The sequence below is a fragment of the Peromyscus maniculatus genome, chromosome 1, assembly GCF_049852395.1.
Source record: "Peromyscus maniculatus bairdii isolate BWxNUB_F1_BW_parent chromosome 1, HU_Pman_BW_mat_3.1, whole genome shotgun sequence".
Taxonomy (NCBI): Eukaryota; Metazoa; Chordata; class Mammalia; order Rodentia; family Cricetidae; genus Peromyscus; species Peromyscus maniculatus.
This window is the reverse complement of record NC_134852.1, coordinates 158,677,992-158,741,882: the sequence shown is the minus strand read 5'-3', so window position 1 is coordinate 158,741,882 and position 63,891 is coordinate 158,677,992. Positions and strand designations below refer to the sequence as shown.

Sequence of the window (63,891 nt, the reverse complement as noted above, 5' to 3'; positions counted from 1 at the left end):
GACACACACACACACACACACACACACACACACACACACACACACACACACACACTCGTAATAAAAAAGTTCACCCTCCGGGCTGGAGAGATGGCCCAGTAGTTTAGAGTACTTGCTCCTCTTGCAGAGGACCCTGGTTCAATTGCCAACACCTACATGGTAACTCAAAACCATCTGTAAATCCAATTCCAGGGGATCTGCCGATCAGACACACATGCAGTGTACAAGCATATATGCCAGCAAAAAAAACACTCATGTAAAAATGTGTGGCTTTTTTTTTTTTTTTTTTTTTTTTTTTTTTTTGCCGGGTGGTGATGACGGACACCTTTAATCCCAGCACTTGGGAGGCAAAGGCAGGTGGATTTCTGTGAGTTCAAGGCCAGCTTGGTCTACAAAGGGAGTTCCAGGATGGCCAAGGACTGCTGCACAAAGAAACCCTGTCTCAAAAAAAAAAAAAAAAAAGCCGGGCGGTGGTGGCGCATGCCTTTAATCCCAGCACTCGGGAGGCAGAGCCAGGCGGATCTCTGTGAGTTCGAGGCCAGCCTGGGCTACCAAGTGAGCTCCAGGAAAGGCGCAAAGCTACGCAGAGAAACCCTGTCTCCAAAAACCAAAAAAAAAAAAAAAAACTCCCTCAAATGTTCCTGTTGAAGTGTGGTCTTTTGAGTCTCAAAGTCAAAGCATGCAAAGGGCCTCAGTATTTGTGACCCCTGACATCTGTTACCTGATTTGAGGGGGTTTGCTTCAGTATTTGTGACCCCTGACATCTGTTACCTGATTTGAGGGGGTTTGCTTCAGTATTTGTGACCCCTGACATCTGTTACCTGATTTGAGGGGAGTGTCCCCTGGGCTCTGGGAATGCAGGGGTGTCTCCCACTCTGGAGGTGGAGAGAGCTTTGATGAGCTGGCTCTGGGCAGCAAGAGAGCCGTGGTGACCCCAATACCTCACTGAGGTGTGCTGTAACAACCCCAACCCCCAGCCGAGCCTGCCTTCTGGGATCCAGCCATTTCTTCCCCTTCTTTTTCCTGCTGGAAAGACACAAACCACCAACTCCAAACTCAGAGGTTGAAAGACCTCTTTTGGATCCTTCTAGAAAGAATTGGCAATGACCCATTTTTGTTTAGAGGCTGCAATCCACGGCTCAGGCAGGGGTGGGGCCTTGGGTCTTGCTGTAGGATTCTCCAACCATCTCGACCCCCTTGAAGCTCCTGGCTTGTGCAATTTCAGTTTATACAGAAAATCTCGGCCATTTCAAGGCTCCCCTCAAGGCCTGGAGCCTAACCAGGCCGCATCTGGGTCCAATTTTACTATTTCTGGAGTGTGGAGAGAGGCCCTCTAGGCTCAGCTAGGGTGGAGGCGGGGACTCCTGGGGTCCCTGAGGACTGGGAAGATGGAAAGGGAGAACTAGTCAGCTTGCACAAATGTCTCCAAGCCCTGTTGTTTCCTGTCGTGGAAATTTACAAACTACAAAGGCAATGCATACTCAATGTCCAAAAGAGAAAGACTGAGGAACGGATGGCTTGAGTTTTGATCTCAGCACCACCGTTTGCTGTCTGAGCCTGAACATGTTAACCTCGGGTTCCTCAGCCTCCCCATCAGTCAGTGACTTTTAGAACACCACCACCCTTCACAGAGTGCTGTTGTGAAGATCAAGAGTGAATTACGTAAGTCAATGTTCTCAGCTGCGCGTGTGGGGTGCACGCCTTTGATCCCAATGCTGCAATCAGAGGCAGGCGGAAGCTGCGATTTCAAGGCTAGCCTGGTCTACACAGGGAGTCCCAGGCAAGCCAGGGCCATATAGTAAGACCCTATCTTTAAAAAGGGTTAGCCTGGTCTACACAGGGAGTGCCAGGCAAGCCAGGGCCACATAGTAAGACTCTATCTTTAAAAAGGCTAGCCTGGTCTACACAGGGAGTGCCAGGCAAGCCAGGGCTATATAGTAAGACCCTATCTTAAAAAAAAAAAAAAAATTAACTGCGCCCTCACTCTCGACCTTCCCTGGAGATTGACCCCAAGGACAATACACACACACACACACACATACACACGTGTTCCTATAAAAATGGGTTAATACTCTGTTCTGCTACTTGTTTTTTTAAATAACTTTTTAAAAATCATATCTGAAATACCTTTCATCATTAAGCAAAGCCATGGCAAATATGGTGGATTTGCAGTAAATATTTGATAAGCCGCAGAATAATGAGTGAATGAAGGAAGGAATATGAGAGCTTTGCCAGGTACAGGGATGGCAGGCAGGAAGGAATCGCGGAAGATATTTATCTGGTCCATTCTCCCTGTGCTGCTGGGATCCAGCTTGACATGACTGCAGCCATCTTGAATGTGACCCATATTTGCAGCCACCCTCCCTGTCCTCCAGCATGTATCCAAATTTAGTAGGGTAAACAAACTTGACTGGGTAGTCAGCCACGCATTTAGTGCCAAGCACTAACCAAGGCCTGCTTCTTAACTGACATTTGATATGTAAATGGTTTTTTAGAGACCGTCCAAGTACATCCCAATTGGCCCTGATCCATCTTGGCATAGCTTAGCATAAAAAAAAACCCTTCCTCCTGCCCCTGGGCACCAAGACATGTTTCCATCTGCAAGTCCATAGTAACCTGAAGCCTGCCAATCCTGGACTAAGTCTGTCCCTTGGCATCTTCTGTTCTTGGTAGCCAATTCTCAAACACCAAGTTTTTCTAGAACATTGCCAATTCCAGTCCCATCTGGATGGTGCTCCAGGTCGGTCATGGTCCAGTCTCTCTGGGAAGACCATTTGAAGAGCAAAGCTTTCCCTTATCTCCCCTGTTAGCTGTGCCAACAACATGCCCTCAGGACTATGAACATGATGGCTTTTTCCTGTTTGTTCTTCGGCTTTGTCAAAGGCCACTGTGATCAGGTTTTACCCATGAAGCGTCTCCACCCTGCAGGCTGAAGTCCCGGCTGAGGCAGCTGGGTCCCTGCACAGCTCTAAAAAGGCTGAGTGGAAGGAATCTGTCTGGCTCAGCGCCTTGGCCGAGCCTTTGGGGAAGATTCATCTGGCAGGGTTCTGCTCTCGGCAGCTGTAGGGTGAACCTCCGCTGGCCACTCTCAGTTCCCAGAGACCTCCTACATCATTCCTGGCCAGGTGACAGTCTCCATTTTAGTGGAGACTGTCACATCAGATTGCTTGGTGAAGTGCCACACACCTGTAGCCTCAGCATGTGGGAAAGTGGAACCAGAAGAATCAGGGGTTCAAAGTTAGCCTCTGAAAAATATCAAGTTCAAGTCCAGCCTGGGAAACCCTATCTCATAAAACTGGAAAAAAAAAAAAAAAGTTTCCTAGGCTCTGAATCTCTAGCACCCTGTCTTTGACCTATTGGCCCAGGTTTAAAGGACCCATGTGATTGGATCAGCTTCCCTCACCCACCCCCATCTATCTTCAAGTCAACTGACATAAGACCTTCATTACACATGCAAAATCCTTTCACGACCCCACCTAATATTGGTGTTTGGATAACTTGGAAAGGGTGTGTGTAAACCCAGGCCAGGAATAAGGAGGGCTGCATTAGATTTATGCCCATCCAGTCACCGTTTGTGCCTTCCTTGGTGTTTTGGTTAAAGACAGGGTTTCACTTTGTAGCCCAGGTTGGCTTTTGCTGTTCTGGCCTCTTCAGTGCTAGCATTACAGGTGTGTGCCACCCTTACCTCGCATTGAAAACACACACAAAAGTGTACACGGCTCAGCTCGACAGATTTTCATGCTCGATCCAGAAACAGAACACAACTGGGTGCTTGACTCTTGCCTACAATCCAAAACTTGGGAGGCCCAGGCAGGAGGACGGCTGTGATACTTAAGCCAGCTTGGGCTAAATAGTGAGTTCCAGAGCAGCAGGAGCTATGATGTCAGACCCTGTCAGAGGGAGAAGGGGAGAGGCCTCCATCGAGCACGGACTCCTGTCTCAGGAAATAAGGTGGCAGTACTAAATGATGGCCTAGCGGGTAAAAGCACTGTCCCGTGACCCCCAACAACCTGAGTTCCATCCCTGGAACCCGAGGTAGAAGGAAAGGACCGACTCCCCTAAAGCTATCCTCTGGCCTCCACATGGGCACAGGTGCACAGACTATAACAAAAATTAATTAATAAAGTGAAGACAACATGGAGAGTGATTGAGGAAGACACCTGTTGTCAACATCTGGCCTCCACATGCTTGTGTGCACACGCATGAGTGCACCTACACGCAGGAATACATATGCACACATACACAGTCACACACAAAAATAAATAAATGTAAACTTTTGAGACAGTCTCACTATGTAGCCCAGGCTGGCCTTGGTCTTGTGAGCTTCCTTCCTCAGCCTTCCAAGTGTTGGGACCATAGGCACAGACTGGCATGAACTATGGTTCATGTGTTCTTTAATTTATGTCTGTCTTCTATTTCTATTCTTCAGCACAGTTTTAATTCCAGCACTGAAGTTGTCCTGACACTGAAAACCGAACTTGCCCCAGAGCTCAGAGCCTGAGCTCAGGGGAGCGGGTGGTGAGAAAGAGATGTAGTGAGAAAGTGCTCCAAAGTCAGAGGTTTAGGGGACCAGAAGATGCTGCTGGAGGTCAGAGGATTTGAACTCCCCAAGGGGAAGGTCCCCAGGCCACACATGCTGTATCCCTTGCCCCAAGCCCCAGAATAGTGGGCCACTCTGCTGCCTTCCCCAGGTTCTCTAACTCTGTGGCTTACTACGGCCTGGCCATGGACCTGCAGAAGTTCGGGCTCAGCATCTACCTGGTACAGGCTCTGTTTGGGATCATCGACATCCCAGCCATGCTGGTCGCCACTACCACCATGATTTACGTGGGACGACGGGCCACGGTGGCCTCCTTCCTCATCTTAGCTGGGCTCATGGTCATCGCCAACATGTTTGTGCCTGAGGGTGAGTATCTTTGGTGCCCTATGGGAGCCACACAGAGGTGGATTCCAGAAGCGATGGGAGCATCCCTGGAGCTTGACCAGCGGTACATCTATTATTATTCTAGCCCTTGGAAGGCTGAGGCAGGAGGACCGTCAGTTCTAAGCCAGCCTGGACTACAAAGTGAGACCCTGTCTCAAAAGGAATGAAAAGGAAACTTAAGCCACCATGCCAAAGAGGAACTGGTATAATTGACGCAGAGCTGGTTTGGGTGTGGATGATTCAAGGACTCTCCCCACACGATCTCAGGGTGCACTCCAGCTAACACCCATCTACCACAATTTCTTTGAGCATCTAATGCGGGATATTTGAGTCAGGGTTTGCAATTTATAAAAGCAGCAGGACGAGCATGGTAATGACATGGTAGGAAATGCTCAGTGAGCACCAAACGCTCTGCACCAGTGACATATGCCCACCTTGTAACAGTGCAAAGTGCGCTTGTGTTTCCTTACTGCGGGACAGAGAGGCTCGGAGACAGGAGGTCACTGTGGCTAAGTCACCTACCTGGGTCTGAGCTAAGGTTTGAACCAAAGCCCGACTCCAAACCTTGTCTCCACAGCAGACCACGGTGACAGACGCAAATAAGTGAGGAGGTAGATGTCAGATAGGTGCAAATTGGGACTTCTGAATCCCACACAGGAATGAAATGAAGTGGTGGTTTCACCCTTCTCTGGTTCTGTGAATCTCCTGGACACATCTCTCTCTCCTTTCTCTCTCTCCTTTCTCTCTCTCTCTCTCTCTCTCTCTCTCTCTCTCCTCCCTCTCTCTGCCTCTCCCTCCCTCTGTCTCTTTCTCTGAGACAGGGTCTTACTATGTGGTCCTGGCTGGCCTGGAACCTCTTTGTAGACCAGGCTGACCTCAAACAGAGATCTGTCCACCTCTGCCTCCCAGGGACTGGCATTAAAGGCGCATGCTCGTGGCTTTCTTACCTCCGCCTTTGCCCCAAGCTTTATCCTCTGGTCCTCCCAATCCAAAGGGCCCCCGCCTTCCATCACAGCCTTACTGCAGCCTCTGCTCCCCACAACTCCACCACCCCCCCTTTCCTCTCTAGATCTGCAGACCCTGCGGACAGTGCAAGCGGCGCTGGGCAAAGGCTGCCTGGCCAGCTCCTTCATCTGCGTGTACCTGTTCACCGGAGAACTCTATCCCACAGAGATCAGGTGGGTGTGAGCAGGGCGCCCAGGCAGGGCTCCACTCTCCTCCCTGGCACCCACAGGGTCTGACTCTTTGAGGGCCCAGACCCAGCTCTGATAGATCTGCACTTCCCACAGGCAGATGGGAATGGGCTTTGCCTCTGTCAACGCCCGCCTGGGAGGCTTGGCGGCACCCCTGGTCACCACACTTGGTGAGATCAGCCCCATCCTTCCGCCTGTGTCCTTTGGTGCCACTTCAGTCTTGGCTGGAATGGCTGTCGCCTGCTTCTTGACTGAGACCCGAAATGTGCCCCTGGTGGAAACCATTGCTGCCATGGAGAGAAGGTGAGTGTCTTTTGGCACAGTGGACTGTGGGGCCAAATGGCTACAGTTAACCAGAGCTATCTGGAAGTCAGAGGATCTTCCCTGGCTGTGCATAAAAACCCACTTCTGCCTCCCTCTACGACGGCTTCCTCTCAACCAGAACAGGCCCAACAATGAAGAAACAGGACAGAGACAGAATGGGGAGGTCGGAGGGGCTCAGGAGGCAGCATGGTGGTCGAGTGCTTGCCTGGAACACAGGAAACCCCAGGATCACACAAACCAGGTGTGATAACACACACCATTAATCCCAGCACTCAGGAGGCAGAGACAGATGCACCTCTGTGAGTTCAAAGCCAGCCTGGTCTACAGAGTGAGTTCCAGGTCATCTACAGATACCTAATGAGACCCTGTTTCAAACAAGCAAAACAAAAATTGAAAAACATGGTTTGAACATTGAGATTTTTCCAAAAATGAAATCTGTTAAGAGTGGGTAAGTCAGGAAACGACTGAAACAGGAAGATGACAGAAGTTTCTGTTTGCCTTTGAGCAGAGTCAAAGACAGCCAATCCAAAAGAGACGCAGAACGTAAGAGTGAAGAAATTTCTCTTCAGCAGCCGGGGGCTTCTGCCCTCAAAGAAACCATCTGAGCTCCCAAGAGCCTGTGCAGGGAGTGAGAGAGAGTGCCCAAGTCCCCCAGGGGACCCTGGTGCAGAACTCCACACAGAGCCGGAGGACTTCACAGACTTTCCTGCAGAGCCACACCCAAGCCCAAGCAGAAAGCAGAAGCAACCTGCAGGGACCAAAGGAAAGCACACTGTCTGCTGCAATAAAAGCACCACTTTCCAGGTCCACCTGTGATGCCGGGTCTTTGCAGGGTCACAGTGACATCGACACTCTATGGTTTCCCTGGTCAGTTTTCTTGACACACCCGCCCCCCCCCAAAAAAAAATTCCAGAACTCACTCCTTTAGGAAGCATGACATTATGGAAGAAAAGCTCGTTTTTCCTGGTGGTGTGGTGGAGGGATGGGCATTGTCTTCACAGGGGGCCGGGGGGGGGGGGGGGGTCTTCATGCCTACAGGGCCTTGTAGTTAGTGGAACAGCTGATGAGCAAGCAGTGAGGCAGAGTCAGGAATGCATTCGCCTGTTGTTTGCTTTCAAGGCAATAACACTTTGCAGAAATGGGATCTGGTCCAGTTTCCCAAAAGTCATAAAAGGCGCAGGGAATGTCCCTGCCATTCACAGCTTCTCTCTGACCCCGGGTCTGCATACAGTCCAGACTTTGGACATATTCCCATAACCTTGACCTGAAATTTGCTATGTAGATCAGGCTGACCTTGGACTCACAGAGATCTGCCATGCCTCTGCTTCCCAAATGCTGGGATTAAAGGTATGTGCCACCTCACCTGGCTGTATTTTAAATTTTTATTGTATTTCTAAAGATTTTGTATCTCTGAGAATATGGCAATCATCCAGACATGGAGGATATGACTTCAAGAGACTGTCCTGCCCAGACAGTCTGACCCATGACTGCACAACAAATCCTCCAGGGGTCAGCAAGCTAGACCAACAAACACGATTCCCTCCCCGGTTCCATGGCTAGGAACTCGTAAGACCCTTGTGGCACACTCTGGTTCAGGGACTTTTCCAAGCCTGCTGGCTCCACACTGACCAGATCTGCTTCATAACAGCTCTGGCTATCTGGGAACTCACTCTGTAGACCAGGCTGACCTGAACTCAGAAATCTGCCTGCCTCTGCCTCCCGAGTGCTGGGATTAAAGGCGTGCACCACCACTGCCTGGCATACAATGGCTTTTGAGTTGCACAAAATGGTTTTTAAGTTGTGTTCCTTACAGATGTGAACCACCATGCCTGGCTCAGGATAAACATTTTTTAAAGATTTATTTATTTATTTACTATGTATACAATGTTCTGCCTGCATGCCAGAAGAGAGCACCAGATCTTATTACAGATGGTTGTGAGCCACCATGTGGTTGCTGGGAACTGAACTCAGGTCCTCTGGAAGAGCAGCCTTTGCTTTTAACCTCTGAGCCATCTCTCCAACCCCCAAACATTTTTTGAGCTGTTTGACATGCTCATGTTATTGTTCTTTTGTTACACTCACAGCAGAACTGGGGTTTTATTTTGTTTTGATGGAGACGTTCGTGTAGCTTTCTTTATTTTTGACTGGTCAGTTTGTCTTATTTTTGTGGGTACTCTGAGGTCTGCCAGCAGCCCTTAACCTCAATTTCATACTCACCTGATGAACTGAAGTGTGTTGGTCAGATGACCTACCCACGATCAGAGAGGACTCAAACCCAATAGGAATGCAGGGGTGCAAATCTGTGTCCAGCCTGGGGAGACTCTCCACCAGCGAGGGGACCCTCAGGCAGTTCCCCTGGCCCTCAGCTTCCTCAGTCGATATGCATCTGCTGAGAGTCTGGCAGGCGTCAGGCGTCAGGACAGGACAGGAAGTGTTCTGGTGGGAATATACCAGTCCAAATGTGAGAAGTATGCAATCCCAGTGGGGATGAAGGTGAGGAAGAAGAGGCCCTGGAGGCCAGGCCAGATGACACTGGGAAAATGTTGCTGAGCTAAGACGAGAAAAGAGGCGCTGGAATTAGCTCCCGCAGCAGGGAACATTCCAGTAGGGTACAGGGAGGGCCAGCTCGACAGCCACGCCGCAGATGCCTCCTGGGTCGAGTTGAAATGAAGAATTGGAGGGGAGCCCACTAGAAGGGGTTGGAGCTGACAGGTCATCTATCAATTCCTGAGCGGTCACAATGGCCTCAACCCGAGTGAGTGTGTAGGACTGGGAGTGGCCCAGCAGGAGACTGCTCCCCAGGGAGTAAAGATGACTGGGAGGCACGCAGAGTGCATGCTTGGTGACCTCAGCGGCTGCACCACTCCCTCGAGTTCCAACCCTCCCTACCTCTCACCTCAGGTCTACCTCAGAGGGAGTGCCACAAAGGGATGACTTGCCTTCCTTCCTTCTTTCCTCCTTCCCTCCTTCCTTCCTTGTTTTGTTTTGGTTTCTGCCATTGGGGGTTGCCTTAAGAAACACTACTTTTGCCTGGCAGTGGTGGCATGGGCCTTCAATTCCAGCATGTAAACTGACATTCCCAGTCCCATATAATCACACAGAGGCTTATATTAATTGTAAATGCTTGGACAATAGCTCAGGCTTATTACTAATTACATTTTTTTTTTTTTTTCGAGACAGGGTTTCTCTGTGTAGCTTTGCGCCTTTCCTGGAACTTGCTCTGTAGCCCAGGCTGGCCTCAAACTCACAAAGAGCCACATGGCTCTGCCTCCCGAGTGCTGGGATTAAAGGCATGCGCCACCACCGCTCAGCAGCTCTTACATTTTAAGTTAACCCATATTCCTTATTTACCCTCTTTGTGGGTAACATGGTGGCACTTTTATTAGCATGGCATGTTCATCTCCTGTTCCCTCTGTGTCCAGCTGATAACTCCACTCTTCTCCTCTCTGTACAGACCTCCAGACCTCTATGGCTAACTAGTGGCTAGCTCCACCCTCTGACTCCAAACAATATAACATAAGTATAGTAAGTTCTAACAAATAACCTTAAATTTGAATCAACACACAAAAATATCTTAAACAAAAGTAGAAACGTATATACAGTATTACAAAAATAACCTCAAATTTGTATCAATATACAAAAATCCATATCAATGTAAAATATTTAAGACTAGTAGTTGCTTTTTTGGTTTAAAAGTAGATTCAATAAACTACCCTTTATCCTATCATTCCTATATCCCTCTTTTCCTTTTCAGAACAAGATCCCTGAATCTAATCTCCTTTGTTCAGCTTTTGTCCTGACCATGACCAATGACAATTTACCAACCCCTCTAAATGATGACAAACATCCATTACCCACTGAACAACCAAAAACCACCCACCTCTTGGGAATGTGGGTGTTGTGTTCTTAAAATTACTTCCTGCTGTCTGGAGGCAACAGCATCTTTAGGGGACCCTGAAAAAAAGTTTGGATAATATTCAAGTCCTGGGAGAGCTAGCTGTATCATGTGTTGCCCAGTCTCTGTAATGGGAAAGTGCAGGGATTGTCTCAAGTCCTGGCTGGAGTAGTCTGTGAGGCTGGACCATCTCAGTCAGCCACCCTGAAATTGTCCTGAGCAGTTTGTCGTCCAAAGCCGATCTTTGGGTGGTGTTTGCCAGCTGAGTGGCATTACAGCAATGCAGGAGGAATCGTGGTTGTGGGGCCCCATCCTCCTTCTGGAGACTTCAAAGGTCACTGTTAGACATGACCATGGTTCACTGCAGAAAACTGAAACATTTTAAATGTCTTATGAAGCAAATCCTAAAGAGGTTAAAGGTCCATAATTTGTTATGCATATCCAGAGTACAAAAACGTAATTCCTGGTTACCTGATAGAGACTCAAACCCAAACTCATGTACAGAAAGCTAGATGAAGCCTTTTTCTAGAATTAGTTAGTACTCTACATGACCATTAATATCATGACAAAAAGTTTAAATAGATATATATTAATTTTATAAATTTTGAGATAATATTTAAACCTTAAGAAAAGTTTTAGCCAGGCAGTGGTGGCACACACCTTTAATCCCAGCACTCAGGAGGCAGAGCCAGGCAGAGCTCTGTGAGTTCAAGACCAGCCTGGTCTACAGAGCAAGATCCAGGACAAGCATCAAAACAACATAGAGAAACCCCATCTCAAAAAAAAAAAAAAAAAAAAAAAAAAGGAAACGTTTTAAAGAGTCAAAATAAAACCAAAGAATTATGAGATTAGTGGCAATAGAATAATCTCTTAATTTTGCTTTTCTTTTGTCCCATATCATCAGCACCCAGGAAGCAGACGCAGGCAGAGTCTGTGAATTCAAGGCCAGCATAGTCTACAGACTTAGTTCCAGGACAGCCTAAGCTATACAAGAGAACCCTGTCTCAAAAAACCAAACCAAACCAAACAAAACAAAAACAACACACTACTTTCACCAGGTATGGTGGTGCACAACTTTAGTCCCAGCACTCAGGAGGTAGGGGCAGGGAGATCTCTGAGTTCGAGGCCAGCCTGGTCGACAGAGTGAGTTCAGGACAGCCAGGGTTGCACAGAGGAACCCTGTCTCCAAACAAAATGGAACACTACTTTGGGGGCTACAGAGATGGTTCAACATTTTGAGAGACTTGCTGCTCCTGCAAAGACCCAGGTTCAATTCCCAGCATCCACATGATGGCTCACAACTGTTTGTAACTCCACTTCCAGCTGAACGGATGACCTCTTCTGGCCTCCTCAGCATCAGGCATGAATGAAGTACATAGACATACATGAAAGCAAAACACTCGTATCCGTAAAAATAATAAAATAATAAGACTCAAAAGAAACATGACTTTGCTTTACTTACCCATTCATTTTTGAGACAGGGTCTCTTGAAGCCCAGGCTGGCCTTGAACTCCTTATGTAGCTAAGGATACCTTCTGTTCCTCCTGCCTTCATTCCCAAGTACTGGGATTACAAATGTGCTAACAGCCCCATTCATCAGAGGCTGGGGTGGGGGTGGGGGTGGGGGTGGGTCAGCCCAAGGCTTGCCAAGCAAACCCTCTACCAACTGAGCTACACCCCCATCTCTATAAACAACTGTTAATTGGTTCAAGGTTCATGACTTCTCATTATCAAGAAAGTCTTAAGCCTCAGGTATCAGGTGTTGGGCCACCCTGCTGCCAGTGCTTTGGCTACTAGTGTGAAAAATCAGTAAGACTTTGTTTTGTTTTTCTGTTCAATAGTCTTAGAATGTGACCCAGGTTGACTGCAAACTCATGACAATCCTCCTGCCTCAAACTCTCAAATGTTGGGATTGCAAATATCAGCCATCATGCCTAGTTCGATGAAACTTAAAAAAAAAGTTTATTTACTTTTGAGACAGGGTTTCACTGTGTAACAGGCCGTCCTGAAACTTGCTCTGTAAACCAGGCTGGCCTCAAACTCAGAAATCCACCTGTGTCTGCCTCCCAAGTGCTGGGGTTAAAGGTGTGTTCTTTATGGGTGTTTGTGAGTACCTGAGTGTATGTATGTGCATCACATGCATGCAGGAGCCTGTGGAGGCCAGAAGATGTCAGATCCCCTAGAACTGGAGTTACAGGTGGTTGTGAGTCACCACATGAGTGCTGGAACCAAACCAGGTCCTCTGCAAGAGCAGCAAGCATAACTGCTAAGTCATCCCTGCAGCTCCTGTTTGATGATTTTCGAGACAAAGTCTCTCTTTATACCCTTGGCTGACTCTCAGAGATCTCCTATCTCAGTCTCCAAGTGCTGGGATTACAGGTGTGCGCTACCAGGCCCAGCTTCAAACTGTTTCTCTCGCTCTCTGTCTCTCTCTCTGAGACAGGGTCTTACTATGTCGTCCTCACACTGTTTTCTTAAAAGGTTGTCAGTACTCCATTCCATTCTTAGCGCATGGTGTCACAGGTCACTTGACTAAGCCAAACCAATGGAGATTTTGGTTCAAAAAATTAGGAAATGCATCACGGGAGGAATGCACTCCTCATTTTACTGCTGAAGCCATCTGTTCTCAACACGTGGGTCACGATCCCTTTAGGGATTCCAACGACCTTTTCACAGGGGTCATGTATCCTGCATATCTGATATTTACATTACCATTCATAACAGCAGTAAAATTACAGTTATGGAGTAGCAACGAAATAATGTTATGGCTGGGGTCACCACAACATGTACTGGGGGTCGCAGCATTGGAAAGGTTGAGAACCACTGCTCTAAGCGCCCCCCTTTCAGTGATCTGCCCTCCGGTTGCCCACTTCTGAACTTGGGCCTGGAGATCCTTACTAGTAAGCTTTTCGGCTCCACCAAAATGTCACAGGCTCAGAAAAACAGGCCTATCCCTGAGGATGACAATCATAACAGCTATAACAACCACATTCCCTGCTATTAGGTCAGGATGGACCAAGGCACAGCAGGATAGAGGTGCTGAAGTGGAGTGCGCCCTTCCCTGGCGTGCCGGGTACAGCAAGTTTCAGCCACTCCAAGATACGGACGAAGAGCGCCTCCTGTCCAGGAAAAAAGGGACAAGCAAGCATTGCGGAGCTTCGCAGAGCAGGAGACCCCCTGAAACACAGCCGCAGTGCGAGCTCGGAACTCTCATTTCTACGCCGATTGAAGCGCATCGGGCGCGTTCTGCGCAGCCGCAGTGGGACGTTCCCGCGCGTGCGCGGGGAGGGCGGGGCTGACCCGGTCCTCGCGCAAGCGCGCGCCGGGCAAAGCATTTGGCGGGTTTTTCCAGGCTCTACTTCTCACCCAGAAGCTAAGCAGTAATTCGGAAGCAAGTTTTCTCTCCGGAAGGAGTTTTCTTTTTGTTGACGTATTTCTCTGTGACCGGGTGGTTGAGCTCTTCTGAGGGCTTGGGCCAGTTGTCTCTCGTGGCGCGTCCGGCATCTTCCCCCAAGGCGAAAGGAGAAGCCTCTGCTGAGCAGACTTGAGCTGAGGTCGGAGCCCGGCCCCTCCCGGGTCACGATGGCTGTGTCCACCCAGCAGCTGGCGGAGGAGCTACAGATCTTCGGCCTGGACTGCGAGGACGCCCTGATGGGGAAACGTGAGTCCCGAACCGAGGGGGTCCCTTCCAAGTTCCATGTGCTCGTGGGGTACCGCTTGGGTCCTGAGTATACAAACAGGAGACGCTGTCAAAAGGAGGCATTGGAACCCTTTGCAGCGCACACCTAATCATCTGTTGCTCTGTGACTTTTCTCATCAGAGTTGTTTTTTAAAGGCAAGGTCTTGCTCTGTAGCCCTGGCTCTCCTAGTACTCACTATGTAGACCACTGGGTGGCCTCGAACTCACAGGGATCGCCTGCCTCTGCTTCCCGAGTGCTGGGGGAATTAAAGGTGTGCACCACTTTATAATTATAATTTTAGTGGTCTGTGCAAACAGGAATTCCTCGAGGTGGATCCCTAATACTTTAGCTTTGGAAGAAACTTCAGGGAGCTTTCTGGCTCTCTCCCTATATAGATGGAGGGACACAAGGAAGGAGAATTAGTTGTCTAAGCTGTGTGCCGACCCCTGTGTCTTGCTCTGGAGTCCAGCGCCTCATCATATCGGTCCATAGAGTCCAATGGTGAAGGCTTAAATCACACATCTCTCTTGGAAAATGTGAGAATCGGTTTCAGAATAGCGCTGTGTGTACACTTGCCTTAACCATTCATCAACACTTTGAACTTCTAAGTTTAGGATATAAAGCCACAGTGGGAGTGGGCCTGCCTGTTATCCCAGCACTTGGGAGACTGAGGCCAGGAGGACCACAGAGAATTCAAGGCCTGATAGGGCTAAACATCGAGGATCGAGGTCCTGTCTGCTTTGCTTTTTTTTTTTTTTTTTTTTTTAATGACCGAATTGTTGAAGAAAGGTCTTTATAGCAGGTAGCCATCTTTTTTTTTTTTTAATTTACTTAACTTTATTGTACATACATTGGTGTGAAAGTGTCAGATCCCCTGGAATTAGTGTTACAGACAGTTATGAACTGCCATGTGGGTGCTGGGAATTGAACTCAGGACCTCTGGAAGAGCAGCCAGTGCTCTTAACCCCTGAGCCATCTCTCCAGCCCCTCTGCTTTACTTTTAAAGGTTAAAAAAAAAATAGAAGCAGAATGTAAACACACTAATTCATAATGCATTTCTTTCGCGAAGACTGAAATACTCCAAGTCCTTGTGAAGACTTAAAATGAATCTTTTCTTTTTAAAAATGTGTTGAGACAGGGCCTCTTTTTATAGCCCAGGCTAGCCTCAAACTAGCAGAGATCCACCTGCCTCTGCCTCCCGAGCGCTGGGATTATTTATTTTTATGTGAATGAGTGTTCCTCTGTGTGTATACAACTGCACCGCATGCATGCAGAGCCTTCAGAAGCCAGAAGAGGGAGTCAGCCTCTGGAACTGGAGTTACTGCCCGCTTGTTCATATGCCGTCAGGAGCACGTTCTTGTAGCTTCACTGCCCCCTGCTCTGGGGTTTCCTTTGGATTTCCTCACCTCCACTTCTCAGCCTTTCAAGGCTCCTTTTCATCTTGATGTGAATGGACAGGGCTCAGCCCAGAACCACTTCCTGCTAGGTACATCCACTCCTGTGGTGACTCACTCAGTCCTCCTTGACCACCCTCAATCTGGTTAGCTTGCCCCAGGCATTCCCTGTCTCCACCTTCCATACACTGGGGTCACAGACATGCCACCATGCCCCCTGCATTCCTGTCTTCATGCTTGTGTGACAAGCTCTTTACCTGCTGAGGCCTCTCCTTGGCCCCTGGTTGTATTCAAATTGCCGGACTCCTCAGCTCCATGATCCCTTCCCCCCAACCTCATTTTTCTACATCGCACCTTGGAGCATCTAAGGTACTATGTACTTTCTTTTTTTGTTTGTTTGTTTGTTTGTTTTTTTGTTTTTCGAGACAGGGTTTCTCTGTGTAGCTTTGCGCCTTTCCTGGAACTCACTCTGTAGACCAGGCTGGCCTCGAACTCACAGAGACCCGCCTGGCTCTGCCTCCGAGTGCTGGGATTACAGGTGTGCGCCACCACCGCCCGGCTCTATGTACTTTCTTGTTCTGGCTTCACCCCAGTAGCAAACTTCCTGTGATCAAGAACAAAAACTTGTTGGTTTTGTTCGCCGTTTCGTTCCCAGGGCCTGTGACTAAGTGGTGACTGGATAACAGGGATTGCTTCACCTCAGTATGAGAGCAAAAGAAGTGAACTGGGGGCGGGGGGGCTGGAGAGGTGGCACAGCGGTTAAGAGTGATCTTCCAGAGGTCCTGAGTTCAATTCCCAGCAACCGCACGGTGACTCACAACCATCTATAATGAGATGGGTGCTCTCTTTCAGCATGCAGGCAGAACACTGTATACATAATAACTAAGTAAATCTTTAAAAAAGAAAAGAAATGAGCTAGGTCCTCCCTTGCCTGGCTTCTCTCCTACAGTGGCAGAGCTGTGTGTTCTGTACAGACAGACGGAGGAGGGGATGGTAAGTGAGCTTATCGCCTTCTGCACCAGCACAGGGAAAATGTGCCTTACTGCAGAGATCCTGAGCTCCTTCGAACACGAGGTGAGAGCAAATGCGAGTTCACGAATGTCGTCCTGCTGTGTGGGGGTGTGCAGTGCATGAAAGGATGCGGGCTCTGGAGTCTGACCTGGACTCCCGCCCCACGTGAGCTTGGTCTTCTGCCTCCTTTCTTCCCTCTTTGCTTCCTTCTGTCACAGTGTCTTTCCGTTTCTGTACTTTTATTTATGGTGTGTACGAATGGGTATGCAGACCTGTGCTACAGAGCTTAGGGGACAGCTATGAAATATTGGTTGTTGCCAGATGGTGGTGGCGTACACCTTTAATCCCAATACTGTTTGAGGCCAGCCTGGTCTACATAGGGAGTTCCAGGATAGCCAGAGCTACATCGTAAGACTGTGTCTTGAAAAGAAAAAGGAAAGTTGATTCTAAGTGAGTTCTGGGGTTCAAATCCAGGCCATTAGGTTTAGCAGAAAGTGCCTTGGCCCGTTGAACCCTATCATTGGGCCCCTGCTTACTGTTTTTGAGCCTTGTTTTTGTTTTGTTTTTTTTCTTCCATCAAGTTCTGATAACCTGTGTTTTTAATGATTGGTAAAAATTAAGTGAGGTTGTATGTGAAGCACCTAAAATTGCCTCTCACACCTAAAGGTGGCAGGTGTGAAAGAGAATTATATTAGAATCATGTGTTGTCAGCAGAGAGTTACTGGGAAAGCTTTTTAATATTTATTTTTGTTATTCTAATATGTGTGTGTGTGTAGGTGTGGGTGCAGTGCCTGCAGAGGCAAGAGGTGTCGGATCCCCTGGACATGGAGTTACAGGCAGTGTGATGTGTTAAGCTGCCTAATGTGGGTGCTAGGAATCGAGCTTAGATCTTCTGGAAGAGTGGTATGTAGTGCGTGTGCGTGTGCGTGCGCGTGCGCGTGCGCGTGCGCGCGCGCGCGTGTGTGTGTGTGTGTGTGTGTGTGTGTGTGTGTGTGTGTGTATACACTGATCCCAATCCTACTGTCTCCCAAATGCTAGGGTGAGAGGCATGATCCACCATGCGCAGCCTGCCATGTTTTGGTTTGTTTTAGAGACAGTATCTCACTATGTAGACCAGGCTGGCCTTGAACTCACAGATCCACCTGCTTCTGCCTCCCAGTGTTGGGATTAAAGGTGTGTACTAACATGGTAGTTAACACTTTTTGGAGCAGTTTCTTATCTTTGACTCTGGGGATGGGCGATACTGGAATTGAGTCCGGGACCTCTTGCTGCCGGGCACGTGCCCTGCCACCTGGGCTCTCTCCCTAACTCTTCTTTGCTTACGTTTTGAATGCCTGTTATTACTTCAAATGGGAAGTGCCCTCCCTGTTATCAGACTGTGGAATAATGTAATCACGCTCTGCTTCTGTTCCATTCCTCAGGTTCTAAATAAGAAAGTATCCAAAGCCTGGCACAGTGCCTCCAAGGACAGCGGGCATGCAGGAGCCAGGGACATTGTTTCCATACAAGAGCTGTATCCTTTGATGCAGAAGGTCTTTGCACTCAGCCATATATATGTATTTTGTAATTCCTCTACAGTTGTATATATAACTTAAAAACAAATTTTAAAAAATTCCTAGCATTCAGTTTTTCGGTTAATCACATGTAATTGCTCTCCTTGACCAGTGTTTTCAGGATTGAAGCAGAGGAAGAGGAGGAGACCCTTTTGAACTCTTATACCACACCCTCTAAGGTGAACATGCGGTTCCTGGAAATTGTATTCTACAAGTAACATTCTTAAAAACATATCACAGAACTGGGCTTGGTAGTGCACACCTTTAAACCCAGCACTCGGGAGACAGAGGCGGGTAGATCTCTGAGTTCTAGGACAGCCTGGTCTCACCAAAGAAAGTAAGTTCACAACTCTCTATGACTTTCCGTTTCCCTACTAAGGCTCACAGTCTGAATAGTATGTCTGAGGCTGACTCCACCTCGGTCCTGTCTCCCATCCTGGTTTTCTTGCTCGTCTTCAGGCATACCAGACATACACTCACCTCGTGGCCTCTTGTTGGGGGGGAGGGAACTAAGCTGTCTAAAGTAGCGGCTTCCTCCCTCCTCCTCTCCTGTATCTATTCTCGCGCTCTGTCTTTCACGGTGGACTTGAGTGTTGCTCCATTTCACTGCACTGCAGATGCTCTCAGGTCGTGGACGCTGCTCCACCCACTGTTCCTGCCCTCAGGCCTGGCCTGTGCTAGCTGCAGCATTAGTGTGTTAGAGGAGTCTGTGTGGAAAGTAGCTAGAGAAAATGTATCCAAACCCCAGAGTCATGTTTACCCTTTGCCTTACTCATTCTTCCTAGTGCGGCAGCATCTCCTGAGAACTAGGAGTGTAGCCCCGGGGTACATGTTTAGTGTGTACAGAGCCCTGGAGTCCGTTCCCAGCAACCCCCTAAGACTATCTGAGGAAATGATCCAAATCATGGAAAAAGCTATATGCGTGACAAGGTACATCGTAACATTATTCATAATCACAAGAAATTAAAAATAACCTATCACCTAGCAGTAGAGGAGGAGGCATAGAAATTACTCATGAACTCAGTCAGATAACAGGACTAAGGGTAAAGACTGTTCCAGTGTAGGAGAACGCACATAGAATTTAAAAATCAGTATGTAAAATGCTGTAAGCTTTATTTATTTATTTTGATTTTTCGAGACAGGGTTTCTCTGTGTAGCTTTGCACCTTTCCTGGATCTCAGTCTGTAGACCAGGTTGGCCTCAAACTCACAAAGATCCGCCTGCCTCTGCCTCCCGAGTGCTGGGATTAAAGGCTGTGCCACCACTGCCCAGCTGTAAGCTTTATTTTTAAATTAGGATAACTTTTCTTGTTTGTTTTTCAAGACAGGATTTTACTGTGTAGCCCTACCTGACTAAATAACCCTTCTTGAATATTCTTTAATTGTTTCTTAATATCTTTGAACTAATTATATATAAATTAAAATAGTTACTCTATTTTGATGTCAGTTTCTTGAGTTCTTTATATACTTTGGAGATCAGTCCTCTGTCAGATGTGGGGTTGGTGAAGGTCTTTTCCCATTCTGTAGGCTGTCTTTTTGTCTTACTGACCTGTCCTTTGCCCTACAAAAGCTTCTCAGTTTCAAGAGGTCCCATTTATTAATTGTTGCTCTCAGTGTCTGTGCTGCTGGTGTTATATTTAGGAAGTGATCTCCTGTGCCAATGCATTCAAGAATACTTGCTACTTTCTCTTCTATCAAGTTCAATGTAACTAGATTTATGTTGAAGTCTTTGATCCACTTGAACTTGAGTTTTGTGCATGGTGACAGATATGGATCTATTTGCAATCTTTTACATGTTGACATCCAGTTATGCCAGCACCATTTGTTGAAGATACTTTCTTTTTTCCATTGTATAGTTTTGGCTTCTTTGTCAAAAATCAGGTGTTCATATGTGTGTGGGTTAATGTCAGGGTCTTCAATTTGATTCCATTGGTTTGTATGTTGGTTTTTATGCCAGTACCAAGCTGTTTTTATTACTACAGCTCTATAGTAAAGCTTGAGGTCAGGGATGGTGATGCTTCCAGAGGTTGCTTTATGGTACAGGATTCTTTTAGCTATCCTGGATTTTTTGTTTTTCCATATGAAGTTGAGTATTGTTCTTTCCAAGTCTGTGGAGAATTGTGTTGGGATTTTGATGGGGATTGCATTGAATCTGTAGATTGCTTTTGATAAGCTTGCCATTTTTACTATGTTAATCCTACCTATCCATGAACGTGGGAGATCTTTCCATTTTCTGTTATCTTCTTAATTTTCTTTCTTTAGAGACTTAAAGTTCTCATCATACAGGTCCTTCACTTGTTTAGTTAGTGTTACCCCAAGGAATTTTATCCTATTTGTGGCTATTGTAAAGGGTGATGTTTCTCTGTTTTTTTTCTCAGCCCTTTTATCATTTGTGTATAGGAGGGCTACTGACTTTTTTGAGTTGATTTATATCCTGCCACTTTACTGAAGGAGTTTATCAACTATAGGAGTTCCCTGGTAGAATTTTTGGGGTCCCTTATGTATACTATCATATTGTCTGCAAATAGTGAAAGTTTGACTTTTTCCTTTCCAGTTTGTATCCCTTTGATCTCCTTTTGTTGTCTTATTGCTCTAGCTAGAACTTCAAGTACTATATTGAATAAATATGGGGAGAGTGGACAGCCTTGTCTTGTTCCTGATTTTAGTAGAATTGCTTTGAGTTTCTTTCTGTTTAATTTGATGGTGGCTGTTGGCTTGCTGTAAATTGCCTTTATTATATTTAGATATATTCCTTGTATTCCTGATTTTTCTAAGACCTTTATCATGAAGGGGTGTTGGATTTTGTCAAAGGCTTTTTCAGCATCTAATGAGATGACCATGTGGTGTTTTTTTTTTTTGGGTTTTTTTTTTTGTGTGTGTTTTTTTCAGTTTATGTGTTGTATTACATTGACAGATTTTTGTATGTTGAACCATCCTTGCATCCCTGGATCATGGTGGATAATTTTTTTGATGTGTTGTTGGATTCAGTTTGCTAATGTTTTATTGAGTATTTTTGCATCAATGTTCATGAGGGAGATCGGTCTGTAATTCTCTTTCTTTGTTGCACATTTGTGTGGTTTGGGAATCAGAGTAACTGTAGCCTCATAAAAAGAGTTTGGTAATGTTTCTTCTGTTTCTATTATGTGGAACAATTTGAAGTATTGGAATTAGCTCTTCTTTGAAAATCTGGTAGAATTCTGAGCTGAAGCCATCTGGTCCTGGGCTTTTTTTGGTTGGGAGACTTTTAATGATTTTCTATTTCCTTAGGGGTTATTGGTCTATTTAAATATTTTATCTGGTCTTGATTTAACTTTGGTATGTGGTACCTATCCAGAAAATTGTCCATTTCTTTCAGATTTTCCAATTTTGTGGAGTACAGGTTTTTGAATTATGACCTGATGATTCTCTGGATTTTTTTTTTTTTTTTTCAAGACAGGGTCTCTCTGTGTAGCTTTGGTGCCTTTTCTGGAACTCACTCCGTAGCCCAGGCTGGACTCAAACTCACAGAGATCCACCTGCCTCAGCCTCCTGAGCACTGGGATTAAAGGTGTGTGCCATCACCGCCCAACTAAAAAATTAACTTTTAAAATCTAGTTTGTAAGCCAGGTGTGGTCCCTCACATCTGTAATCCTAGTACTTGTGAGAAGGAGGCAGGCAGTTCAGGAGTTGAAGGATAGCCTCAGCTACATTGGGTTCAAGACCATTGTAGGCTTTAATACCTGATACCGTCTCAAACAAAAAACAATACAGAGGCTGCAGAGCTGTCTCACTAGTTACAAGATCTTGCTGCTCTTGCAAAGGACCCAAGTTCAATTCTCAGCACCCACATCAGGCAGTTCACAGGTGTGTGTAACTCCAGCTCCAGGGGTTCTGATGCCTCTTCCAACCTCCCTAGGCACCTCTACCTGCATGCACATGCTCACATACACATAAATAAAATAAAATCTTTAAATAAATAAAACCACACATATTTGAAAACCTAATTTCCGATATAGCTTCTTAGTTTTTCTTTTTTTTCTTTTTTTTGAGTCAGAGTCTTACTCTGTAGCCCAGGCTGACCTGGAAGTTGGAGGACTTTTGTACTGCAGCTTCCCAAAAGCTAGGATTTCAGGTATGAGCCATCATGCCTGCCTTAGTGATGGTTCTGAGTCTGTTCTCACCCTGGGTCCTACAGACTCTACCAAGGATAGCTTGATGGCATTTCCTTAAATGACCAACAGGAGGAGGCCTTGAGTCAGAAAAGTTTCTGCATATGACCTGGAGCCCTTGGGCTGAACAAGACATTTGTCTTTTCTGTTAACACACCCCATTATCCCAGGCTTTAGGGAATATTAGGGCCTGTGATTGAGTTTCATCCTTTACTTTGTACTTATTTTTGACTTCTTATTGATGAGCACAGAAAAAAAGGGAGAGAGAGAAGAAATGAAAAACTAAAAAGGAAAATGAAAAACTAAAGGGAAAAAAAACCCCAGATGTGACCATTAGTGAGGTGTTTGCTGACTACTCTCTCCAAGTATGAGCTCAACTACCTTATCTTCCTGGAGTTATTCCAGGCTTTAATTTGGAAAATGTGTGGTAGACTTGGCCAAAAGAAGTGTAACGTGGTCCCATCCCTTCTCCAGAGAATGTGTGCGCTCAGGTCAAAGCTAGGTATTGCCAAACTCGGGTCTTTTCTAAAAGCAGAAAGCGGTGGTATGGAGATGTGCGTGCAGGTTGACAGGTCAGCTGGGCTGGCCATTCTCTTTGGGGAATGTTTGCATTCTTTTCGTGGCAGCCTTCAGAGTGCAGACAGCGTCCTGGTGGGTGTTGGGTTTCTGTGGAAGGTTTTTGTGACCTCTGCTGGAGACGGCTCCTGAAGACCCCGGCCCTGCCTGTGTCCTTTCCTGTGCCACTTTGTCCTTACTAAGGCACTGCCAAGGGTCTATACTTCATTAGCGACTGGAAGCCAGAGTGACTGGGATTTCATTTTCATCTTGTTTCTAGGGTCCTCATAAGCGAGCTAGCAGCACCCCAGAAACCCCCCTAACAAAAAGGAGTGTCTGCACTCGTAGCCCACATCAGCTTCTCTCACCATCGAGTTTCTCCCCGAGGTATGTATCGTGATCAGTCCAAGTGCCAAGAAAGCTGCGCCTCTTTCTCTGCTGACAGGGCGAACTGCGGGTAACTTATTAACCGCCAGAGGAGTGGGGCGTCTGCTGGGAGCTGCCTGGGAAGCCCGTGGTTCTCTGCCTGTGGAAAATTACTGTTTTGTACAGTAATTAAGGAAACTTGCTTTCCACCCACTTCTCTAGGGCTCATTTCCTAGATCGGGACCTGATACCTCCTATTGAAAACAGCCTGGCTATTCAGAAGCCCGGGCGTCTGGCGCGTCTGGTCAGTCAGAGCAAATAGGCTCCCACCTGCTCCTACTCGTTTGTGTTTACTTGGGTTTCTTTCTGTAACCTGAAGTATTTTTTTAAAGGAAAAGTATGCACCTTTGTTCACAGTATTGCGTAACCGGTTCATCCCGTGCTCAGGTGACAGCTGGCTTCTGAGCATTTTCTCATCATTGAATCTTCTCCTTCAGAGGCTTAATTGAGATTTCCTCATGGCTACCACCACTACACATAAATGTGCAGAGATCATGTGTGACTGAAAATCCATAAATGATAGATCTCCGTTAGAGAAACCCACAGATGAGTGCTTCGCTGAGGAGACGTGTTTATAAGGGTGTTGCATCCTTATGGCGCTCAGGAACAGCATTTCAACCGTTTAGGAAACTGCCGACCTCTGGATCCTTCTAAACCAACCAGAGGGTAGGCTTCTCAGTTCTGTCACTTTAGAGAGCCAGTGACGGGCGGGGACATGGTTCAGCAGTGGAAAGCACTGGCTGCTCTTGCAGAGGACACAGGTTTGGTTCTCAGCCTCCATGTTCCGTCTCCACAGCCATTTGTAACTCCAGCTCAGGGGATCCACAAGCTCTCTGCCTCTGCAGATACCAGGCACATGGATGGTGCACATACATCCACACAGGCAAAATACTCAACACACACAGAATACGGAGAGGCAGTAACTGGAGGCTCTGCGGCCCTTGTCCCGGGGGTGGTTATTGGATCCTGAAGGACAGTTTGGTTTCACTGTGGTCCACCTGGTTCAGAGAAATCTCAAAACTGCTCAAAACTCCCAGAGTCAACTTTCTAGACGTAAAAGGGCATTTCTGAAACCTATGAGGGTTCAAATAGTTGTTGCAGAGCTATTGAGGGAGTTAGTCTCTCTAAGCAGGAAGCTCTTTAAATCTGTTTCTCTGGCCATGGCTGTCCCGTGTGAGCATCTGATGGCACTAGAGGGCTGCTGTGACACATGTCCTTCACAGGTGGAGCCCAGAGAGGCTGGTAACTCCCCTGCCGGATCGTTGTTTTAATGTACACTAAGAAAGCTGACATCAGAAGCTCGTTTTGTAATTTATAAGAGTAGTCTGTAAATTATTTAGGTAGAGGCAGCCCTGGAGATAAAGATAATTAGTTGAGCTCATTTTCTGTAACTTGTCTGGAAAGAAGGGGTGTTGGCAACAGTTACAGCCATGACCCCTGTGGAGTGAGTTCCCACAGAGTTTTAGGGTGCTGGGTGTTGCGTGTTTCTAGACCTCTCCGTAGGCAGTGTTCACAGCAGGAGGATTAGAAGCTTCCAAGCAGATCAGCAACCTTCTTAGATTTAGCACTCTGGTGAGCCAGTCAGAGTGGACACAGAATTGTCAGTGCAGCCTTGGGTGGGGTAAGGGGTGCTTGCTCCCTTTCACTGGTCGTTCATTGCCTCTCCACCTCCACAGAGACAAAGGAAAGGTTCATTTATTGTGTTGAACTTTTATTTTAGTGTTACTTGATCTTTGAACTAACTGTACTCTGAGTTTTTTTTTTATTTGTTTTGTTTTTAGAGATAGGATCTTCTGTTCCCTAAGCTGTCCTCAAACTTGGCTGAGGATAGCCTTGCGGTCCCAATCTTGCCTTCCCTTTCTGAGTGTTAGGATTGCAGACGTGTGCCACCATGCCTGGTTTCAACTGTGTTGTAGGTTTTTGTATTTGCTCGGCAGTATCTGACCCAGTCACTGTTTCAGGCTCAAATGACAGGTTGGTAACCATGGATGACTCACAAGAAGGAAGGAAAATAGTTGAAACTTGCCTTTCAGTCAGTTCAGAGTGCGTTGTGTTTTGCTTCATTTAGTTCTAATAGAGAAAAAAATAACAAGCTTTTTATATGTTTTTGTCTTTAAACTTCTAAACATTTGTATTCTGGTGTTCCTTGGTGCCTCATTCCCGAAATTCCTGAAAGGTCAGGGTACTCCAGCCCCTCCACGTTGATGAGATCTGTAAGACAGTTTGCTTTTTCTGCAGGCCTCCCAAGCCTCGCCTCGTGTTCCTGTCTCAGGTAACCACGGGCACGGTAATACTAATCTGTTCTGCTTCCCATCAGTGCCGCCCCCTCCCAGAAATACAGCTCCAGAACCAACCGAGGAGAAGTGGTCACCACATTCGGCTCAGCACAGGGCGTGTCCTGGTCTGGGAGAGGAGGCTCTGCAAGTGTCAGCCTGAAGGTCATGGGATACCCAGAGCCACTCACGGGCAGCTACAAAGCCATGTTTCAGCAGCTCTCAGATATCCGTGAAGGTAACTGGTGTCCTCTGGAAAGTCTGGTGGGTGTAAAGCCCTGCGGACGGAGGAACGGATGGACGGACGGACAGCTAGAGGCCTCAGCATCCAGAGGTTGGCCCATGTCCTTATGGGTGCTCTTTAGGTGAAGGGAAGGACGCTGGGTGAAGCTGTGCTTTCCCACGTTGTGTGGTTCACTTTAGGAACGTGCACAGCCACCCTAGTGTGGAGCGTGGGCTGTGAAGGAGTTCAGCTCTCGAGTGATGAGCACTCAGCTGCTTCCTTGGAAAATCCCAGGTTACCTGGAGTTCCCTGCAGTCTAGTAAGGGTGGGTTTCTTGATGGTGCTCTGGGACTGTGCCATGAACCCAGTGGAAAACCAGCTTAGTGATCGTGTCAGAAGATGGACTGAGGCCTGAGGTCAGACTGCACAGGTGTCCATGTTCCACCATCCCGTGGACCGACTGTGATGCTGGACAGTGTGTTCTGTCGCACTGACAGCACCCTGTCCCCTGATTGCAGTTCTGACCTGTAAGATAGAGGAGCTTGGCAGCGAACTGAAGGAGCATTACAAGATTGAGGCTTTTACTCCCCTCCTGGAACCAGCACAGGTAAGAGCCGCTTAAGAGTTCCCACGAATCACTGCTACTCTCAATTCCTGATGTAGACCAGGCTGGCTTTGAACTGAGAAACCTGCCAGTTTCTGCCTCCCAGTTCCTGCCTCGAGTGCTGGGATTAAAGGTGTGTGCCACCATGCCCAGCTTAAATCATTACTACTCTCTGGAGTCGATGAAGAAGTCCTCTTCCACTCACCTGGTGTGCTGGTTCACTGTCAGTCTTGGTTAGCGCTGATAAAATAGGTCCCTCGTAAAAAAAGAGGTGCTCCCTGGCTGTGTCTGTCGCCAGACTTTTCCTCCCTCGTGGACTGGGTCTTATACACAAACAGGTTGAAAGCTCGTTTGCTCCGAGGTGCAGGAGATCGCCTCTGCAGGTAGAAGTGTCTGGGTTTGCAAGGTGAGAACTGTGGGCTGGGATTCTCTCATTGCCTGAGCGATTCCTCTGGTCTGAGCACTGACGCAGATCAGTGGCTGCCTCTGGCATCTAGAGTTCCATCCTGCTTTAATTCTGGTGTGGGTTCTCTCTCTGGAGCATTCCAATCTAAGAGAAGGTGTGTCCTGTACAACCCTTGACTGAATGTGCCTTTGTCCTGTTGCTTCCAGGGGAAGTGACCATACATAAAACTTTGTCCTTAGCCTGGCGGTGGTGGCGCACGCCTTTAATCCCAGCACTTGGGAGGCAGAGGCAGGCGGATCTACAAAGCTAGTTCTAGGACAGCCAGGACTGTTACACAGAGAAACCCTGTCTCAGGATAAAAAAAGAAAAGAAAAAAAAATTTTGTCCTGTAGGAAGTTTTGGAGAAATTGAAAGGAAGTGTGGGGGCAGGGCTGCACAAGAGGAAAAGATTAGATATTCTCAGTTTGCTCCCAAGAGTGGAAGCTTACACAGGAAGCCACTAGGAGAGATGTCAGTTCCATCCAGGAAGGACTTCCTGGGGAAGTGTAATGTGATGTCCCACATGGTATCTGGGCACTTGGGAGCCCGAGGCAGGAGGATTGAGAGTTCAAGGATAGACTGTGTTGTGTAGCAAAACCCTGTGGGGAGGCAGGAGCGTGCAGGTACCAAGAGGAACCACAGCATGGCTGAGGATTTGGCCCTGAGCCAACTTCCGACCTTTGGGTCCAGGCTTCACTGTTGTTTGACCTTAATGAAATTATCCTGTGGCTCTGCCTCTTGTTGCTGGGTGTAGCCATAGCTATCTCACGGTGACCGTGAGGGTTGAATGTTACTACATGTCATCTGAGAGCGGTGTGTGGCAGACTCAGTGATGTGATCTATTAATAGCTGTGGTTTTCCAGAAGTGCTTGTGGGCGGCAGGGCTTGGGGGGATCCCCCTGGTTGGGAATGCTCACACTCGGGCAGCCTCTCAGAGCACACCTGGTTAGGCAGGAGGTGGACTAGACACCCTTGAAGGGTCGTTCCACTTTCAGCGGTGATGCTGCGATCACCTCCCGGAACGTGCTATTTGGCTTTCACTGTCCCGCCACTATGTTGCACTTTCTTTGGTAGGAGCCTGTCATCCTGCTGGGCCAGATTGGCTGTGACAGCAATGGCAAGCTGAACAGCAAGTCGGTGATTCTCGAGGGAGACCGGGAACACTCCTCGGGCACTCAGATTCCGGTGGATTTATCCGACCTCAAGGAATATTCTCTCTTTCCTGGACAGGTGAGACTGTGGAGCCTTCTGAGATGCAGACCTGAGAGCATGCAGTGGGCAGCTATTTCTTGGTTTCCGTCTCTGTTGCCATGAGATTGGGTTGTATAGGTCCACTGTTTTAGGAACTGCTTTTCCTCTCCTTAGCTCTGGGTCCAACTGCCCAGGTTCAGATCCCAGCTCCACCTCGTGAGGTGTGTGGCTGTGGCTGAGGTACTTGGCCTTCAAAGCCAGGGTGTCTTCATCCACAAAACGAAATAAAAATTCTTACCTCATGCAGCTGTTGTGAGAATTAGGTCATCTGTGAAGAGCGTAATTGTAACTGATACGGCCCCCCTCATTTGTTTTCTGGGAAATGCCCTAAGTTTATAATTACCAAAAGCAGTTTATCTCGGACCTCTCATTTATCTCTCCTGGTCAGCAGTCTTGTGTTTCTTGTCTTTCAGGTTGTAATTATGGAAGGATTCAACACCACTGGTAGGAGACTCACTGCCACCAGACTCTATGAGGTACAGATGGGCCTCTCCAGCACCTCATGTTTGCCCCAGGCTCTGTGTGTGCGGATGTGGTACAAGAGACTGGTCTTTTTCAGTCTCTGGGTGTTTGTTAGTAGTTTTTATTTCTCGGGTTGGAACCCACCTCCAAGCTGTGAGTTAGCAAACTCTTTCCTGCAGAGAGCCAGGCAGCAAATACTAAACGTGTGTCTATATCATTATAGTGCAGGCAGCCATCGGCCACTCATAAACAAACGAAATCTTCATTTAAAAAACAGCTGTGGCGCACACCTTTAATTCCAACACTTGGGAGGCAGAGGCAGGTGGATCTCTGTGAGTTTGAGGCCAGCCTGGTCTACAGAGCAAGATCCAGGACAGGCACCAAAACTACACAGAGAAACCCTGTCTCAAAAAACCAGGAAAAAAAAAATGTCTGTAGTCAGATTTGGCCTCAAGCTCTGCTCACCACTGTGGTCCTCTAGAGATCAATTTCCACGGAATGCCCGGAGAAGTAGGTGGACTCCCTTCCCTGCCATCCTTGCCCAGCATGCCCATGGTTTAGGCCCCCACTTTGCTTGGGACAGCCAAGTGTTTTGGGTTTTCCCATGGCTCGGTCTGCTAAGTCACAGTGAGCTATTTAGAAAAATGTCGGAATCTGGGCTCTAGCTGTAACTCCAAGAGCAAGGCAGAGACAAGCCCCTCTCCTGGCTCCTCACAATCCTCCCACTGCAGACCTGCAAGCACTCAGAGCCATCCATCGCCAAAGCAACGGCGGGGACAGACCCCAGCTGGGCCTTCTTTCTGTTTCAGGGGGTACCACTGCCATTCTATCAGCCCACCGAAGAGGATGGTGGTAAGTTTTGGTTCAAATTTTTTCTTGCCAACAATGGGGGTGATAGACAAAGTCCCAGACTGTAGTTGCCCAGGCTCAGGGAAACAACAAAAGCTGTGTGGGGGCGCCATGCCAAGCAGTGCGGACACAGCTGATCAGTGGGCTCACAGGCCCTCTCTTCACGAGTCACTAGTGAGTCTGAAGTTGAGCGCTGATAGTGGTGTCATCTGGGCTCTGGTGATAACAAACTGAACACCTGTAATCTGGGCTACTGCTTAACAGGCATGGGAAGGATACTTGAAAAGGGAAATGATACACACATTATAACTCAACTGGGTGTCCAAATGGAATCCTGGAGGAGAAAGGGACGCTTTGGAAAACCTAGTTTAGTCAGCAGCTAACATACTGTTAATTCCAGCAAATGTGCTGTGTTGTAGGAGATGTTAATGTTAGAGGGCTCTGGGAAAAGACAGAATTCTGTGCCCTCTTTGCAAGTTTGTGCAACTCTATAGTCATTCCACAATAAGGGTGTAATTGTAAAAAAATAGTTTCTGGCTAGGTGTGCTGATGCACACCTTTAATCCCAGCACCTGAGAGGCAGAAACAGGTGGATCTCTGCGTTCAGGTCTAGCTTGGTCTACATAGGGAGTTCCAGGCCAGCCAAGGCTACCTAGTAAGACACTGTGTTTTTGAAAAAGAAGAAGAGCCGGGCAGTGGTGATGCACGCCTTTAGTCCCAGCACTCAGGAGGCAGAGGCAGACAGATCTCTGAGTTTGAGGACAGCCAGGGCTACACAGAGAAACCTTGTCTGCGGGGGAGGGGGAGGAGGAAAAAGAATTGAACAAGTGACCTGGATGGAGAAAAAGCAACATAATAAAAATTATATGTGTATTTTGTTTTTGTTTTTAAGTTAGCAAACTTTGTTTCAAAATACCCATAAGCTGGGCTGGAGGTCTTGCTGGGTAGATAACACTTGTATAGCGTATGTGAGGCTCTGAGTTTGATCCCCTGCTGTCACAAATGAAAAAGAGGACAGGTACTGGAGAGATGGCTTAGTGGTTAAGAGCACTGGCTGCTCTTCCAGAAGCCTGAGTTCAATTCCCAGCACCCACGTGGTGGCTCACAACCATCTGATCCCCTGTTCTGTCTGATACCCTCTTCTGTCATGCAGGTATACATATAAATAGAGCAAATAAGTCTTTTTTAAAGAAAGGGGGGGTAGTATTTCTAAGTATTTTTGTAAGTGAAGTAGAACAAACACCAGTAAAGATTTTCAATAAATGCCAACGCTGGCATACTGCCAGTACCCACCCACACATGGATGGCGTGTGAAGTCATTCTTAGACATGACCTGGAATCAGCTCATGCCATTGTACAGTCTCAGAAACTATCTGTGCAGGGGACAAAGGTAGATTCTTCCTGGTCTCAGTCCTGTGGTAGACTGAATATCGCTTCCATGATCCCACAGGGCAGTGAATATGTTACTTTATATGGTCTGGTGATGTAGTAGTGTGTACTGTTAGTCTTAGTACTTAGGAGGCAGAGGCAGGCAGATCTTTGTAAGTTCAAGTCAAGCCCGCTCTACATAATGAGTCTTGAATGGGATTATACATGTGGACTGAGTGCAGTCACATGGGTTCTTATGAACATGGTCATGGAATAGAATCTTTAGGCCACTGACTTTAAAGATAGTGCACAGATAGCCTCTGGATGTTCCACAGCCATGCTGACAACTTGACTTCTGGACTTACAGTGTCCAAAAATGTAAGATAGTAAATTGCATTAGCTACCAAGTTTGATACTACAAAATAATTTTTTATTTTATTGTTTTAAAATTTGTTTCTGTTTGTTTTTATGTGTGTTGCATATAGCTATGTTCACTTGTGGGTACAGGTAACTGTGGAGGCCAGAAGAGGATGTTGGGTCCCCGGGTCAACAGTTATAGACAGTTGTGAACTGCCTGATGTGGGTGCTGGGAACCAAACTTGGGTCCCCAGGAACAGCAGTAAGCACTCTTAACTGCTGAGCCATCTCTCCAATCCCTGAAATAATTTCTTACAGAACTGATAGGAAAGTAATGCTGCGTATTAGAAAATTTGGGGAATTTTGGAGGCTTGTTGTATAAGCCTCACAAACTAGCTCAGACTGACTTTAAAAACCCAAATTCAGATAGTTCTGTCTGGACAGGGGCTAGAAACCCAAAGTTGGGGGGGGCACAAGCCTAGCAGCTTCAGTGTCCAGGTAGCACAAGAACCCACAGGGTCCTCTAGTATCTGGGCCTCCAACAGAGCCTGCCCTTCCAGGCCTCGATTCCCCCATATTCTCCCACCACACCGACCCCCAGATGGCCCCTAACTTCTGCAGTGTGAGCACATGTCACTTGGATGAATTCTTTCCTGTCTTTCTGCTCATGTGGCCCAAGTGCACTCCATGGCTCCAGCTCCTCGCTGCCTGTGTTCTTGGTTCGATGTTCTTGGGGGAGGGATAAGGTCCTCACCTGGAATCCCCAGACTTGCACTCATGGGACTTGCTGTGACAAATCCTGTGGCATTCTCCTTCAATGGCCCTTCGTTCTCCCTCTACCCAATATCAGCTCTCCTCCTCCTCATGACCTTGCAATGCCTTCTGTCTCAGATTGTGAGCAAACTATGGTTTTAGTTGCCTGTGGGCCTTATACCACCTCTGACAGCATCACATACGACCCCTTGCTTGATCTGATCGCCATCATCAACCATGACCGACCCGATGTCTGCATCCTGGTAGGTCCCCGGGATAGTAGTGTGTAGGGAGGTTGTGGGGTGGGAACAAAATCAGCCTTAGCAAGGGGTTTTAATGCTATTCTGAGTTTTTTTTTTTATTTTTTTATTTTTTTCCTGGAGCTGAGGACTGAACCCAGGGCCTTGCACTTACTAGGCAAGCGCTCTACCACTGAGCTAAATCTCCAACCCTATTTTGAGTTTTTAGGAAACATCTATCTGTCTCCTTTTACAAAGATTTTGTTTTGTTTTTAAATCTTTCCTTGTTTTTGATTTTGTGAGACAAGGTCTCACTGTGTAGACAAGGCTGGCCTGGAGCTCACTATGTAGACCAGGCTGGCCTCAAACTCACAGAGCTCTGCCTGCCTCTGCCTCCCAAGTGCTGGGATTTTTTAAATTCTCAATCTACACCTCTGGAGGTGTACACATACTCCACAGCCATCACTAAGTCCTGAGGCCAGCAGTATTGTCTTCCTTTCCTGATTTTACAGCATTCTTGCTCTGTCTTGGTACTGTAGTCCTAAACAAATCTCTTTTTATGGCCAAGATACTACTGTTAACATGGTGGTTTGTTGTTCTTACTAGGTGTAAAAAAACAGAAAAGAGCCCAGTGTCATTTGGGGCAACCACGAGGGTTATAGGGCCCTGGGAAGTACCCTGAGGGAACAGGACTCAGATGTTCCACAGCCCATCTGCTACCTCCCCAGGCTCTCCAGGCAACCTGGGAGGGACAGGTGGACCTGGGCAGGGAACTGCTTAATTGTCTAAAAGCCTTTCCAGACACGGAAGATTCTGATTTGTTCTTTGGGGGCTTCTGTTTCCCCACCTCCGCTCATTTGCAGTTTGGACCCTTCCTGGATGCTAAACACGAGCAGGTGGAGGTGAGTGCCTGGGGAGGGGAGGGGAGAAGAGGGGAGGGACTGGGTGCCTGCACTCACCTAGACACTCTCTCTTAGTCTCCTCTTCTGGAGTTTATCTGTATCTGCAGCAGGCTTACATCAACCCTGTGGCTAATGTGGAAAACATTGTCAAACATTGTCGCTGGCTGTGTCCCATAAACACCTTGAATCTGAAGGCTCTGTTCCACTAGTACACAAGACCATCTGGAAGCCAGGGAGGGAACTGGAAATAGGTGGTTCCTTTGTCTACCCCAACTCACTGCTCAGGTGCAAAAACAGTAACACAAGCAGATGGGCTTCAGCCGTGGGTCTGGCTGTCTGGTCTCAAAGTTGCCTATGAGACTGGGATAGTAGCTACTTCACTAAAGAGGCAGATACTATGAAATCCTTTATGTGGCCACAAACTGGCATCATGTCATGAGTCCCTCTGATACATGAATCAAGGTTCTTCCGAGGATCTTGGTCAAGGGCCTGGGTCTCCTGTCCCTTGTTGGAAGGTGTTTCACCTCCATAAACAGGATTTCAAGGCCGTCTTCATCCTAGACTTTGAGTGTGCGTGCAAGAGGATTGTTATGTGGCGAGGGGACTTTGCAGCTTCACCCTCCCGAGTGCTGGGGTTGCAAAGCCCCCGTGCCTGGCTGTCTTTGTTCTCACGTCCCGTCCCGTCCCTCGGCCCTCCTCTGAGTCAGCTCCTTTCCTCTCTTGCAGAACTATCAGCTGACAAGCCCGTTTGAAGAGGTTTTCAAGCAGTGCCTGAGAACAGTCATCGAGGGAACGAGAAGGTCAGTGTTCCAGATGCGGGGCAGACCTGGAGCCTTCTAGGTTCTTCCGGGCCATGCCAGTAGGAAATCGAAGCTGCTTAGGCCACTTGTGTTCCCATCCTTTCTGTCCTTTTGGACTTAGAGATGAGATAGAACCCTTGACCTTCAGCCTCAGTGAGTACACAGGCATCTCTGTAAGTCAGATACACAGACTCCACACACTCTCAGTCGTCCTCAGTTCTTTCTCTTTACTTCCTTTTCTCACTTCCCCTTGCGTAAACTGTTACTCCATGGGAATATTCCCAGGGTGGTTTGGGGAAGCATTTGATTGGCAGTGAAATTCTGAGAGGCCCCAAGCCTCTTGTTGCGTGAAGGGAATGTTTTGGGGTAAGCCCAACTTCCTTCCCTGAGTCAGCGCTTCCCCATCGTGGCGGGTGGCTGCCAGGGGCTAGAGCATGGGCGGAAGAGGGTGGGTCCTGAGTCCTCAGCATAGCTGGACAGTGTGCGAGGGCCTCGTGGTTCCAGGAAGAGTTCAGAGCTAGACACGGAGGCATCAGGAAGCCGACCCTCCGCTCCTGTCCTTTTTGTTGGGCAGGACAGAAAGAGGAGGCTGTGGTGGGCAGCCTCCTGGGATCTGCTGCTTGTTGCTGAACCCACAATAAACAACCGTTCCTGAAGCTGAGATTTAAAACAAAGCTGTAACAACCGTGGTTTTTAAAGGTCTTCCTTCCGCCTTCCGTCCTGAGAACAGATCCCAGGTTGATTAGCTGTAATACAACCTTGTGCTGGCATCAGGCCTGGAGCCGGGAGACTTGAGCCCTCCAAGGCTTCCTTACCCTCCCTTCTCAAGTGGGGGTTACAGATACCTTCCCTCTCGCCAGATCTGTTAGGGCCCCAGCTGAGTTCCCGAAACCAGGGGAGTGCTGAGGTCCTCGGAGATAAACCCCTAGTCTCCCAAAGCAGGGGCAGGCACTGGGGTGGCCCCCAGCACTGGCTGGTGCTTCAGACATGAGGTTGGGCTCTGAGTTTTTGGTTCCTCGTCCCGTGTGCTATTGATAGCAGTGACACAACAAAGAATAGACCGAGCATTGTTACCCAGGGAGCCAGTACCCAGCACCACCAGGCACTTTCATCTGTGGCTAGTGTGAGCTGCAAAGCAGGGCTGCGGCCCCACCCTGCCAGATCTGCATATAAATGGTGCTAGGTCAGAAATGCAGAGCACCACACTCTCGCAGAACTTAGCAGATGTCAGCGAGCTCCCTTGTGGCTGCAGAATGCCCTGATGCTCCCCTCTGCTCAAGAGACGAGACCCTCCCACCATATGATGCATGAAGTTGTGCAACACTGCACATAGTTGGAATTTCTCCCCGGCCCCTCCCCCAGAGCCAGCTCCAAGCCATGAGCGGAGGCTGTTTCCTCCTTAACCATTGCCCTCCTGCAGCCGCTCCTGAACAGCAGCCTCGTCCCGTGAGGACTAACAGCTTCACCTCAGTCCTTTGTACCTTAGAGACTTTCACTCCTGGAGACCGGGAGCATAGGTTGTTCCTTTCAGTTCACTCCCTGGCTTGTTCACCAGACTCTAGCACTCACTTGGACAATGGCAGTGAACTTGATTGTGAATAATATGCGAAGTACCTTTGCCAAGATTATGGTGACCTATTACAGCGGACCAGTCCTCAGTATCTGATGACATGTCCAAAGTCCCTATGTAGGGATGGAGAGATGGCTCAGCAGTTAAGACTTACTGCTGTAGCTGGGTAGTGGTGGCTCAGGCCTTTAACCCCAGCACTCAGGAGGCGGAAGCAGGCAGATCTCTGAGTTCGAGGCCAGCCTGGTCTACAGAGTGAGTTCCAGAACAGCCAGGGCTGTTACACAAAGAAACCCTGTCTCTAAAAACCAGAAAAGAAGAAAGAGAAAAAGAAGTCTAGCTGCTCTTACAGGGGCTGGTGTCTGGCTCCCAGCACCCACACCAGGCTGCTCACAGCCACCTCTGACCCCTGCTCTGGGGATCTAGACCTGTCCACGGTTTCAGCACGAGAAGGAAGGGTGCAGGAGGGAGCTTCGGCTGTCCCAGGCACGCCCTCACAGCAACAGTCTGGCCTCTTGGTTCACAGTGGGCCCCTCTGTCAAGGATGGGCAAGGGAACAAAGAAAAGGCTTTTCCCTTTTCTCTCTTGGGGGGCTTCGGAAACAGCCGGCCCTGGGAGCCACTCCGTGTTGTAACCCTAGAGACTCTCTGTCCCCATCAGAGGAACTGCTGCCTCTGCTGCTGCCCTGGGGTAGTTCCTGATGTGAGTGGGAGGTGGGTGTCTCTCCGACAGTCTCTGTCGTCAGTGTCCGGTAGACCTGGCCGAGCCTTTGCTGCCTGAAAGGTTTGGTTTGATCTTCAAAGTGTGAGGACGACCTCGGGGTCTAACCAGTTGGCTTCACTCCTCCCTGGCTTCGCTTGCTTCACCCAAGCCATGTGTCCCGAGAACTTTATTGCCCGCAAGCTACCTATGCCCTGTAGAGGGGAGTAAAACCTGAGTTTAAGTCCTGAGACTCCCCTTAAATAACCTCACTCTGTAGTTCAGGCTAGCCTCAAACTCATAACACCCCTCTCCGGCCTCCCGAGCCTTTCATGCCCAGCTCTAGATCTCAGTTTCCTCGCTTTTCCCACCAGACAAGAGTTCCCCTCTGTAGTGGGACGCCACCCAAAGCAAGAGACTGTGTGCCCTGAGCTGTGTGCATCAGATCCAGCTGGACGTGTGGAAGTGACAGCCTTTCCCTCGCAGGGTCCCGGGAGACTGGAGTGGAATGGCGGCATCCCAGTCTCCCCGGAGGACTGCTGATGGAGGGCAGGCTTACCCCTGAGCCTGGGGCCGCTCTGCTCACTCACCTCTTGTCCCTCCTGTGCTTGTGTTTTGACAAAGCAGCTCCGGCTCCCACCTTGTCTTTGTCCCGTCTCTGAGGGACGTGCATCATGAACCCGTGTACCCGCAGCCACCCTTTACCTTCTCTGAGCTGCCTCGGGAGGACAAAAAGGTACCGGTGCCCCGTCTGGCCAGTGACAGCGGGTGGGGTGAAGACAGCCCCGTGGGTGAGGGCAGAGAGTCCCTCGGGAGCCTGACTTCTGACTCCCAGCAGGTCACAGACTGCTGCGCGTGGGTTGGTCCTTCTCAGTGGTCTCTGTCCCTTCCCGGCCGGGCTCCGGTGGGGAGGAACTCTCTAGCTGTCGTATGCAGATGTTCAAGTGGGCGCCTTCTCATTTCAGCGAGTGCAGTTTGTGTCCGAGCCCTGCAGCCTCTCCATAAATGGAGTGATGTTTGGCTTGACATCCACGGACCTGCTGTTCCACATCGGGGCTGAGGAGATCTGCAGGTGAGACACATTCCACGTCAACAGCAGACAGCTGGCTCCTTGCATCCTGGCCCTGCCATCGCCAAGACCCTGCCCCCCCCCCCCATCATGCTACCGGACAGTCTTGAGAAGGGGTCGTGAGAGCCACACTATGCAGAGACTCGGGCCTTCCCTCGTCTGCTAACGGCAGCAGTCAGACCGGCGTATCCGTTGCTGTCACCAGTCGGCCGTGTCTGAGACCCCAAGGAGCCCGGTCTGTGTCTGCACGCAACGGCCGGCAGCGAAATTCCTACTTTTGGCCCTAGTCCCTTTCGCTTTACCTTCCCATTTTGTGAACCGAGTGCTCGAGTGCCCTCCTCTGCAGATTCACCAGGGATTGATTTATCAGACGGTGAACGTGGGGCCCTCGGAGAGCCGGACGCTGCTGGACCTGGCATCTAGGCTAGGCGGTTGGTTCTTCCGTCAGACCTGCCTTGCCAGGAGAGGGACCACCGGGGAGTTCAGTTGGGTGATGCTTTGGCTGTGTGTTGCTTCATGGTGCAGAGGTCGTGTCCTCTTGTGCAAGGTGGTGCTGGCTTCAGCGCCGAGGCCTCCCAAATCCTGATTCCTAGGACTCCTCTTCCCTCTAGGCCTCGTGCCCTGTTGCCCGTCCTGGGCAAGGACGTTGTCGCCCTGCGGTCTAGCCAGCTCTAGTCCTCGGGTCCTCCCTAAAGAGGACTGACGGAGGAAACCGGTTCTGCTTCCTTTCTAGCCCTTCTGGGACTTCAGACCGATTCAGCCGAATCCTCAAGCATATCCTGACGCAGAGAAGGTGAGCGCGCTGGCCAACCCCCTGGGTCACCGGATCAGACTCGCTTCACAGCCACCAGGAAATTTTACCCTGTGGCGACAAAACTGGGTTCTGTCCCCTCAAACGGGCAGTGGGAGCCTCCCCGGGTTCCTGAATTGGCAGCTACTAGACTTTCTGTCATCTCTGCAGCTACTACCCACTCTACCCGCCCCACGAGGACATGGCCATCGACTACGAGAACTTCTATTCCTATGCCCAGCTGCTCTTCACCCCTGACGTCTTCATCGTGCCGTCAGAGCTGCGGTACTTCGTGAAGGTAGCTTTGAACTGGCTTTTTGCCAGAGACATCAGAACCCGACTTTTCCTTCCAGATTACCGGGCACTCTCTCTCCCTGGGTCTACTGAATGGAACAGTGTCTGCTTGGGGCCAGCACAAGGGTTGGTTGTTGGGTGGGGGGTGTCCGTGGGTGGAATGGAGCAGGAGCAAGCAGCGTGTGCCCACCTGAGTAGAGCCTGTGTGTCGAAGAGTGAGGACCTCAGGCCATGTCACGGTGGTGTGGGAACATGCTGCCTGTCTGCCTGCCTTCCCCTGAATTCTGATCTGACCTCCCTGTGGGCTCCGCCAGCAGTACCTTGAAGAAGCTCTTGATCTGATCTGATCTGCACGCTCAGCCGCCTCAGGCTTGAGTCCTCCCAGGGAGTCCACCACACCAGTTGTTTTTTTTTAAGCTGGGTCCAGTCCAGTCTTAAGCGGTGGTTTTTCTGCTTTTCGAGGGAGGGAGCATTTGAGGCAGGGTCTCTACAGCCCAGGATGTCCTGAGCTCTCTCTCACTCGTCCTGCCTCAGCCTCCTGAGTGCTGAGAACAGTGTGTGGCACCCACTCAACCCCTAAGTGTCTTCTTCATGCAGAAAAACCAGAAACCATTGGGATCCGTTTCGTCCGAAGGATAAGAGCTGCTTGTCCCAGCAGGCTGCTGCGTTCTTTATCTGCCCTGGAGAGTCTCTAGTTACTAGTGAACATATCTGCCTGGGTGGTTGCCTTTGCTTCTGCTTTCTAAACTCAATATGAGATTTTGACGATGTCACACCCAGTACCCTTTCTTTCCAGGACATCCTTGGTTGTGTCTGTATAAATCCTGGGCGGCTCACCAAAGGACAGGTGGGTGGCACCTTTGGCCGCCTCTACCTCAGGAGACAGCCCAAGGCCGTGGACAGTAAGGGCAGGCCGGGCCTGAGTGTGGCCGCGCAGGTGGTCAGAATCTGAGTCTTGAGCCTCAGTCATGTGGCCTCACCGACACCAGGAGCCCAGGTATGACCCTCTGATGACCAGACTTTTGAAGCACCTGACAGGGATCTGTTGGTGACAAGGAGCGGACCAGGACTGTGGGCCTGGGGTCCTGTGCAGCTGGGCCTTGATCTGAGTCGTGCCTCTCGCCTCTCCCTTCTTCACATAGAAGTGAACTGTCTGTGGAGACAGCCTGCCCAGAAAGGCAGGAAAACCTCATGGTTTTCTGTATGAATCAGACACAGCATTTAGAGAAATAAATATAAATTTTTAGTAAAACTGATTTTAATCTATCTTCCCCTTTCTTTCTTTTTTTCTTCCTGAGTAGTGTTCTAGGAATGTTGTCTATTTGACCTATGTCCAGAGAAGGCAGAGCTTTGGTCACACTGGGCCCTGTCCAGCCCCTTGGAACTCTCCCAGCCCTACCCTGCATCCTCCCAAAGTCCCCAGACTAGAGCTGCTGAGGAAGAAACTGGGCTCTGGCTTCGGAACTGGGCTGCAGAGCAAGCAGCTGGCAGCCTGCCCGGCTCTCTCTGCCTGTGCTTCGTCTCATATACCGCGTCTCACACGCATGCTGGCCCCAGCCCCTCCTCTCCATCTGGAGGAGGCAGCCTTTGGGAGCCCTCCCATCGCTGTAGTCTCCGGCCAGTTGTCACTGCAGGTCCAGCAGGAGCTCGCACTTGCCTGTAGCCCAGAGCTCTCAGATAAGGTCGGGGGTCCCAGGACATCCCCATGCCGGTATGTTCTGGCATCTGAGGAAAGACTGCCGAGAGTTAAATCTGGCACCCGTTTCTGCCCCATATAAGCAGGCTGTCCTGCCTTGCGTGCCAAAGACAAGGAAACCCCATGCTGCCGGGCCCTAGGAAGTGTGAGGAGTAGCAGCTTTGACTGACGGAAATAGGGGACCTCACAGAGCCAGCCTGTGCTCCTCACCTCTGCAGGAGGAGGCATCAGGGAACAGGTCACCTACCATGAGAACTGCTTCCTTTCTCCTTTTGTCAAAGTGCTTGGGAGGCTGGTTTTAATCCCAGCACTCGGGAGGCAGAGGCAGGTGGATCTCTCTGAGTTTGAGGCCAGCCTGGTCTACATAGTAAGTTCCAAAAAAAGTGCCTGTGAGGAAAGATTTAGAAACAGTCCCCAACTTGGGGAGCCGATGACCCTTGTCCTCTGGCAGGAGACTTTTTTGTGTTTGTTTTTTGTTTTTTTGAGACAGAGTTTCTCTGTGTAGCCCTGGCTGTCCTGGAACTCACTCTGTAGACCAGGCTGGCTTCAAACTCAAGAGATCCGCCTGCCTTTGCCTCCCAGTGCTGAGATTAAAGATGTGCACCATCACACCTGACCACAGGAAACATTTAATGGTCCACATTGCTGATGTGGTTTGTCAGCCTCGGAAGTGGCATGCATGGCACAAGAGCTTTTGTGTTTTAACCAAGCCAAACATCAGCTCTCAGCCCAGCCCACCCTTGCCTTAGAATCGGTCTGGGAAGATTAAACCACCAGGCCACGATAAACAAGCTCTAGCTGCATCCTGCTGCCCGCCCACCCTTAGCCCTCGTCATGGGGGTCTGTGAGACTCCTCTGGGGAGCTGTAGCACTTAGCAACTGTCATTTGCTTCTGGTGGCTTGTGGGGAACAGTAGTGCCCTGCCCCTGCCCCACAATAGACAGAGCCCCTGTCTTTCCAGACTGAGGGAGATTTGGAGCCTTAGGCAGAGGTGGAGATTGGGCAATGGGAGATGGTGAGTTCAAGCAGAGAGGCCCAAAGGCAATGGGAAGAGAAATCCAGGGCTCCCTGTCAGAGGTGTGAATGGAAGCCTAGGGCTGTTGCCTGGATACCAGTCAAATGGGACTGGAGATGATGGGGAGGACATTTAAGACCCAAACGACAAGGAGGTTATGAACTCAGAGAGCAGACAGGTCTGGCAGGCGTGCCTCTGCCACCAGAAGGTTCCTTTTTACTCTTGTCAGGAAGTTGGTGCCAAGTGACTGCCAACTCATTTTCCTGGTCCTCGACATCAACTGCAGTGCCAGTCTCCAGCATCTGTCGCCCATAGGGCTCGCCTGTGCGCCTGCACGTGGGCATGTGATCTCGGAACAAGTACTGGTGATGGAGGGTACAGGCTGGCAGGGCCCCATCTGCCTTCCAGCTTCTTTTGGTGGCAGCTCCCCAGGTCTGGTCTCCAGTGGACCCTTGGCACAAGAGCTTGGGAGGGGGGCAGAGATGGCTCTGAAGAAACCGTTCTGCCTCCTCCTCCCCAGAGCATTTTCTTCGCTCCCTGAGGGAGACTGCCACCCTCTCCTTTCAGCGTGGCTGCCCTCTAAGAGTCAAGCCCCTTGGCTGGGAGGGTAGGACAGAGTTGCTGAGGGGAACAAAAGCCCCTCATAGCTCCCATTCGTGGGAACTCAGTTGAGTACCAGGAGCGGGAGGGCTGGGCCGACGCCAGAACGCTGGCCCTCAGGTCCTTCCATTCCGTCCTGCTTTCTGGAGTCACCCAGAGTGTAGGTTTCTGCCCCTTGACCTCAGGGTCGTAGGCCCTGCCACTTCCCTGAGCGAACTCCTCACTTTGGCCCTGAGCCTGGCAGAACCATGTGATGGCCCGGCACTTACACAGCTCCTCCCTCCAGCCCAGAACATTCTACCAAGCAAAGAATGGTGTTTTAACACTTTGAAAAGCTGTTTTTTAGGATATGTAATAAACTTCAACTTTTGGAGTTTTTAACTTTCATCTATTTTTTAATGGTTTATTTTTATTTGATGTGCTTGCATATATGTCTGTGTGCATCAGATCCCCTGGAACAGGAGTAGCAGACATGCCATGAGCTGCCATGTGAGGTGCTGGGAATTGAACCCAGGTCCTCTGGAAGAGCAATCAGTACTCTTAAACACTAAGCCATCTCTCCAGCCCCACGGAGTTTTTAAAGAACATTTATTTTATGTGTATGTACCCAAGTATGTGTGTGCATGTGCAGGCATGAGGAACCGAGGAAGTCAGAAGAAGGAACAGATCTGGAGTTAGAGATGGCTGGGAGCTGCCGTGTGGGTGCTGGGAATCAACAGCAGCAGTGTTCTTAACCCTGAGCCAAGCCGGGCGGTGGTGGTGCACTCCTTTAATCCCAGCACTCAGGAGGCAGAGGCAGGTGGATCTCTGAGTTTGAGGCTAGCCTGGTCAACAGAGCAAGCTCCAGGACAGCCAAGGCTGTTACACAGGGAAACCCTGTCTCGAGGAGGGAAAAACAAAAACCTGAGCCATCCCTCCAGCCCCTGGCTTTTTATTTCTTTTTTTTTTTTGGTTGATTGGCTTTGGATTTTCTTAAGACAAAGTCTTGCTTTGTATCTCAAGCTGGGACTGCACATGATACCCATATATACGAGCACATACACATAAAATAAATATTCTTGGGCTGGAGAGATGGCTCAGAGGTTAAGAGCACTTCCAGAGGTCCTGAGTTCAATTCCCAGCACCCACATGGTGGCTCACAACCATCTGAAATGAGATCTGGCACCCTCTTCTGTATTCATAATAAATAAATTAATTAATTAAAAAAATATTCTTTAAAAAAATTGAAGTTTGTTATATATCCCAATTAGATAACTTTTTTTTTTTTGTAGTTTTACAACTAAACTGCTGGACTAGCCAGGCATGGTGGCAGGATGGCATACAGCCGTAATCATCCTAGCTGGAAGAAGGATCAAGAGTCTGGGCCAGCCTCGGCTGCTCAGAGCAGAGAGGACCTTCTAAGGACCCATGAGTTCTGCTTCATGTATAAGGCTCCAGGGGGCTGGAGTCTGAGTCCTGGACTGTCTCATGTCTGTGTCATACACTGATGCACTTAGCCACCCTAGTAGGGTGGCTTAAGAGTCCTGGGAACCAGCCCAGCCCTGTGCCTGGGAGGAGAGGAAGGGAGAGGAACATGGGCATACCAGGAGCTGATCTGGTGGGACCAGGGCCTGGAAAGGGTGACATAATGATCACTAGTCTAAATTCAGCCCTGGGAGCCTGGCAGGCCAGGGGGTCATGCTATAGATCCAGCTGGAAGCTGTGGGCAATGTTTGAACCTAAAAGTCACAGGGCAAAGGTCAGTGTTAGCTGCGCATGGCTGGTTCTGACTGGGAAACCTCCAAAGATGTCCAAGAGAACAGACAGACACCAAAGAGGACAGACATCCAAGGTGGGCTCAGTCCACTGTGTTCAGGCCACTGGCCACCTCACATCCTCTCAGTTGTTCTGCTCGATGTGGGAATGCACTGGAAATGCCGGGGGCCCTAGAGTAGGCTGCCTTCAGACCAGGCTGGGCCAAAGCCAGCTCGACATTCTCATCCCCACCCTCCTCCAGCCCCAGGCTCCTCTCAGCCCAGAGCCTGCCTGACAGCTGAGGGCCTGCAGCTGCCCTGGATCAGAGGTCTCAAGAACAGCTGCTACTCATGACCCCACTGACCCTGGTTCCTGGACACTCTTCCCTGTCTCCACTGCCCGCTCCACTCTCCTGATTATGCCCAGGGGCTCCAGGGCGTGTCCCAGCACCCAACAGACGTGACGGCAAGAGCAGTGCCCAGCCCTGGTGCTGTTCAGAGGAGGCTTTTCCACCCAGTAGGAACAGTATCGGGAAGGAGGGCTCCCCTCTGGCCCACTTCTTGCACTGAGCCTGTTCTCACAGCTCACTTAGGGGCCAGAGGTGACCTCTCGTAGAACAAGCAGAGATGGAGAGCAAGTTCACTCCTGACTCCCGGCAGGTTTCTCCCGAAGCCTGCTGTTCCCATGAGTGCCTGAGGCCCCTAGACCATTTCTGGTAACAGAAGTTGCCTCTAGGGATATGGGTCACAGGGCTTGGGGCTCAGGGTCACTCCCATATCCTGTGCAAACTCAATATATAGCTGAAGCTGGCCTTAACTCCTGGTCCTACCTCCTGAGTGCTGGGATTACATGGGTGTTTATTCAGTGCTGGGGATCGAACCCAGAGCCTTGCTCATGCTAGGCAAACACTGCAAAATGAGCCTTAATTTTTTTTTGTTTGTTTGTTTTTGTTTTTTCGAGACAGGGTTTCTCTGTGTAGCCTTGGCTGGCCTGGAACTCACTCTGTAGACCAGGCTGGACTTGAACTCACAGAGATCCGCCTGGCTTTGCCTCCCGAGTGCTGGAATTAGAAGCCTGTACTACCACCACCCGGCTGCTTCTTTTTTAAGGTTCATGATGGGGAGGGAGTTGCAAGGGCAGAGGGCAGATATGAAGGGATGAGGAAATGAATGGGATTGAGATGCATGATGTGAAAGACCCAAAGAATAAATAAAAAAGGAAGTTATAAAAATAAAAGATTTATCTTAGGCAGAGCATGGTGGCATATGCCTTTAATCCCTGTACTTGGGAGGCAGTGACAGGCGGATCTTTGTAGTTTAAGGCTAGCTTGCTCTACAAAGCGAATTCCAGGACAGCTAGGGTGATTACCCAGAAACCCTATCTCAAAAACACACACAAAAAAATTATTTTTGATTTATGTATGTGGGCTACATGCATGTGAATGCAGGTACCTTAGAAGGCCAGAGGTGTCAGATTGCCCTGGAGCTAGAGTTACAGGCAGTTATGAGCCATCTGAATGTGGATGCTGGGAATTGTACTCTGAAAGACAACAGATCCTCTCAGCCACTGCGCCATCTCTCCAGCCCCATCCCTGCCTTTAACAACAAAAATAATCACAACTTTCCTGCCACCTAATTCCTGAAGTGCTCCATAGCCTGTCACTTATGCTATTCACTCTTGATCCCCAAGGACTAGGAGGGTCTTGTTCACAATTGTCACAGTTCTGCTGGAGTGCATGGCATATATCACCTCTTCAGTGCTGGGATCACAGACTTGCACCACCAAGCTTGGCTGGAATTAAACTTCATCGTGGGTGTACTCAGGGGTCAGTGCATATCCAAACCACAGCAAGCAGTCTGCAAAATATAATGCCAACAGAAAGCCACAGAGGCCCCACAGAAGATGGCTTTCCCCATCACCCTCAGCAGTCGGTCCTGCCCTGCCTGTGACTCCCATCAGGGCCTGCAGGATTTGGGGGCTCAGCTTGTCTAAATATTTAGCATTTGTGTAGAACAGATGGGAGGAGCCTTGCCTGCTCAACAGCCCTGGGAGTGCTCCTGAAGCTGATAACGCCATCATCTCTGCCGGGAGGTCAGGGTATGCAGAAACTGACTCTTGAAACCTCTGAGTTTTGAACCACATGAAAAGATACCTTGTTGGGAAAGTAATTTCAATTAAAAAAAGAAGTGTGAGTCTGGATTGGGCATGGGAATGCAACCTGTAATCCCAGAATTTGGGAGGCAGAGGCAGGAGAATGAATACAAGTTCAAAGCCAGTCTACATACTGAGATTCTTAGGTACGATTTCTAGTGCACTGGCAATGAAACATGTTGAAGAAAACGCAAGCGGGGGAGGAAGGGTTTATGTGGATCACAGTTACACACTGCTGTTCATCACTGAAGGAAGCCAGGACAGGAACTCAGACAGCCAGGAACCTGGAGGCAGGAGCTGACGCAGAGGCCATGGAGGAGTGCTGCTTACTGGCTTGCTCAGCCTTTCTTCCATCTTCCTTTCTTCCTATCTTCCTTTCTTTCTGCCTTCCTTCCTTTTCTCTTCTTTCTCTCTCTTTTTTTTTTGTTGTTGTTGTTTTGTTGTTGTTGTTGTTGTTGTTGGCTTTTTGAAACAGAGTTTCTTTGTGTAACAGCCCTGGCTGTCCTGGAACTCACTCTGTAGATCAGGGTGACCTCAAACTCACAGAGATCAGCCTGTCTCTGCCTCTAGAATGCTGGGATTAAAGATGTGCACCATCACTGCCTGGCTAGCCTACTTATAAAACCTAGGACCACCAACCCAGCCCAGTTCCACTTACAATGGGCTGGGCCCTCCCCCATCAATCACTAATTAAGAAAATGCCCTACATGCCGGGCGGTGGCTGGCGGCGGCGGCGCACGCCTTTAATCCCAGCACTCTGAGGCAGAGGCAGGCGGATCTTTGTGAGTTCGAGGCCAGCCTGGTCTACAGAGCGAGATCCAGGAAAGGCGCAAGGCTACACAGAGAAACCCTGTCTCGAAAAACCAAAAAAAAAAAAAGAAAAGAAAAGAAAATGCCCTACAGCTGTATCTTATGGAGGAGGCATTTTTCCAGTTGAGGTCCCTCCTTTTAGATAATGCTAGCATGTGCCAAGTTGATATAAAACTAGCCAGCACAGTGAGTTTGAAACTAGCCGGAACTACATAGTAAGATCCTGTCTCTAAAAAACAAGATGATTATTCTGATTGTGTCTGTCTTAGTTAGGATTTTATTGCTGTAAAGAAACACCATCACCACAGCAACTCTTTTTTGTTGTTGCTTTGTTTTTTGAGACAGGGTTTCTCTGTGTAGCTCAGAGATCCGTCTGCCTCTGCCTCCTGAGTGCTGGGATTAAAGGCGTGTGCCACCACCGCCCAGCTCCACAGTAACTCTTACAAAGGAAAATATTTAATTGGGGCTGGCCTACAGTTTTAGAGGTTTAGTCCATTATCATAATGGTGGAAAAGTATATCAGCATGCAGGCAGACATGGGGCTGGAGAAGGAGCTGAGAGTTCTACATCTGGATCTGCAGGCAACAGGAAGAGACTGAGACACACTTCCTCCAACAAGGTCACACCCACTCCAACAAAGCCACACCACCTAATAGGGCCACTCCCTATGGGCCTATGGGGACCATTTTTATTCAGACGACCATAGTGGCATACCTCTCTAAGTCCCTTGTCCACAATTCACTCAGCGACTGTTATGACTATCTCTGGCCTTCAGTTACTCAGCCTTTCCTTCTCAGTGGCAAGTGACAGAAATCATACCAAAACCCCAAGCAAAAACTGGAATTTGTTAGCTAATGTAATGGAAAATGCTTTAGATATGGCTGGGACCAGGAGCACATGCAATGTCATAGATTCATTTTCTTGGCTCAAGGGGAGGGTGGGACAGGTTCTAAGTAGTCCAGGCTGATCTTGAACTCCAGATCCTCCTGCTTCCACTTCCTGAGTATTGGAATTATAAGTGTACCCAACCCAGGAAGTGCCCCTGCTCTCCCCATGGGCTCTTACTCTCGGGCTCTCCTCTTAGGGTAGCAGAGCTGGCCACCAGCATCTCTACTCTGCCCTCACAGGCCCAGGAAGTTCCCAAGCTCGTGTTTACTGTTAGCACCATTTCCATCCTCCCCTGGACCATTGCTGTGGCTCAGACTGGCCAAGTACAAGCCTCAAGCCCACTTGGAGAGTTTGAGGTGTGGGGTCAATCGCACTGGAGGCTGCAAAGTTGGGAAGCAGCCTCCGGAACAAGTGGCGGGTCCTGTGCGCTAGAAAAGAGTCCATCGCTTACCCGACTTCGCTCTCTGTGGCTGTGCTAAAACGACTTAGTGAGGAAAGGCTTTGTTTCCGCTGACACTTCCAGGTCACGGCTATCGCTGAGGGAAGTCAGGGAAGGACTCAAGGAGCCACAGAGGAATCCAACCAGCTAGCTTTTCCATACAGCCCAGTCCCCCCGCTGAGGGACAGTGCCACCCAACCAATAGTCACAGCAGTCTCTGGCAGACATGGTTACAGGCCAGTCTGAGCTGAGCAATTCCTGAGTTGATATTCCCTCTTACAGGAATTCTAGGTTGCATCAAGTTGACAAAACAAACAAACAAACAAACAAACAAATAAATAAATAAATAAATAAAGTAGCCAGTGCGCCCTCTTCCTGTCCCTCCTGTGCCTCGTTCTGTTGTGTACCTCATCTCAGTCATACTCTGCATGTGCCAAGTCCTCTTGGTCTTAGTCTCCCCAGGCTTCCTCCTGGTCTTATGGAATGTCCCTCCTTTTCTCTGCCTAGCAAACTCCAACTCACCCATCAATGTCTGCTCACATGTCCCCCTTCCCTTAAAGCTTTGCTAACCCCCTTTGTGTCTCTACCCAATCCATATCTGTTTTTTCTTCAGGAGCTTGATGATGTCTTGAGGACTTTGGGACATCACATCCATGCTGCTTTAGAATTGCTGTTCTTTCACCTTGGGTTATTTGTTGCAGAGGTTCGCCCAGCTTGTCCACTGTGTCTTCCTTAGTCCAGTAGGTCCCCAGGTAAAGATCACAAGAAAAAATAACTATTTGGGCCGGGCATGGTGGCTCATACCTTTATCAGCCATCTGGACGCAGAGGCAAGCAAATCTCTGTGAGTTTGAGACCAGAGCCTGGTCTACATAGAGTTGCAGGACAGCCAGGGCTATGTAGAGAGACCCTGTCTCAAATACAAACAAACAAACAGTCTTTTTAGGATGGTGTGTTGGCACACACCTGCAATACCACCACTCAGACACAGAGGAGGGAGGTGTCAGAGGTTGAGAGCAGCCTGAGATGGGGAAGGCTTTTCATGATAATAACAAGGGACCTAGGAAGTCCTAGGCACAGGAAGTCCTGAAGGCAGGCTCTGCTCATCCTGTAATTTGGGGCCAGGATACTCCCAAAGGCTTCTGGGAGGAAGTGCCTGGGCTTGTTCCTCCTAGGACAGGACTGTCACCACTCTGGAAAACCCCATGGCACTGGGCTAGAGGCCAGAACTCAGACCTAAAGGAAAGTCCCCCTACCACCCAGTTCCCAAGGGGGCTCCAGAGTAGAGGCCACCATCTGGGGGTGACTCCGTGGATGACTGCTCATCTGGAACCCCGGCCTTGGATGGTCAAGTTCTCCAAAAGGGGGTGAAAAGGGAGGAGGGGAGGGCAGGGCTTGGCAAGAGTCCTGGGGAGGAAGGAAACACAAAACAATCAAGGAAAAGAATCCAGCCAAGGCCTGGGGTGGGCTCGGGTCACAGGAACTGCAGACCGTGCTGAGCTGGGACTCAAGGCTTCCCAGGGCTGAACAGAACTCCTTCACCACTCCCAGATGCCCTGTGACCCAGGAAGGGACCTCACATACCTCGTGAGACCTCCATCACCCCTTCCCAGTGCCTTCTCTCGATGCCCCCAAGATGATCATCCCTGTCATCTCCCGTCATCCCACCTACCTCTCAGGGCCCTGTGTTCCCAAGGGGTGCAGAGCTGGCTGCAGCCCAGTGGAGAGGAGAGGGACTCCATGTTGGTCTCTTCCTTCTGGCCAGCCTTGGGGGATGGGAGACTTCCGGCAGTATTCTCCAGGGCCCATCAGGTCAAGGCCCAAGATGAGGGCAATTTCCAGGAAGAAGTGGCAGGGAGGGAAGGAAGGATTGAGTCAGTCTCTATGTGGTCATCTCCGTGGGGGAGGAAGCTGTAGGGCTGGACCTAGCGGGCCCATCCTAGGTCAGGAAAGTGTGGGCTGAGATGAAAGCTGAACCCCCTCTTCTAGTGTGCCCATCATGGCCTGAAGACCCCTTCTTTAGCCCTTCTTTGTGTCTTCCGGGTCCTGCCTCTCAGCTACCACAATGCCCAAGAACCATCCCAATGGACACATTCCATATCCCAATTGGTGTGTCCAGCATGAACACAGGGTCCGGACTGGGAGCTGTAGACACTTACCTGAGTGTCTCTGACAGAAATGCAAGCCACCCAGGCTGTCCCCAAAGATTTAGGCGACTCCAGCCCCCACCGCTTTACACACCTAGGTCTTTACATGCAGCCTAAGGAGTTGTGTAAAAAGCTAGTTTAGTAACTGAAATCTTTTTATTTATTTATTATTTACTTTTCTTTTGTTTTGAGACAAGTTATCACTATGTAGACCTGGTTGGTCTGGAACTCAATATGTGGCCCAGGTTAGTCTAGAAATTAGGGCAATCCTCCTGTCTCAACCTTTTGAGTGCTGGAACTACAGGCACATACCACAATGCCCAACTAGAAATTCCATTCTATAAATGGTTAACTGTGAGATGGCAACGCCAGGTATGTACGCACAATCTCACCCACTGGGAGTCTCCTCAGGGACACTGTGTATCTAGTCTGTTCATAAATGCAGGAAGTTACACAGAGAAACCCTGTCTCGAAAAAAAAAAAAAAGAAACTCATGGTCTTAGCTAGTAATATCTTGGCAATGGATTAAAAAATAAATGCAGAAACAGCTAAGCTGTCCTGCTCAAGCCCTTGCACAGGGCCAGGACATCCTGGGTGCAGACCAGGTCATTGTCTCGCTCAAGATAACAGCAAGAGCCAAGGAGCAAGAGCCATCCCAGCAGCATGGACAGCCTGCGCTGACCGATTTTCCCATCAGGGTTGCTGAAAACCATTCCCAGAGCACAGGAGGCAGCTTCAGTCTGCTCTGCTGTAATCTACATACCCCCTCCAGCCCCGCCCCCACCATCTACCCCCCTCCGGAGACTGCACCAAAGAGCCCGGGGCTGCTTGCTGGCTGTGCCGCGCCGTGGGCCGTGCTGAGCTGCAGGCCAGGGCGGCGCCGTGGAGGAGAGCTTATGATTCTCCCAACCCTCTGTTACTTTCTGCTTTGTTGCCAGCTCTGGTCCTGGAGGCTGGAACATCTGAGAACATCTGGATGCCAGCTGGCATCTGGTGAGGATCCTCATACTGTTTCACACCCTGGCAGGAGGCAGAAGAGAGAGTGGGTGGGTGGGTGGGTGGGTGGGGAGAGAGGGAGAAAGAAAGTGGGCTTGCATCCTCCAACCTTCCATGGTCGGCACTAAACCTTTCTGTGGGCTTAGAGCCCTCTGACCTGAACAGACCCCAGCAGGCCCCACCTCCCAACACTGTTGCTGTGGGAAGTACATTTCCAACACATGCCCTTCAGGGGACATTTTCAAAGTATAGCCTTCCACCATATGACAGTGTGGTCCAGGTTCCTCTCCAGGACTGTCCTCAGTTTTCCTCTAAGCCATCCAGGCCAACCCTGACCTGTCTTGGGTCATTAAGCAAGGAGTACAGTCACCTGAAGATTAAATCCTGCCAAGTACGATGGCACACACCTTCAATGCCGGCACTAGAGAGGCAGAGGCAGGTGGATCTCTGTGAGTTTGAGACCAGCCTGGTCTATGTAGAGCATTCCAAGCCAGTCAGGGCTACATAGTAAGACACTGTCTCAAAAAAACAAAAACAAAAACAAACAAACAAAAAAACCCAGAAAAATAAAAATCTAAAACTTCCTTTTCATTCATTTCCAAATGACAACTGAAACAAATTAGCACCAGCTTGGTGGCTTAGAAGGATACGAACTGGGCTGGAGAGACAGCTCCGTGGTTAAGTGCACGCTGCTGGTGTCATCCGGGCATGGTTCCCGGAGCCCATGTCAAGCAGTTCACGAGCACCTGTAACAAGGCCTTCTGGGTGCCTGGAAGGCCATCTGCACACATCCCCACAGAGATGCAGACATACACACAATTGAAAACGATGACACCACACAATTCATCACCATGCTGTATAGGTTAGAAGTCTCATGAAGTTACAGTCAAGGTGTTGTTAGCACAGATGTCCCGGCAGCTCCAGGGGAGAGTCTGCTCGTCCTTATCTTCTCCAGCTATCAGAGCATTCAGAGTGCCTTGCCTTGTGGGCTCTTCTTTCACCTCTAAGAATAACCCCATAGGATCTTTCTGGCTTGCCCTTTCCTTCCCTTCATTAAAAAAAAATATATATTTATTTATGTGTATAGAGGTCAGAAGAAAACCTGTGGGAATGGATTCTCTCCCTCTACCACAAGAGTTCTGGAGCTCACACCTCGGTCATCAGGCTTGGGGATAATGTACTTTAGTTCACAGAGTGCATGTGTGACGCCCTGGGTTCTGTCCTCAGCGCTGAATAAACAGGGTGGATGGTGCAAGTCTGTGATCCCAGCACTCAGAAGGTGGAGGCAGGAGGATCAGAAGCTGGACCATTTCATTATTACCCCACCCCTTTTTGTTGTTTTTGACACAGGGTCTCACTATGTAGCCCAGGCTGGCCTGTAATTCACTGTAGACCAGGCTGGCCTCAGAAGCAATCCCTCTGCCTCTGCTTTCCCAGCTCTCTAGCACGGGGATGACAGGCATGTGCTGCCAGGCTAGCTTGCGGGCGTCTTTCATTCTTTTGTCTTTTCTGTTTTAAGGACCCCTGTAATCAAACTTGGCCCATTCAGGTGATTGAGGACATTCTGTCTTAAAAAAATAAATTACACTGATTTTTATGGAGGTAGGGGGCATGCATGTGTGCCACGGTTGTACGTGGAGGTCAGAGAATAACATTTAAAAGTTAGTTCTCTCCTTCTTCCACCATGAAAGCCCCAGAATCAGACTCAGGCTGTGAGGCATGAGAAGCACCCTGAGCTACCAGGTCCTCACTCATAATGACCTTTTTATTTTTGGACTTGGATTAACTATTTGTTGGAGGAGAATAACCTTGAAGTCCTCCTGCCTCCACTTTCTGAGTGCTGGGGTTACAGGCTTACACCATCCACCCTGTTTATTCAGCGCTGAGGACAGAACCCAGGGCCTCACACATGCTATTTAAGCCCTCTGTGAACTGAAGTATATGCCTAGCCCAGGATAATCTCTGGTTTAAGCCGGGTGGCGGTGGTGGCGCACACCTTTAATCCCAGCACTTGGGAGGCAGAGACAGGCAGGTCTCTGTGAGTTCGAGGCCAGCCTGGTCTATAGAGCAAAATCCAGGAAAGGCGCAAAGTGACACAGAGAAACCCTGTCTCGAAAAACAAATGAACAAGCAAACAAAAAATCTCTGTTTTAAAGTCAGCTGAGCAGGGCATGGTGGTTTACGTTTATAGTCCCAGCTCTTTGGGAAGCTGAGGACGGAGGACTGCTTGAGCCCAGGAGTTCTGCTTATCATAATTCCCTGGGTAACTGAAATTCTCCCTTCCCACAGAACAAGCAGTCATAGGTTCCAGAGGTTAAAATGCCACCATACCTGGCTCAATGTAATTTTATTGTTGTTGTTGGGTTTCTGTTTGTTTTGTCTCAATTTTTTTGTTCATTTGTTTTGAGACAGGGTCTGTCTACATAGCCTTGGCTGACCTGGAACTCACTATGTTGACCAGGTTGGCCTTGAACTCACAGAAATTGACCTACCTCTGCCTTCAATGTAATTTTTTTTTTTTTGAGGCAGGGTTTCTTTGTATAGTTTTGGCTGACCTGGAACTCACTCTGTAGCCCAGGTTGGCCTCGAACTCACAGAGATCCACCTGCCTCTGCCTCCCAAGTGCCGGGATTAAAGGCAGGCATGCGCCACCACCTCCCTGCCAATGTGATTTTTTTTTAAGAAATAAAGAATGTGCTCTGCGTGTGTGTGTGTGTGTGTGTGTGTGTGTGTGTGTGTGTGTGTGAGAGAGAGAGAGAGAGAGAGAGAGAGAGAGAGAGAGAGAGACTGGATATTAAACAAAGGGACTAACATACAGGGAAACTCGCTGAGCTCCTCAGAGCTGTATTTCCTTGCCCAGAACATGCACATCTGTAGGGACACATGACTCATAGTTCTTCCCATTCTCCCCTCCCTCCAGGACTTGGCTGACACATACCCTCACCCCAGCATCCTTCCCTCCTATACACACACCCTTTCTACATGTGCTACCTAGAAGCCAAGCATTCTGGCTCCTCTCCTCCCAGAACTGTCCACCTCTTTTGCCTCACTCCTCTTAGCTCTTATCCACCTGGAAGGGTGTCATCCTGTGCCTGGGACCTTGAATTTCTTGAATTTCAATCCCTCAGCTTCGCTAACCGCAAGCAGACACTCAACGAAGTTTCTCCACTTACAAATCGGAGCGATGACAGGTTTCCCTCGGTCTATCTCAGCAACCTGAGGACCTGCCCTTCAATAATTGTTTCTGATACTGTGTGATTGTATGAATGAACGAATCTCTGTAGGAGTCCAAACCCACCTCGGAAACCACCTAGCAGGCCAGCACACAGGTATGCCCAGTCTCTGTCCTTCTCGGTTTGTCTCTGTGTTTCTGTTTTTCTCTGCGCCGCCCCCATCCCACCCCCCACGAATCTTTCTCTCTCCCCCTTTCCGTCACTCTCTCTCCTAGGTTAGGTCAAATTCTTCAAAACCTAATTCTTTCCGGTACAGTCACAGAATACACTAGTGCGGACGCCTCCCAGGTCCCAGTCCTTCTGGCAAGGAAACGCATCCAAGGACGCTCAGAGATTTCTCAAGAATTCGCTCTTCCGGTCTTTGCTGGCCCAGTGCTTCAAGCGTAACGTTTTGACTCCAACATGCACAGCTGGCGTCCTCGAATCCACCGCTGCTACAGAGCTGCTGGAGGCTGAGGCTCTGGAATCTCGCAGCGGAGTCTCTGCAGAAGGGAGAACCTGGGCGGCGCCGCGGTGGGCGGGGATGTGTGGGAGGGGCTGGAAAGGAGCGGCCCGGGATTGGCTCCGCACGCCAGGGGCGGGGCTTATGGCCTGAGGTCCGCACTGTAAGTTCCCAGGCCCTCCCTGGTGCTCTATCCCAGCGCGCAGCTCTGCGGCTTTGCCCGCGCTCTTCAAGGTGAGTTTGGGCTGGGGTTTTTCAGGCCTCTGGTGGCTCCTTGGAGAGTCCCATCCAGGGTGGTGCTCGGTTCTGGCCCAGATCAGGCTCCTTACCAGGCGCCTGGGTCCCCGCCCCCCTACCCATGACCTCCCACAGCTCCCAGGGCTCTGCGCTGTCAGTCTCGCAGCTCCTGGCTGTAGGCAGTGTTCAATGCTGGAGCCCCCGGACCAGGGAGCATCCTCTCCTCGGCCCGTGTCCCCGCCTGGGATGGAGGCCGTATTTTTAGCGGATGGTGAGGTGTCCTCCTATCTTTAGCTGCAATGTTACTGAAACGGATCTGGGCCGCGCTGGGCAGCGCTTGGCTGGGGGAACTGGAGGGGTCGGTGCGGGAACGATAACCGGGCTGAGCAGCGGGACTCCCGGGAAGGCGGGGGCCTGCACGTCCGAAACCTGGCGGTGTGCCAAGCAGACACTGGGACCTCGCCCAGGCGGGGAAGCTCAGGCAAGGCCCCTCCCAGAGCTCAGGGACCGGGACAGGGTCCCTAATCGTCGCAATTCTACCCTCACCGTGGTCTGATTGTGCGACCCAGAGAAAAGGACCCTATGAGTGATACACCCCGGGTACTGGAGCGCGCAGCTCCTCGGTGGGCGTCAGCCTATAGCCGGCGTGCTTGGTGGGACCCTAGAACGCTGGGTGATAGCGGGGGGCACGCGCGCCACCTAGCGACCACAGGTCTTCGCGCTTCTCTGCACTGGGACCCAGGGAGACCGCTGCAGGAGATCCAGATTCTGAGGTGACTGTCAGGGCTGGCAAGAGGAGACCCACGCCTGGGGGCTGAGCAGGGTTCGGTTTTTTGTTCTTGTTGCAATCAGGGAGAGCAGAAGGGTTTGAGAAAGGCCCTGCAGATATTTGCTGAATATCCTTTGATAGTGACTGTGGACTCATCTATTTATGCAGAGCCTCTAGTTTACGGTATAGCAATGGGTCAGCCCATTTTAAAGATGGGGAAGGTGAGTCCAGTCTCAGAGAGGAAAGATGCATTGCCCCAAGGTCACAGAGTCCCAGGTGGAACTGATTTCAAACTATTCCTTTTGGGTTGCCAAGATGTCTCAGCAGAAGTCGCTTGCTGAGCAAGCTTGGAGATGAGTTCCATCCCCAAACATGTAAAGATGGAAGGAAAGAACCGACTCCACAAAGCTGTCCTCTGACCTCCACACACATGCCATAGTACATACGAGCTTGTGTGCGAGCTTGCATGTACATGTGCTGACACACAAATCATGCATATACTCACACAATAACAATAAAAAAAACTTTTAAATTTTTTGTTTGTTTGGTTTTTAGAGGCAGTTTTTTAGTTCTTAGAGGCAGGAAGATTTCTAAGTTCGATTGGCCTGGTGTACAGAGTGAGTACCAGGACAGTCAGGACAACCAGTTACACGGAGAAATTCTGTCCAAAAAAACAGGAAACAGAAAACAAACAAAAAACCTTTTTAGTAAGCATTTAAGAGATGGGGCAAAAATCATACCCAGAGCTGGGCAAGGTAGCACACTTTTTTTTCCCTGTTGGTTTTTTGAGACTTGAATGTTTGACAGGGTCTTACTGTGTAGCCCTGGCTGTCCTAGAACTCACTATGCAAACCAAGCTGGCCTCTGCCTCTGCCTCCCAAGTGCTAGGATTAAAGACATTCATCATCATGCCCAGCCAGGTGGCACACTTTAAATCCAAACACTTGGGAGGTGGAAGCAGGCAGATCTCTGAGTTTGAAGCCAGCCTAGTCTACATAGTGAGACACTGTGACCAAAAAGAAGGAGGAGGAGGAGGAGGGAAGAAGAGGAAGAAGAAGAAAACATTAGTTTTGAAGTGTGTATGGAGGGAGGGGAAGGTCCATGAACATCCAGAGTGAGCAGGGCTAAATATTCTCCATGAGCAGAAGGGATCTGCCTCCAGGAAGTCATTTTCTCTGAGGGAGGCCCCGGGTTGCTGTCCAGGGCAACCCACAGAGCTGGGATGGCTCCCATCTGCTCCTCCCATTGTTGGAGGAAGCTCCTGGCAGCCTTCCTCTAATCGGAGCTCCTTATAGCTCTGAACACTTCCAAGTTGGGGAAGTGGCAGCCAAGGGAATATGACTACACAAAGGAAGCCTGGAGACTTGCTAACTTCTCTCCTGCTCCCCATCCATATCACCACCGGTGTGGTCCACTGCCTTGAAGCCACATGGCCAGCCTTGGTACCAGGGCCTGTCCTTGCTAGCTGGATGACCTTGATAAAGTTCCTTAATATCTCTGAGGTTCCACTCTATCAAGGACAGTGATGGCACCCACCACAACGTGGCTTAGAGAGTTAATGTGTAAGGAACCCCATGGCAGGCTGGAGCCTCCGGTCCTGTGGTTGCTAGATCTATTTAGGATTTCTGGTTGTTATTCCCAGCTTTCTCTTGGGTGGTTGATGCTGGCCCCACCCTTCCCTTTAGCCTCTGTTCCCCTCACATCTGGATTTGGGTGGGTACATCTGGCTCAGAGTGAGACAGCTGTCAGGGACGCCCACTTTGCTGTGGAAACACCCAAGCTGTCTTGGAGCTCTAGTGGGATGGAGTGGGGGAAGGACCTGGCCCAGGCTCCAGGCAGATCTCACCAATCAGCCCAACTCTCCCTCATTGGAAAGGAAGCAAGAGTTACTCCAGTGCTTCACAGCAGCAAACTGGACAGATCAGATGTTGTCAGCAGACCTTGTGTTAGGTGTGGTGGTCACAGGATAAATCAGTGATGGGACTCTAAGACTTTAGAGTGTGTCTTCTGACAGCTCTAGAATTAGCTGGAATCTACCACAAGAGCCATTCCTGTTTCCTGTTGGCTGCAGGTGCTCTGGAGACTATCAATGTCAGTCTCCATGGTTCAGCATGACTGGCCTAGGGTGTCGGCTTTGGGGTGGGGTTTCCTGAGCAAGGGCCTGTGCTGGGATGGGGGCAGTCAGGACTCTGCCCTGCCTGCATCCTGCTGCCTCCTTCCTGCCCTTCCTGATCACCCTTTGCCTACCCAGGATAGAGACTGAGGCAGAGGAAATGGTGGATGCCTCTTGTGCTCAGGTGTGGGCTGGGCTAGAGGAGGCTTAGGGGAGGAAGATGGGCTCCTGCGGCTTCGATCCTGGCCCTGCCCCAGGCTGCGATGTGAGCATGGACGTGCTTCTCTGCCATTTGTACTGGGTTCTGCATGTGGACTCAAAGGAGCTTGCAGGGGACTAACCCCCACCAAGGGACTGGAGGGTACACCTGCTCCGATTCTGCATCCCTTTTTGTTAAACCACATGACACCTGTTCACAGTGCATTTTTTTCACCTTAAATTTTTTTTTTCCTGACTACATAAACACCACATGCTTATTAAGAAATTGATGGCTGGAGTGTAACTCAGTTGTTTAGATTTTTATTTGTTTTGTGTTTTTAGACAGTGCCTCAAAAAAGAAAACTGCATTTATATAAAACTGAATAAGTGCTCACTGTAACAGTACACATACTAAATCAGAACAATACAGAGATGGTTAGTGTGGCCCCTGTACAAGGATGACACTCAAATTTGTGGAGCACCCCACATATATATGGTGATATTTTGTGTATGATTTAACAAATAAAGCTTGCCTGAAGAGGGCAAAGCCAGCCACTAGTTAGCCATAGAGGCCGGGGAGTTGGTGGCACACGCCTTTAATCCCAGCACTTCACAGGCAGAGGCAGACAGATCTGAGTTCAAAGCCACCCTGGACTATACAAGATTGATCCAGTCTAAAAGAGAAACAAAGCCAGGCAGTAGTGGCACACCTTTGATTCCAGCACTAGGGAGGTGGAGACAGGAAGTGATATGGCTGAGCAGAGAAAGAAATACAAGGAGGGAGGAAACAGGAGCTCAGAGCTCTTTTTCAGGCTGAGGATTTGGCAGAGGGAAGAACTATAGTGGCTGGCTGCTCTGCTTCTCTGATCTTTAAACGTTTACCCTGATATCTGGCTCTGGGTTTTATTAAGACCAATTAGAAAAAAAAAGACCAATTAGGATTCATGCTACATATATATATATACACATATATATATATATACACACATATATATATATATATATTTTTTCTTGTTCTTTGAGACAGGGTTTCTCTGTGTAGCCCTGACTGTCCTGAAATTCTCTCTGTAGACCAGGTTGGCCTTGAACTCAAAAGAGATCCACCAGCCTCTGCCTCCCAAGTGCTGGGATTAAAGTCATGCGGCACTACTGCCCTGCTCTTTTTTTTTTTTTAAGATTTCCTATTTTATATGTATAAGTGCATCGCCTATATATGTTTGTGTGTTCCTTTATGCATGATACCTGTGGAAGCCAGGAGAGAGTATCAGATCCCATGGAACTGGAGTTACATATGGTTATGAGCTGCCATGTGAATGCTGGGAACTGAACTCAAGTTCCCTGGAAGAACAGTGAATGCTCTTCACCACTAAGCCAACTCTTCAGTGCCCTCCCCCCCCAATATCCTTTTTTTTTTAGTTCCAACACCCAGAAGACAGATACAGACAAATCTCTGAGTTCCAATCCAGTCAAAGTGAGACTCAGTCCCCCTAGAAAAGGTCTAAATAGGAGAGGAAAAGTCAGCCTGAAATTATACCATTACCAGCATTTAGGCCAATACCCCTTCACACACATGTATATTATACATGTGTACCAACGGGGCAAAGTGTTAGAGATCACCTGCTGGGGACATCTCTCCTTCCAAAGCAGTGACCACACACCACCTTTCTTTCAGCCGTTATGACAACCTTCCTGATTCTTTCTCACTTCTCATGTTAAGATAGGATCCTATGCAAGCTGTCATATATGGAATGTGGATGGCAGGAGCATTGGTAGGCAGTGCTTTTAATAAATGGCACTCTCTCAGGGCTGGACAGATGACCCAGTGATTAAAATGCTTGTCACTTTTGCAGAGGTTGGGTTCTCAGCACCCACATGGTGGCTCACAACCAAACGTAACTCCGGCTCCAGGGCAGTTGATGTTCTCTTCTGACCTCCGTAGACACCAGCCATGCACACGGTGCACTTACATACTTGTAGTCAAAACACTCATATACATAACTCTAAAAGAAAAATGGCATCCCTTTGACCATGCTTCTACATTTTGCTTGTCTCTCTCTGTAGTGTCTTCTGGAGATCCAAACTGTTTGATATTTCCCGTTTGTTTCACTTTGTTTCTCCTGCTAGGCATGCGCTCTGCCAGAAGCTATATGGCAGCCCCGAGAGTTTTAATGTCCCAAGGGGGATCATAGGAGGGCTGTGATAACATGTTTGCAAAGCTCTCAGAAGAATGCTGACCCCAAAACTGTATTGTATGCCCTGCTCTCTCAGTGCTGGAGCTGGGAGGAGGGGCAGAGAAAAGGGTGGAGGGGCTGGGAGGAGGGGCACGGGGCAGGGAGGAGGGACTGGGAGGAAGGTCAGACTCAGCCTCTGCTCCTGACCTGAGGGAGGAGGAAAGGGAAACCTCCAAGTGGGAAGTGATAGGTCCTATGTGAGGCGCTGGCCATTCAGCACTGTTGGCTGGACACCTGCGTTTCCTGCACTGTACCAGGCCTCAGTTGAGTAGGAGTTGAGACCAATGGTGAGACTCACATACAATGGGACACTTTCTTTGTGGCAGAACATAGTTGATGGAGGTCAGGGATGAGAGTGAATACCCAGGCAGAGCAGGAAGCAGAGCCAGGGACCAGGGGCTGGAGTTTGTAGGTGTCTCAGGACCTAACATTAAGATTCTGGACCTTGCCGGGCAGTGGTGGTGCATGCCTTTAATCCCAGCACTTGGGAGGCAGAGGCCAGCCTGGTCTAAAGAGTGAGTTCCAGGAAAGGTGCAAAGCTACACAGAGAAACCCTGTCTTGGAAAAAAAAAAAGAAAAGATTCTGGACCTCTGTTCCCCCTCAAGAGGCGTCGGGGAGAGGTGTTATAGTTTATACTTTTAATCCCAGTACTTGGAAGGCAAAGGTAGGTGGATCTCTGAGTTCCAGATCAGCCTAGTCTACACGGTAAGCTCTAGGTCAATCAAGGCTACATAGTGAAACTGTTTGAAAAGAAAAAACAAACACGAGGGGGTAGTGGTGGCCCAAGTCTTTAATCTCAGCTCTCAGGAGGCAGAAACAGTTGGATTTCTGAATTGGAGGCCAGTCTGGTCTACAGAGAGGGTTCCAAGATAGTCAGGGCTACACAGGGGACCCTGTCTTGAAGAACAAAACAAAATAAAACAGAACAAAGAACAACCCAGATTCCTGCCCCGATATAGACCAGGCTGGCCTCAAAATCAGAGAGATCTACTTGCCTCTGCCTTCCTTGTGCTAAAATTAAAGTTGTGATTCCCCAAGCCCCACATGAGTTGACTTTTTAGTTATTTTTATTATTTTTGTGTGTTTATGATTGTGGGCACATGCCACAGCCTGCATGAGATCAGAGGACAGCTTTCAGGACTCAGTTTTCTCCTGTGGTTTTGCAGATCAAATTCAGGGCTACAGGCTTGTCAGCAACTGCTTTTACCTACGGAGCCGTCTTCTCCCCTGCCCCTTCCCTGTTAGTTATTCTTCCCCAGTGTGTGTGTGTGTGTGTGTGTGTGTGTGTGTGTGTGTGTGTGTTTCAAGACAGCGTTTCTCTTTGTATAGCCCTGGCTGTCCTGGAACTCACTCTGTAGCCCAGGCTGGCTTCAACCTCAGAGATCCACCTGCCTCTGCCTCCCGAGTGCTGGGATTAAAAGTGGGTGCCACTCCGCCCAGGCTGTTTTTCTCCATTTTTGAGGCAGAGCTTTATGTACCTGAGGCTGACTTCACAGTCAGAAATTGGCAGGTAGCCAAGGCTAACCTTGTACTCCTGATCTTCTCTCTCTACCTTTCAAGTGCTGAGGATACTGGCTGCACCACCATGCATGCGCTTAGGGAGGGCTGGGACTGAACTAGGGATTCCTGCATGCTAGGCAATCACTGTAACTGAGCTGACCCTCAACTCTGTTGTGTATTGTTTTGAGACAGGGCCTCATGTAGCCTAGGCTGGCCTTGAACTCCTGACCCTGTCTGTGTCTCCTGAACGTGGGAATTACTGGCATGCACCTCACCTCAACAGCTGCTTTGTCTCTTGTCTTCCTGCCCCTTATTTATGTGTTCTTTCATTTCAGCTTCTCAAGCTCGGACTAAGGAAAGAATCTTGGAACAAGAACAAAACCCATCACTGCTGAGATCTCACCTTTCTGCCTGCAGTTCCCCAAAAGGACTTTCATCCATTTGAGAAGAAAGTGGGGTGTATTCACACTCCTGTCTTCATTGGGCCAACTCTGATCACATCTACACTCTAATCTTTAGTTTTTGGCAAGTGTGGTCATCTCAACAGCGCCCCCTGGAGCCAGTTTTTGGGCTGACGGTGTTGGGAGGGTACTGAGGACCGAGCAGCCGGGGCTGTGTGCTCAAGTCACCATGTCCACCAAGGTCCCCATTTATCTGAAACGTGGCAGCCGCAAAGGCAAGAAAGAGAAACTTCGGGACCTGCTGTCCTCAGACATGATTAGCCCACCACTTGGGGACTTCCGTCACACTATTCACATTGGCAGCGGTGGTGGTGACGACATGTTTGGGGACATCTCCTTCCTGCAGGGCAAGTTCCACCTCCTTCCAGGAACAGGAGTGGAGGAGGCTGAGGAGGCTGGCAGCTTCGACCTTCCCTTCCAGTTCACTCGTACTGCCACAGTGTGTGGGCGAGAGCTCCCCGAGGGGCTGTCACCTCTGCTCAAAAACGCCATCTCCCTTCCTGTCATTGGTGGTCCCCAGGCCCTCACCCTGCCCACAGCCCAGGCTCCGCCTAAGCCCCCTCGTTTGCACCTGGAGTCACCACAGCCTTCTCCAAAGTCCTCCCCACAGGAAGCAGGAAATGTGGACATCTGGAGGATTCCAGAGGCTGGCTCGCCCCACAATGGGATGAGCCCAGAGCCAGAGGCTGAGGAGCCTTTCCTGTCCCATGCCAGCTCCCTGCTGTCTCTGCACGTGGACCTGGGGCCTTCTATCCTGGATGATGTCCTCCAGATCATGGATCAGGACCTGGGGCGTGTGCAGATCCCCACATAGGACCCTTGGCTGACCAGACAGGTCACCCAGGCTGTGGTGATGCCTGGAGACATCTGTGGACATAGCCCTGATCTAGGAGTCAGGATGCCAGGTCCCACCTATGGGTGCTGGCCTGTAACTGTCACTTTGAGCCTTTCTTTCCTTCCCTCCTCCCAATGGACAGAGTGCATCTTTGCTGTCCTCTCACAACATCCACAGGGACCCATGTAAAAGTTGCCCCAGACACTCCTGAGCCTCTTAGGTCGTCTGGACCCTCACTTCCAATTGTCCCCTCTCCCTCAGGTCCCTTCCAGGGAAAATTCTGCTGAAATGGACTCCATCCCCTTTCCAACTACCCTCCACCTCAGCATCATTGGATACCCTTCCATCTGTCTTTGTGTCCTGGTCTGGGAGCATGTCATCCATGACCAGACATGTTATGCCTTGTGTCCTGTCCCATCCCTTCTTCACATGACCAGGGGATTCTGGTTGCAATAAAACATGCTGCTGCTGGTGGCTGAGCATCCTGTACCCTTGGTCCCAGGTTTCCTTCCAAAGGTGGGCCAGTCTCCATGAACAGTGGGCTCACATGAGAAAAGCCCGACCCTAGAAGATCCCATAGAGGCTGGGCCTTTCCTTTGGGAAACTGTGCTTAAGTCTGCACCCACAGTGGAACTGAAACAAGAATAATCTCAGTGGTTACTTTTGACAAAATACCTGATACAAACAGCTTCAGAAGGTTTGTCTCGGTTCTCAGTTCCCAGGTACAGTCCAGTCCATCATGGAGAGGAAATCATGAGAGCAGGAGCTCGAGGCAGCTGCTCACCTTGTGTCCACAGTCAAGAAGCAAAAAGCAATGAATGTGGGTACTCACTTTCTCTTCTATTCAATCCAGAGCCCCAGCCCATTGGATGGTGCGACCAACACTTGGGGTGGGTTTTTCACTGCCATTAACTAGATCTAAAAACTCCTTCACAGACAACTCCAGAGTATTTCTATGATGATTCTGATCTTATTAAGTTGGCCACCAAGATTAACTACCATACAAACCAAGTATCAATGGTGGATAGTGGACATTGATTTAGGTGTTTGGCAGGGAGGGCTGGAAGGGGCTGGAGAGATGGCTCAGTAGCTAAGAATGTTGGCTGTTCTTACAGAGAACCTGGGTTCAGTTTATGTGCTGTGCATCGAACCCAGGACTTCTTGTATGCTAGGTTGGCGTTCTACCAATTGAGCTACATCTTTGTCCTTCAATTAATGCTATAACATAGTTTTTACACTGCAAAAGATTGAGATGAACTAGTAAGATAATGGACATAAAAATGGACAGAACTTCTGCACTTGGGAGTGGATGTGAAAATAAGACTTTGCATTTTCTAATAAAAAGAAAG

General features: G+C 49.3%; 3 protein-coding genes and 1 non-coding gene across 6 annotated transcripts in view; all 4 read left to right on the top strand.

Annotated features, from left to right (window-relative positions):
• Positions 1–7,802, top strand: part of LOC102918790 (solute carrier family 22 member 20) — a 19,861-nt gene extending 12,059 nt beyond the window's left edge. Inside the window, exons 7-10 of one of the 2 annotated variants that reach the window (XR_006069018.2) lie at positions 4,692–4,906; positions 5,994–6,102; positions 6,218–6,420; positions 6,950–7,080. Coding sequence is in view for 1 of the 2 variants with exons in the window: in XM_006980666.4 (XP_006980728.2) it covers positions 4,692–4,906; positions 5,994–6,102; positions 6,214–6,420; positions 6,950–7,046 (628 nt within the window). In the remaining variant the exon portion in view is untranslated. Of the gene's footprint in view, positions 1–4,691; positions 4,907–5,993; positions 6,103–6,213; positions 6,421–6,949 lie in introns of both variants that reach the window. The other variant, XM_006980666.4, reaches the window with a different exon arrangement.
• Positions 7,803–13,597: 5,795 nt separating this feature from the next.
• Positions 13,598–39,309, top strand: Pola2 (DNA polymerase alpha 2, accessory subunit). 2 transcript variants are annotated; one of them, XM_006980665.4, is made up of 18 exons: positions 13,598–13,997; positions 16,360–16,484; positions 17,843–17,934; positions 18,096–18,153; positions 22,957–23,063; positions 25,420–25,613; positions 26,117–26,205; positions 27,722–27,877; positions 28,312–28,374; positions 29,170–29,212; positions 31,826–31,950; positions 32,790–32,828; positions 33,555–33,628; positions 36,522–36,630; positions 36,860–36,966; positions 37,697–37,756; positions 37,925–38,051; positions 38,844–39,309. In XM_006980665.4, exons 1-18 carry the CDS (start codon positions 13,919–13,921, stop codon positions 38,997–38,999), a joined length of 1,803 nt encoding a protein of 600 aa, XP_006980727.2. In that variant the 5' UTR covers positions 13,598–13,918; the 3' UTR covers positions 39,000–39,309. The 2 variants fall into 2 exon arrangements, with proteins under 2 accessions (XP_006980727.2, XP_076413715.1); XM_076557600.1 differs by having other exon boundaries at positions 13,782–13,997; positions 36,519–36,630; positions 38,844–39,134.
• Positions 39,310–54,304: 14,995 nt separating this feature from the next.
• Positions 54,305–63,031, top strand: Cdc42ep2 (CDC42 effector protein 2). Its single transcript, XM_006980664.4, has 2 exons — positions 54,305–54,431; positions 61,582–63,031. Exon 2 carries the CDS (start codon positions 61,877–61,879, stop codon positions 62,519–62,521), a length of 645 nt encoding a protein of 214 aa, XP_006980726.1. The 5' UTR covers positions 54,305–54,431; positions 61,582–61,876; the 3' UTR covers positions 62,522–63,031.
• LOC121826958 (U6 spliceosomal RNA) lies at positions 57,902–58,007 on the top strand. The gene has a single exon (XR_006069114.2). It is a non-coding gene; the product is annotated as a U6 spliceosomal RNA (small nuclear RNA).
• Positions 63,032–63,891: the final 860 nt, after the last annotated feature.

Coding starts and splice junctions, on each gene's coding strand:
- Pola2 (XM_076557600.1), top strand. CDS start 13,919: ATGGCTGTGTCCACCCAGCAGCTGGCGGAGGAGCTACAGATCTTCGGC. Junction 18,154..22,956: donor CTTATACCACACCCTCTAAG/GTGAACATGCGG, acceptor TCTTGTTTCTAG/GGTCCTCATAAGCGAGCTAG. Junction 28,375..29,169: donor CTGCCACCAGACTCTATGAG/GTACAGATGGGC, acceptor TTTCTGTTTCAG/GGGGTACCACTGCCATTCTA.
- Cdc42ep2 (XM_006980664.4), top strand. CDS start 61,877: ATGTCCACCAAGGTCCCCATTTATCTGAAACGTGGCAGCCGCAAAGGC.